Genomic DNA, 72,089 nt, shown 5'->3' on the forward strand with positions numbered 1-72,089 from the left:
TGCAATCACAATTAACACCCCTGGACATTTGTCCTGTTGGGTCATAAATATTTGCATGTCCGTTGATGCATCTGCCCTGTTCATACATCCAAACCTAATGGCCTGTTGCCATCAGTCAACCCTGCATGTTGTTGGACTGTGTATTGCAGTTCAAATTATGCATGTGTTATGCTCGCTGTTCAATGGTGTGAATATCTGGGTGTTTGGTTAATGGGAATACTAATGCATGCTGTTACAACTAATTGTGAATGGTATTATATGTTACTAACCCAAACTGTCATGACATAATGCAAAACATAGGACGACAAGGAAGGCAGGTTCCAGTGGACCCACCTCTCCCACCTCAGCTGGCGAGTGCACCTGGCACTAGTGCCCAGTCTGGACTCTCCTCCAGTGGCCCTGTGCCACCTGTGGGTGGAAGCGCTGCAGGGGATGGGGCTCGACCCCCCTCTGCAAGTGTGGCCATTGGAGAACCACCACTCACCCTCCGTAGCGTCTGGACTGTGGTGCGTAGGGAGATCCAGGACTCTGTTCTTGGGCCCCTACGCCAGCTTGAGGCACATGTGGCACAACTTACAGGCATGCCTGTTGCCCGGCCTGCACAGCCCCCAGCACAGCCCCATCCTGGTCAGTGAAGGAACAGTGGCAACTGCCCATGGGTGGGGATATCAGTTCCACTGTTGCCATCTGTGGGCTCATGGGCTCTGGATATCCAAACATCCGTCCCCGTCAATTGTGTAACCCCCCCACATGTGTCATACACCGCCCCTGTATGCGTCTTGTTTGTCTTGTCTGTTGACCTACCCAACCTACCTCCCCAGCTATACCGACTTCCTTCACCTGACATACCACTCTCACTTGAAAAAAAAAGGGCACTCTGTACCCACAAAAAAATTATGCCCCATACATAGCTGCCCATTCTGCACACATGTCTGCTGGACATGGAAACTATCAATTACAATTGGCTGTACAACAAGTATTATTGTTGTCCTTACACCTCTCTCAGGGGTGGAAGGTTTCAAATGTCACACCAAATTACATACATATTCACAGCTGTTGCTGATGAAGAAATGGGCAGCTATGGGCCTTACCTACATCCCTCCTGCAAATCCCAAGCTTGTTTTCCTACTGTCTTACCCTCTTTGTGACCCCTTTTTCACCACTTTCCTGTCTCCGCATTTTCATTTCTTTCAAAGAAAATAGCGCGGGTGTGCGCCAGAGTAAGCACTGTTAAGCGGTTGGAAGCGGGTGTGCGCGTGTGTGTGCGGAGCTAAACGCCAGTGCACATGCCTGAGCTCCGCGCAAACCAGCGCTAACCCGGTTACAACTGCTTAAAAGTGCCTTAGTCACTCTGATTGACAGGTCCTGTAGTCAGTTCAAAAGCAAAATAAAATCCCACTGTCAGTCCCGAACCCAGGACCTTGGAAACAGTAGTCTGCATGACCTACCACTAAGTCATGACTCTTACACAAGAACATTGTGCTAAAATAAATATATCATGTAATAGTAGGAATGAATGTAAAGGGAATATAGGATGTGTAGTACACAAAGCATGTCATTTAGAAATACTGTCAAATGTAGTGGATTTCCATAATAGTAGTGTGTGAACAGAAACAGCCATGCTAGTTGGTAGCTAGTAGGTGATAATGTCAGTTAATGTACATATATAAATGTATGTATATTTACATATAGATATATATTTATATATATATATATATATATATATATATATATATATATATATATATATATATAGTTGTAGGTGTCATTGTGCATACACACTTACTACAGGGAACAGGAGAGAGGAATGGAGAAATATGAATCTACAGCACAGCCTGAATCATGAGAGAGATACTAACCTTTACACTCACAGAACAGTGTCCACAGCATACCACCATGGTCCCCGCCCTTACAATCTGAAAGGGCAACACCTATCTCACATACCCTTTTATAGCACTGTCCTGAAATCACAGTGAGAACTGCAATCAGTACACAACTGGTTGCATGCAATTAGCAAATGCTGGCTTACAATTGGTGCAGAGGCCATCACATGGACTTATGCAGATACCTACAAAAGCATCCTGTACTAACACTCCACACATGCAATACATTCATTGCACTGTCTGGAGGCAGACAGAAAGAGAGAGACAGAGACAGAGAGTGAGAGAAAAAAAAAATATACACGGTACACACACTGAGTGTAAGCTGTCAGCAGTGACAGTAGCAAGCCGTGCCAGCAGCAGCAGGAAGCAGAAGTAGTGGTAACGCAACCAGCTGTGACAAACACAGGTAATGTAAAGTAGCAGGTTAATAATCTGCATACTGTGAACCCTCCAAATGTGTCATAGGTCTGTATCTATACAGTATGTCCATGTGATATGTTGTGTGCACATAGTTCCACCAAAAGGGGATGACTATACATTACATGTCAGTCAGTGTTAGGCCATGATCCTGGCAGCATTTTTCTGTTGCAGTGAGGCCCATCTGTAGGATGTGTGTGTCAGCTGGTGTAACGACTATGGCGCTTAGTTAGCAGTCATCTGGGAACTTTGTCACCCACAACCCGCACATGTTTGCTTCTACATCTGAGAAATAAATGCCAAACAAGAGGGGTCCTAGGACAGAGGCCTGTGGGATACCACATGTGACTGGCATTGAGTCTGACATGGCTCCTACAATATCGATATTATGGATCCTGTATGTCAACCAGTGTGCAACCCATCATGTGACATATGTAGTAACATGTAAGCTCATGAGCTTGTCTATGATGCCTGAGTGGAGTACTGTGTTGAAGGTCTTAGGCAAGTCCAGGTAGGCTGTAGGGATTGCGTTGCCCTCATCAATGGCTGTAGTGACTGTTTTGAAAGGTCAACCAGGTTCAAAAGGCAGGATCAGCCCATCACAAAGGCAAACTGGCCGGGAACAAGTGTCTGCAGGTACCCAATATCGCTGTATATGCGTCCCATACTGAATAATTCCATAGCTTAGCAGACCAGGCCGGTTATGCTTATGGTGCGGTAGTTCCCAGGGTCAGTAGAGGTGCCTCCTTAGTGGTGTGGGACCACTGTTGCTGTATGCCAGTGTTCAGGTACATATCCTGTAGTACGGCCAAGGTTAAATATCAGTCTTATATGCGGTTGTATGTCCTCTTGGAGTGCACGTAGCACACATCCAGGGATACCATCAGGTCACAGTGATGCTGTGTGTTCTGCTTTGCTGAGGGCGGCCCTCACCTGGACACGTGAGATGATAGGGAGTTTAAATTCAGCTGTGATAAGTATTTCTACTTGTGGGGGAGAAGGAGGGGGGATACGTGCACTGAACCTGTCTGCAAGAATGTTGCCAATATCTGTGTGTTCGGTGAATGTTAAGTAGGTGTGTATTAACTCAGAGCATATCTGAGGCGTTTGGTCCATATGTGTAACATAACTGAAGAAGGCTTTGTGGTTATCTATAGTGTTTGTAGCCATTTCCCTCCCAGAGTAGGCCGTGGCTGTTGTTATGAGAGACCGTAGCGTATTACCAGTGCTGACCACAGATGCCTTCCCTTAATGTGAATCTGCTCTGTCCTGCAGTAGCCTCCTGCTATTGTTATACAATCTGCCTCTGGCTGGGGTCCACCGGACTGGATTCCTAACCTTTGTGCATAGGGTCTGGGTTAGAAATGTGTGTGCAAGTTCCATGCAATCTGTGGGATGTCTGTGGTAAGCATTCGCAAAGGGGTCAGCAGTGTGGGTTGTGGCTTCCTCTGGCCCAGTGGGCTGCATGGATACCATCTCAGTCCTAACAAGTGAATAACTGTCTAATCACATACATATCAAAATAGTCTACTGTGCTGGTGGTGGTGGTGGGATATGTATATCCAGGCCGAGTAACTTGTGTCCAGATCACACTAGTGGATGGCATTCCACATACAGTACCTTGGTATGAACCCCCAGAGTGAGGTTGTGCATTGGACCTGTCGCAGTGTGCTGACCGATGGGGCATGCTACTATGTTGTATGGAATGTGGCAGGTATTGTTGCACAGGTGTTGGCTGAGCACTGATATCTGGCCATGTACTTGTGTATCCACCATGAGACACACACATGCTACATATGGGAGTAGTAATATATCACTACAGTTGAGTATCATGTATAGTATGTGTGCCATATATTGCTGACATAGTCTGCTGATATCCTGTTTGTGTTCTCTTCCAGGGAGATGGCGCGTCAGTGTAATCCCGCCTACTCTGCAGCGGAAGATGAGGAGATACACCAGATCCTGGTGCGGGATTATGACATACTGTTTTCCCGCACCAGCCAGAATCAGCAGGAGAGGGCTGCACTGTGGCAAGACCTTGTCCGTAGGGTAAATGACATTTGCACGCATAATAGGACATATGAGCAGGTACAACATCACTGCAGTGATTTAATCAGAAATGTCCATCAGCGTGCGTCGGATATCCACAGGCAACAGGTTGCCACAGGAGGTGGGGTGGCCACACATCCCCCCCCTCACCAGACTGGAGGGGCTACTCCTAAGTGTTGTGGCTCCAGCCCCGGAACAGCAACAGCAATACACCTGCATCATGATGGAGGCTGGATCCACACAGCAGCACGACATGGAGCATGCAGGTAATATGCCATATGTACACTTGACTGTTCTGTACACTGTTAGTTTAGGCATGTGTAAGGTGTGTCCGTGGTATGTAGCTGTCAACATAGTATGTAATTGTGCAGGTGTGATATTGGCAATATCAGCAGCTGACGTGTGAAAGGCAACTGGTGTACTACTGCACTGTATCATATGCAGTATCAATGGCACAGTTGTGCCCACTGACATTAATCTCCTCATTTCTGCAGGTCCCTTCGGTGTTACAGCAAGGCAGGCCATCCATGCTGGTGAGTGTATTTAACAATACCTATAATAGTCCTGATAGTGCTAGTAATACTAGTGTAACTCAGTAGTGCTCTGTGTGTATACTGCGGGGTGTGCATGTGTGCATGTGTGCAGGTGTGCCTGTGTCCACGTGTGCATGTGTGCCTGTGTCCACGTGTGCATGTATGCATGTGTGCCTGTGTCCACGTGTGCATGCGTGCATGTGTGCATGTGTGCATGTGTACACGTGCCCACGTGTGCATGTGTGCATGTGTGCATGTGTGCTTGTGTGCATGTCTGCATGTGTGCATGTGTGCATGTGTGCCTGTGCCCATGTGTGCATATGTCCACTTGTGCATGTGTTCATGTGTGCATAAGTGCATCACTAGTAACATTGTGTGGGCACTGTAAACTGTGTTTCCTGTCTTCCTCCCACAGGTTCTGGTGCTGCTCTGATGTCCTGCAGCAGGGAACCTGAATCTGGTGCCACAGGTACTGGTAATGATGATATCTGTGTATTGGCACAGGAAGGTGTGTCAGGGTCCGCCATTGGTCAGCCAATTGACAGTACACAGCTGTCAACCCCATCATTGCGCACAGTCATCCTGCCAGTACATCCTTTGTCACCATTGTCCCTAGGTGATGGACAGGATACAGTGGGCATTGACCAGGGTAATGTGGTATCTGTGGCACATGCTTCCCCACACAGCAGCCATGGGCAGGGTCCTGCGATGGTACCATACAGACAGTTGCCCATGGGTTCTCGTGGGAGCATCCGTGGGCGTACTGCCTCTGGCAGATGTGCCCAAAGAGGTCTGTCAACCTCAGCTATGTTTCGGGCTGTCATGCAGGCACAGTCGCGTATGGAATGGTACACCAGACAGGGTCTGAGGGAGCTGAGAGCATGTCGTACAGCCATTACTGACAGTATGCGTGACATTGCGGATGCTATCCGTAATTTCACCGATGTCATAGACAGACGTTGTGGGGACATATTACAGCAGTTCCACAACCACATGTCCATGAGCCAGGGCAATGGTGGGCGGTTGCGGCGTCGACGTGGCCGTATGCCAGCAACAGCAGCAGCTGGCAGTCGGCGCGGATGACAACAGGCCTGCGCACACCCCCCATAGTGCCAGCAGCAGCCCCAGCAATGCTGGGTCTATGCTGTCATCGGAACGCCCCAGGAGACCACGTGCACGTAGCTCTGGACAGTCCCAACAGGAACCTGTGTTCACTCAACACACTCCCGCTTCTGATGACAGTACCCAGTCTGGCTTAGTACCGGATACGGTCCGTAGCACCCCTGCCAGGCACAGGTACTGTGTCCATGCCCACAGACACTGATCTGGATGACCTGCCAGGTGCAGTCTGTGGCTGTCCACAAGCCCCTGTATATGGCAGCCATGAGGTGGAACTGTGTGCGTGCATACACACATGCGAAATGTTAACACCTAGGGCTACCACATACACGCACACACTGCACCAACAGTGCCCCACCCTGTACTGCTGTCCCTCACCAACACACATACACACACATGTCAATTGGTGGTATCAGTGGCAAACTCAGGCATACCTAATTCACACCCTGTGCATATGATGAAACTGTGCCACCCCCTGCAATCTCCAACATCAGTGCAGGTACAGGTAAACACATTGCTGATGCACAGGGTGACTACATAGAAGTGTATTAGTAGTATCATGTTAGTAACAGTACAGTGTGCTGATATGACTGTGCATATATCCCAGCATGCCTGATGCAGTAACCGTATGACTGTCCTGAATTGTTATCTGCACCCATAGTACGTACCAAAGTGTAACAGCTGCACATTATTGCATACCGGTGGTAAGGATGTCAACAGATAGCCACATACATGGGTAGCACAGAGGGGAAGCTAATGCAAGTAGTGATATGCAATGATGGACATGTAGAGTAATGGTGGCAAGTTGCCCACAACGACTATGCAATGTGGATGTTTGCGCATGTTGATATGTGTGCAGTACCAATGTAATCCAAATCACAATTAACTATGACATAATATCAGTTCTACCATGGGCATCTGTGCTGTGCATTCCTGAGTACATGTTGATAGTGCCCACATATTTGCACTGTAACCTACTGTTAGTGTTACCCCTTCTTTGTTATACAATGGACTACTTCCAGCCCTGCTTACTGTAGCTTTATTTGCATGCATGTTCGCTTGGGGTTCCCTGCAACACTGCTTCCACCTGCAATGCAGAGTTACAGTGCTTCTGTGGACTCCTAGTGACATCTGCATAGCGTATGATACGTATGTCAAGTTTACACATGACAGAACATCACTGTCTGTCCTGTTCGCATGTACGTTGCCTGTGACACATTGCACATGTCTTACCTGGCATTTACCCATGTGTGCAGTCATATATGCCAGTGCTATGAAACAGTAGCAGTACACCCACACATACACACCTTCAGTATGTTGTTCCCCATTGGCCCTATGTGTTGGTAATCACCATGGCAATCACACTACTAGGGTAGCATGTGCAAAGGTAACCTGTGAATCACCTCTCTGGTCCAGTTGTGGTTTATATGACTCATGCGGCAATGTCACAGCTGCCACATGTATGCAGTCAACCATCACCCTTGGCCAGGAACGTACAACACCTGTGTGGGATGCCACCACATAGCCAATCTGGGGACTGAGCACTATGAACCCAGTAATGCCATACCCTGTCAGGTGGCATGTCATACTACAGTGACTACAATACCAGTCAGACATAGACATGCACTGACAGCAATCTGAACACACTGGGGCATACTTGGAGACTCAGAATAGCATCCTGCCTGAGCATCACACACCTCCGCAGCTGGCACACAGGCATACGTTACGTCGGAACAGAGCACATGCCACACATGGCACACACATCCCGTGTGCCACACACTCACAGCCTGTAGGGCTACACAACACACCTGCTACAGATGTGTCAGGTACCTCTCTTGGCCGCTGCAGTGGGGTCCCGCTCAACAGACTGTACATGGTGAAGGTCACAGTGATATGCCTCTGGGGCACTATGGTCCACCACAAAACACATGCATACAGGTCAGTCAGAGGCATGGACACATATGACTCAGTCATTGACCGTGCCACTATGGATGACCTGAGACATACCTCCCTGGACTACATGATAGGGAACATAGAAGGGATCTCTCAGCATGTGGCACGGGCCAGTATGAGCCTGATCTTGGTTGCCATCATACCCTCACCAGGTATGCTACCACTATATGTAGGAAGGGTGTTCTTTGTCTACATTCTGCTCAGTCTCCAATGTCATTCATAGGGTATCCACTGGCTGTCAACGTGTGCTTACATGCTAGGGAAGCCACAATGATGTGCGAGGGGCAGCTTGCATGTGACACCCATGGCCCAACGTATATTGGCGAAGCCCCTTGATACACACATACTGCCTTATGCTGCAGGACACGGATTACATAGCCACCTCCATGGGTATCACACAGGATAGGACACTAACAGTGATGCTACACAACACCAGCAATGTACACCGCAAGATGCATGCACTGGACACTGTCCTCAGCACAGTGAACTGCAATGTCTGTGCAGTACCAGAGTCCTGATTCATGGCTCACAGGTGCAACCCATCACTGCCGGGTTATACCTCATACCATGCCTGTCGTCCCCTACACATGTAACACACATGGACAGGGGGGTGGTATCCCAAGGCACCACAGATACACACACCTCCAGGTTGTTGGCACAGCACAAAGCATCAGGGCCTATTCATGTGACTGCCGTCTGGTTCATAGCCTGGCACACACAACCCTCATGTGACTGCCGTCTGGTTCATAGCCTGGCACACACAACCCTCCCATACACAGGAAACCCACCTATCCTCCATAACAACACTGGCAATATGACAGTCTCAAGAACTGTCTTTATATGGCTGGACTGCATCCAGCCAAACATTGTGCGTGAGCATTACAGTAGCTACAACACACTAGTTGAAGGGTTCCCAGCATGTGGTCACTGAATTGCAGTGGAATGACATGTTACCACTCCCACAACAGGTGGGAACATGCAGCACCTGTACATCGACTACATGTAGACTATATGGCCCAGACCAGATGTGTATCCCCTGCTGTAGGTATTTTACCATATACACCCTCACTGTATAGACACATACCGCGTGCGGCCCCTGCACAGTAAGACACAGTCATATTGTTATGCATTGCAAATACCATTTATCCACTCGAGGCACATGTCACACATGGTAACTACTGCAGGTCACAGGTATTTATGTGTATGTGTCACACACATACATTATGTGTGCATTGCCATTGCTGATTTAGGAAATGGCATGCATTGTTATGCACAAAGACCCACACAAGGTCATAATGCGTGACACAACCACACGTGGCAGTTGTGGGTTACCAAAACATACCTATCTGTACTCTGACAATGGTAATAGACCCAGTAGCAGAGCGCACTATTGGCATTACCGGCCAACTAGCCCTGTTTGGCTGTGCTGATAGTGTGGCGACATCCCCTGTGTTTACTGGGGGAATATGCAGCATCTGGTGTATTGTAATATTTGCCAAAAGGATCTGTTTTCTCACATTTGCATTTACACCCACACACACTTGCAGGATTCATACCCCTACCTAACTATGTCACGACACGTGAGAGAAACGCATTAGCAAAGCGCACTCTTTGGATTATTAGGAGGTTTCTTTTCTCTGGCTGTACTTAGAGGGTGCTGACATCATCAGTGTTTGGAAAGGGTAATGTGCATTAGGTAGTGTGATCTCCTGATTGCCAGAACTAACATGCTTTTTATACAGAATTGCACACACACAAATTCCCCACATCCATACACATACACACACTTGCCATTTGCAGGTTTCAAACCCCTACCTAACTATGTTATGACACTTGAGAGTGACTCTGCAGTAGACTGCGCTATTCGGATTACTGGGAAGTGTCTCTTCTCCAGCTGTATGTATAGGGTGCTGACATCATCACTGATTGGAAAGGGTAATGTGCATCATGTAGTGTGATCTCCTGATTGCAAAAAAACACATGTTTTTCATACAGAATTGCACACACACAAACTCCCTACATCCAAACACACACACTTGCTATTTGCAGGTTTCAAACTCCTACCTAACTATATTATAACACTTGAAAGAGACGCATTAGCAGAGTGCGTTATTCGAATTACTGGGAGGTTTCCCTTCTCCTGCTGTACTTATAGGGTGCTGACATCATCCGTGCTTAGATAGGGGAATGTGCATCCTGTAGAGTGATTTCACAGTTGCCAAAAGGGACATCTCCCTCACACACACACTAACCCCCCTCTACACACACTGGGCAGTTGCAGGATTCAAACCCCTACCTAATTATGTTATGACACTCGTAACAGATGCATTAGCGTAACACACTATTCGAATTACTAGGAAGTTTCCTAGTAATTCTACTGCTATACTTATAGGGTGCTGACATCATCCGTGCTTAGATAGGGGAATGTGCATCCTGTAGTGTGCTTTCACAGTTGCCAAAAGGGACATCTTCTTCACACAGACTTGCACACACACTAATCCCCCCACACACACACTGGGCAGTTGCAGGATTCAAACCCCTATCTAACTATGCTATGACACTCATGACAGATTCATTAGCAAAGTGCGCTATTCGAATTATTGGGAGGTTTCCCTTCTCCTGCTATACTTATAGGGTGCTGACATCATCCATGCTTAGATAGGGGAATGTGCATCCTGTAGAGTGCTTTCACAGTTGCCAAAAGGGACATCTCTCTCACACAGACTGGGCAGTTGCAAGATTCAAACCCCTACTTAGTTATGTTATGACACTCGTGACAGATGCATTAGCAGAGCGCACTATTCAAATTACTTGGAGATTTCCCTTCTCCTGCTATACTTATAGGGTGCTGACATCATCCATGCTTAGATAGGGGAATGTGCATCCTGTAGAGTGCTTTCAAAGTTGCCAAAAGGGACATCTCCCTCACACAGACTTGCACACAGACTAACCCCCCTCCACACACACTGGGCAGTTGCAGGATTCAAACCCCTACCTAACTATGTTATGACACTCGTGACAGATGCATTAGCAGAGTGCGCTATTCAAATTATTGGGAAGCTTCCCTTCTCCTGCTTTACTTATAGGGTGCTGACATCATCCGTGCTTAGACAGAGGAATGTGCATCCTGTAGGGTGCTTTCACAGTTGCCAAAAGGGACATCTCCCTCGCACAGACTTGCACACACATCAACCCCGCTCACCCACACACACACACACACACACACACACACACACACACACACACACACACACACACACACACACACACACACACTGAGCAATTGCATGGTTTGAACTCCTACCTACCTATATTATGACACTTGAGGGAGACGCATTAGCAGAGCGTGCTAACCGAATTACTGGGCATCTGGTCTGCACCTGCAGTATTTATAGGGTGCTGACATCTTTATTTCTACAGAGGTATGTACATCTAGTACTACCTGTCAGGTGGGAATTAGCATATATATGCATTTGCAGCCACCTACGCCATGGTCCGATATGCACATCGCACTGGCAGGTTATGTTCTATACCATGCTTCGTGACCACAGGACCTGTAACACACAACACAACCAGTCCAGAACACCACACCCACATCCAGGACACACACTTAGCTTCCCTGGGAAGAGTGCCGGGATATGCAGGTGTTCACATACACCATTCCAGTTGTTACCATCAGGTACAGGCATATTGTGTGTGAGAACTACTCAGGCCTCTACCACTTTACCCTACAGCCACTACAATTTGTGGGTCCATGTGCTATGGCAGAACCACACACCACAGCCACATGGGGGAATACATATTGCACCTGTCCATCTGCAACATGGGTACTCACTGTTCCACACCAGAGGTAGACCACCATTGTTGATATCTGACCATACCCACCTTTCCCAGGACATCCACATCCCATCCCCACCCCCAGGCAAGGTTGTCACTGCACACAAACTGTATTTAGCACAAGCAGACTCTACACTTGTGAAGACTGGGGTGAACGACTTCAAAGGACCCATGCTGGGGGACTATACTGGCCACTCAGCATAATCCTTGACAATTGCATTCTATGAGCATGTGTATGGTTTGCATTGATCATGCTATCCCACATATACCCATGACTGCTCCACAACTTTTACCAGAAAGGCTCATCCAGACTCTGCTACACTTTGCTGTGAAGGAAAGGTTAGTTTGCTGTTATTTTTTGTATTTCTGTATTGCCTTTCTATATTTTGAATACTGTAGTTTGTTTTCTTTACCTTGTGTTTTGCTTGCATTCTGTTTAACAGCATATTAAAACTTCAAAAGAGACCACAGCTCTCTCTGTTCTGAGTCAGGCAGAATTTTTCCTGCCCTCCCACCCATTTAAGTTGTCTTGTTAAATACCACTGTCTTTCTAGTTGCCCGCCTCTTATGTTAATCTGACCATATATCTCATTTCTCTCTACTTTCACTGGCTTATGTGAGTAATCACAAAACCATCACTTTTGAAATCCCACCCCTTCAATTATTTAAATTTATTGGCCATCCTACAGTATTTCATAGTACCAAAATACAAAAGTAACCACCCCTTTCAGTCCATCTTGCTGTTTTAAAAATAGTAACTCTCCACTAAACCTTAACTTTTTAAACAGGTAAAACTCAAGTTACCTACTTTCATATCTAACTTCTCTAGTGCACACTGCAGAGTGCATTCTTTTCAATCTTACCTTTAAGCATCCCTGTTACTAGCACTTTCTCTAATACCTAAAAGATCATCTCTACTTGACTCCAAGTAGACTTTTCTCTATCTGTTAAACCTAGCACTTGCTCCTACAGTACTTATTACCTTGATACGGCACTCTTATAGATAGCACCCCAAAAGGCAAACCCCCATTTCTCGGTCACCACGTCCCCGGAATCTCTTTTAAAGTTTTTGTCTAGTCCTTCTAGCATGTCGAGGATCGGTTGCTAGTGTCCTCTCCTGCTCAGCTGGTGAACCTGGGAATATTGAGGCAATGTTACAATTGCCTCATGTACACAGAACAACCCTCTCCTCCTCCCACAAAACACAAATACATGCGAGACATGCAACTATACGGCCAAACTGGAGGCTGAGCTCTCTCAACATAGGACTGGCAAGACCAGTCAGGAGGAGAAGGTTACCACACACACTATAGACCCAGTCTCACATAGTACCATCACAACCTCAAATCATACACATAAACACACAAAGACATACTCGGCTCTGATCAAAAACTACCAAAACAGCAGAGGCCACCAAAGCAGACACCCAAACAACCACCACCTCAGAACACAACACCTGCAACACATAGACCTCACAGTCAGAGTGTCAAACAGTCACAGCCCTTAAGGCCAAACACAATGCCAGACACACTAGTCATTGGTGACTCCATAGTCAGACACACTGACGTCCCGCTCACCAGACTGAGTAAGGAGAAGGTCACAGTAAGCTGCCTGTCGGGCGCTAGAATCCGCCACATAACGCAAGCACTCAGGTCTCTCAACAGCAGGTACAAATATGACTCAGTCATTGTCCACGCTGGTGTAAACGACCTGAGACGGCCTCCTTGGACTACATGAAAAGAGACATTGAGGAGCTCTCTGATTATGTAGCCCAGGCAGGTATGACCCTGACCTTGAGCAGTATCCTACCTTCACCAAGAATGATGCCACAATACAGAGATAAGATGATCAGCTTTAACAATTGGCTTAAACTCTGGTGTCATTCAAAGGGGATCCAATGTCTGTCTGCCTGGGATGACATGCTGGACAAGCCACGCTGTCTCAAGGGACGGCTTGCACCTGTCACCCTGGGATTCGGATATTGGCAAAGGCTCTTGCCACCCCATAGTGCCTTTTTAGGCAAGGCTCAAATTCTAAACCTACCACCCTAGAACACAAAAAGGAAAAAACTAAGGGTAATGCTGCTCAATGCCAGAAGTCTAAATCTCAAAATGCACGCACTCGAGGCCCTTCTCAGTATGGAGAACATCGATGTCTGTGCAGTGACAGAAACCTGGTTCAAGGCTCCTGAGAGCACCCCAGCACTATCAGGTTTTACCTCTTATCATGCTCGCCCCAAAATCCGGACAATACCAAGAAAGGAGGGGGTATCCATATTCATCAAAGACACCCACACCTCAAGACTGGTGGCAACGCACGATGCATCGGAGACCATCCAGGTGCAATTAACCATAGGCAAGACTGCTCTGCAAATTGTAGCATGTTACAGGCCACCCTCACAAACTCAGGAACCTCACATGGCCTTCCTGAAAACACTAGAGGGATAAATGTATCACCAAACACCATCATACTAGGTGACTTCAATTACCCTAATATAGACTGGGAACACTACTCAAGCCCAAACACCCTAGCCCAAAAGTTCCTGGAATTCATAAACTCAAATGCCATGGAACAACTAGTCACCATCCCACAAGAGGAGAAAACATACTTGATCTCATCATCACGAACATGGGAGCACAATGTTCAACACCGAAGTATACCCCTCACTGGTGAGATCAGATCACAACTAATCTCGCTGGAGGTCCTCATCCCACCCCACCTGAAATAAAAAGACCACAGTAAAGAACTTCTAAAGCCGACTTCACACTTCTAAAGACTAGTGTGGTCTCCTTTAAGGCCCCGAGCCGACGGAAAACAGTACTCAAGCCGCTGAATCACTTACAAATGCCTTCTACCAGCACCTGCAGGACTGCATGGATAAGGCAATCCCAAGCAAAACAAAGACTCTTTGTACCAAAGGCAAGCGTCCCTGGTGGACCCCAGCCATAAACAAACTCTACAACAAAAGGAGGAAGCTACTACAAGATAGAGCAAAATCCTTAAAAGGTAAGACACCCTTGATCACTATAAGTAAAAAACTAAGAGCTCTCATAAAATCATCCAAAGCAAATTTTGAGAGAAAAATAGCTAAAGACTCAAAAGACAATCATAAGGCCTTATTTAGCTATGTTAGAAACCTGGGAGGAAACTCCCAGATATGCTCAGAACTAGTTCAAAATGATGTGAAGATTACTGATCCTACAGACATTGCCAACATACTGGCTGACAGGTTCAGTGCAAACTCCCCCCCCCCAAAAGGAGAGATATCTATACCAAGCGATTGCAGCCCCCCAAACATCTCCAACGCCCAAGTGAGAACTGCTCTCTCCAAAGCAAAAAACACAGCATCCATGGGACCTGATGGTGTCCCCGGCTGTGTGCTCCACGAACTCAACGAGGAATTAAACCCACAGCTAGGACAGCTGTTTAATCATAGTCTTACCTCTGGATACGCACTCAGGAGTGGCGCACTGCAACTGTGGTCCCACTTCACAAAGGCGGTGCCTCCACCGACCCTGGAAATTACCGCCCATTAGCTTGACAAGCCTTATCTGCAAAGCCATGGAGAGGATCATAATGGACCTCATAAATAAAGACATAGGGAATTTGCAGACTTTGGATCCATCCCAGTTTGGCTTTGTCAAAGGCAGATCATGCCTTCTAAACTTGGTTGACTTTTTGAAACAGTCACCAAAGCCATTGATGAGGGAAAGGCAGTCCATACAGCCTACCTCGATCTGGCGAAGGCCTTTGATACAATACCCCACTCGGGTATCATTGAAAAACTCATCAGCTTAAATGTTAACCCATACATCACAAGATGGGTTGCAAACTGGCTGAGTGACAGAACCCACAGGGTCAGAGTTGCTGGCGCCATGTCAGACTCAAAGCCTGTCACAAGTGGTGTACCACAGGGCTCAGTCCTGGGCCCACTCTTGTTTGGCATCTACTTTTCCAAGTACAAGCAAACACAGGAGGGTTATGGCTGACAAAGTTTGCAGATGACTGCAAACTGGGCGCCATAGTAGAAAACACATCTGACACAGACATCCTTCAGAAGGGTCTCACAGAAATGGATAACTGGTGCCAGAGCCATGGCCTAAAGTTAAATGCCAAAAAATGCATAGTCATACCCTTGGGAAAAACAAGGTTACCCCTAGCTACCAAATAGGTGGCAATCCACTGAGTACAGAAGAAGTTATCAGGGACCTGGGGACCCAGGTTGATAGTAGTCTGTCATTCGACACCCATGTAGCTAAAGTATTTAGGAAGACCTTCTACATTGCCCACCTTATCATGAAGGGATTCTCATCTAGATCAAGGGAGGTCATAGTCTCCTATACTCATCACTCATCAGACCAATGATTGAGTACAATGCCCCATTCGAATGTATCTGACCCGACACTTGCAGCAGCTGGAGAGGCCACAAAAGTTCCTCACCAAAAGGATAAAGGGTCTCAAACATCTGTCCTATGCTGCCCGACTGAAAGAACTCCAGCTCTATTCAGTCGCACCGCTTGCTCAGAGGTGACCTTTGCCTAACATACAAGGCCATGTCAAACCCAGATTTGATGAATATGCTTCACCTCAAAAATCTAGATCCGTCAGAGCCACAAGGGCGGGAGACTTAAACCTCGACACGGCTATTAATAGGACGTGCTGGAGGGATAGATTCATCACCCAAAAACTCCCTATGCTGTGGAATAAAATCCCGGTATATGTGAGGCAGAGCACCTCGCTGGCCTTGTTCAAGAGAAATCTTGACCAATGGATGGGAGATCGCAGATATACCCCAGGGATTACCTCAGTGTCACTGCTCGACAGAGGCACAGCAAAATAATGGGTATAGTTCCCCATACTAAAGGGGTGGCGTAAGCCACAAAACTATGGGCTAGGCTTGTAAATGCCCTCGGGCAGATAGCCTAGTATGAACCTATGAACCTATGAACAAGACACCTGTCAGGTGTACACCAGCCATATATGAGCCGTCCAACAGACAGAGTGAGCTAATACATTGCAGAGCTGTAGCCCACAGAGGGAGGACATCTGTGAACAGTTCCGGCACGACACTTCATTCCCACATAATCATCACAACACAGTGTTGACAGTGGAATTGTCCAGACAATGCAGATAGGGCTCCCCTCAGTCTGTTATTGACGGCCACTTACTGTTAGAGATCCTCAGCAGCCCTCTTCCAGCACACACCAACAACATGGCTGGGGCTTAGCACATTCAAACCCTGGGATCTCCACTGTGCCCCTGCTTGACAGAGGCACAGCTCACTAGCCTCACACGTTGCCTTATGTGACCTACTTTACAGTGGCACAGTAGCCTACTGTACTGGGGATGCAGATGCCAAGCACACTCTGGCTAAGCTGTCATTCCCTAGGGCAACAAGCCTAGTATTGACCTCTACACCCATATGTTCAATTGTCAGGTGCACAATATTTGTTGTGCTGTTCTACTGTTTGCAGGTCTTTATTGCCATAGCATTCCCTGTTCCTATGACCAACTTGTGTATCTGTGGAAGATGTTTGCATATGACAGCGATCCACTATATCACTTATGTCTCTGTAGTCATTTACTGTGTGCACTGGGCAGATTGCTGTGTTGTGGTTGGTTCCTGGAATGATACATACAAATACCAGATATGTGTGGCCAACTGCTAAACGGAGATATGGCCTAAGTGTGTGAGCATGCCCAGTTCAGCCTTTCCATGGCATGTTGTCTGACATATGCCTCATTTATCAAAGTGTGCGAGCATGCCCAGTGTGAGCTTTCCATATGTTGCACTCTGAAGTCCACCACATATTTGGGTGTGTGTGAACTTCAACAATATCTCACGTTTATGGTTGTGTGTTGGGTGTCATGTTGTGTACTAACTGGCCAACTGCTTTGTGTCTGCCACAACAGGGATTATACTGTGCCTGCAGGGATTGCATGGGATACTTTGCAGACAGTTGTCAACATACTTTCATAATGACCTAACACTGTAGTACCGTATAGTGTACTGGTTCAGTACTTTCACTGTGGTGGACAGTATCCTGGGCTTTAGTCCTATCACTGCTTGACATCTTCATAGTGAGCACAACAGACTGTGTAGGGGCCAGTTGTGCACATATGACCATGTTGCATTATGTTCAGATATGGACTACCTACACCAGGCTCGTCCAACATTGGTAGTGTATTCCACAACATAGGTGGACATTGGCAAACACTAGCAATGTTCCATAGGCCATTTCTGATGCTAGTCACTGGGTGTGTTTGTCCTTTGACACACATTGTAACTGGAGTTTGCCATGACATATGTCATGGTTAGTATACTGTGCCTCCGTCTACCTCTGACATAACAGTGATACCCAGGGTTAACCTACCATCTCCCATCCACTCATCGGGATTCCTCTTGAGGGGGTGTCAATAGGTGACTCTCTGGCTAACCTGTACCGGGAGTTTACTCAAGAGTGGGGGTGCCTTCTGTGTTATGGATCATTCTGTACAGCTTGTCCTATGTATGTCAGTGCTGGGGTTCAGGTCTCTCATGTGCATAGCTCACTGCCATTCAGATTGTACAAGGTGCAGCATGTTCATTGATTCCAGCTTGGACATGGCTTCATACATCAGGCACAGCTTGCCTGTAGCTGGGCAGTATGGCAGTGTGTGGAGCTGCAGTTTGTTTACTCAGGCAACACATGGCATCTGTTCATGCTCTTTGCTACTCCTGGTGGGGTACTGTTGTGGGCTTTACAGTTGATGGAGGTGTCTGCTGAGATATATCCCACAGGGACTATTGTAGTCAATTGTGATGCTAATGAAGGATGACTGCAGAGCCACAGTGACCTCCCCTTATCTACATCTGACAACCTTCATGATTGGGTGGGTATATGGTATGTTTCTGTGAACACTACAACCACATGTTTGTCCAGTGCAGGATATCTATCACCTTGTGTCCCCAGGTCTCTCATTACATGTTAGGTACGTAATGGGTTAACACCTGTGTGGTAATTTGTGGGCACTTACTGTATATCCACGGTGGTTGTCTATACACAGTTCTGCAATTAGCTTGCTGACATGGCTATGGCTCCAGTTGTCTGTTTGTAGGTGGCCCTTTTGTGGGTTGCTTGTGTCAGCTGGGGGTCAGATATGGTGGGCTGTTTGTACTCCTCTGCATACATGTTCAGTCACAGTCCTTCCATGTTGGCCTGTACCTATGGGACATATATACAGAGTGGGGGGGGGGGGTCCCAGGACCAAGCCTTGTGGGATGCCACTCATATCTGCTTTGTAGTCTGACATGGATGCAGCATGTCTGACCATGTCAGTTCTGTCCTTGATCTGGTTTGCAACCCCTCTACTGACATAGGGGTATATATTTAAGCTGGTGAATATATCCATACTGAACTCGTAGGGTATTGTTGAGAAGCATATGCATGGTCCAGCTACGCTGTGTGGACCACATTGCCCTCATCAATGACTTTAATGACTGTTTCAAATGGGTCAAACATGTTTAGGGGCAGGATCTGCAGTTACAACAGCCACACTGTGTAGGGTCTGGTATCAGTAGGTCCACGATAGCTTTATGTCTGCGGTACATACTGATCCTTTCCATAGCTGTGCAGACCAAGCTTGTCAGGATCCTGGGGTGGTAGTTTGCAGTATCCATTCAGGCAACACCTTTGTTGTGAAGGACCACTGTTGTTGTACACTGCTCTTTGGGTACATATCCTGTGGTAAGGCTGACATTGGGCAGTAGTGTGATTTGGCATTCCATTATTCTTGGAGTCCATGTTGGCCTCAGCCCAGGACACCATCACATACCTTTGCTGCTGTGTGTTTTGCTTTGCAGATGATGGCTGTTACCTCAGCATCTGCAATGTCAGGGGACCAGCAGTCTGCTGGGACAGATATTTTGCATTCTGGGGGGGGGGAGTTTGCACTGCACCTGTCAGGTTGTATGTTAGCAATATGTGTGTGTGTTTGGTATGTTGTTTGTAATATCTGTGTGATTTGGAGCATATCTGTGGATTCCCAACATGGTTCCTACCATCAGTTAAGTAAGCCTTGTGATTATCCTTAGTGTCCTGTACAATTTGTATCTTCATAGGTTCATGGGTTCATACTAGGCTATCCACCCTAGGGCATTAGTAAGCCAAGCCAGAGTGTGTGTGTCTTTCGCCGCCCCTTGCTATTTGACTATTATGGCCATTTATGATTTTCTTTACTGTGCCTCTGTCTGGTCGTGACACAGTGAAGACCCCCAGTATACATGTACGATCATCCATCCACTTGGCAATATTCCTGTTGAGGGGTGTCAGTGAGGGGCTCTGCCTAACATGGATTGGGATCCTGTTTCTGGGTGTAGGGAGCCTCTGGGTTATGTATCTGTCCCTCCAGCACATCCTATTTCATTATGTGTTGAGGCTGACATCTGTCACTCTCACAGCTCCAATGGCTTTGATTTCCTGTGGTGGAGCATGTCCATTACTCCTGTGTTGGACATGGCCTTGTACAACAGACATACAATGCCTCTGTGTAGGCAGTCTGTGACTGCATTCAGCTGGGGTGTTTACAGCCAGGCAGCATATGACATATATTTGACAGCCTTTATCCTCTTGGTGGGGTACCTTTGAGGTCTTCCGAACCACTGCAGGTGTCACGTACGGTACATCACATATGAGTCATTGTACTAGATTATGGGTCTGATAAGGGAACAGTACAGGGGCACAGTGACCTCTTTTGATGTAGATGTGAATCCTTTCATGATACGGTGTCCAATATCGACAATCTTCCTAGCCACATTGGCATTGTGAGTGTCACATGACAGATTACTGTCAACTTGTGTCCCTAGGTCCCTGATTACTCCTTGCATACATAATGGTTTACCACCTATGTGGTAATTTGTGAGTACCTTGTCTGGTATTTGGTGGGACATTCATACTGTCCAGTGTCTTCAGGATGTCTGGGTGGAGTTCTTGTGTGTGAGAGTGTGGTCTGTCGCATGCTACAGACTGTACAGCAGTTTTGACTACACTTAGGTGCACATGGATGGTCTCCTCTGCTTTTTGCATTGTCAGTTACCTGGCCATATGGGTGTCTGTGCTGCATATGGATACTCCCCCTCCTTTGATGTTTTGGTCCAGGTGTTGGGGCCATAACGCATGATATGTGGTATAACCTGGTAGTGCTGGTGTGCTATCAGTAGGCTTGCAGCAGGCTTCTGTCACTGCACAGACATTGATGTTTTCCATACTGGGAAGTGCCTCAGGGGCATGCATATTGCAGTTTACACATCTGGCATTGGTCAGCATTACCCTTATGTTTCTTACCACTTATGTTTTCTAGGGTGGTGGGTAGTCTTTTTGGCCTTGCCTACATACGGCTCTATGGAGGTGGCAAAGGCCTTATCCAGTATCCAGATGCCCAGGGGTAACAGGTGCAAGCCATCCCTGGAACAGCAGCATGGCTTGTCATGCATGACATCTCAAGCAGACAGACATTAGACCATCCTGGACTGACAGCTGTAACTGTGCCACCTGTTAAAGATGATCATTCTGTGTTTGTACTGCGGCATCATTCTTGGTGAAGGTTGGATGCTGCAAATGGCCAGTGTCATACCGGCCTGGGGTACATACTCAGAGAGCTCATCCATGTCTCTTTTCATGTAGTCCAGGGAGGTACATCTCAGGTCATTCACACCAGCATGGACATTGAGTGCATCATATTTCTGCTTGCTTTGGGGTGACCTGCATACTTGTGTTATGTGGCATATTGTGACAGCCTACAGGCAGCTTACTGTACCCTTTCCCTTGTTCAGTCTGGTGAGTGGGACAGCAGTGTGTCTGCCTATACAGACACCTATTACAACTATATCAGGCATGTTGTTTCTCCTTCTGGCCTGTGACTGTTTGGCACACCAGCTTTGTGTACTATGTGCTGCATGTGCTATGTTTGGAGGATGTGGTTGCTTGGGATCTGCTTTGGAGGCTTCTGTTGGTGTGGTGTGTTTGTAATTAGGGCCTCTGGGAATGTTTTTCTGTGTTTATGTGTTTGGTTTACAGTTGTGATAGGTCTATGTGGGACTGGGTTTGTGGTGTATGTGGTTACCTTCTCCTCCTGACTAGTTTTGACAGTACTGAGTTGGGGGAGCTCTGCCTCCGGTTTGGATACATGGTTGCATCTCTCACATATATTTGTATTTATTGGGGGAGTTGTGGGTTGTCTGTGTACTTGGGCCAGGTGTCACATTGCCTCTGGATTCACAGATTCTACTTGTTGTGGCTGGCCTTAGTGGATTGTATGTGTGGACATATTTTATTGCCATACTACTGATCAGTGATTACTTCCCTTTTCAAATGTCTGGTACAGCTGCGTCAAATGCCAGATATGGGAATCATGGTAGCTCCCAGGGCAGCCAGCACACACATTCATTATTATGCCCTGGGCATCACACATGACCTGGCAGTTGATGGAGGGGAAGCCCTTGCGGTTAATGTAGGCCCTACCCTGCTCACCGGCTGGTGCTTTGATGCGTATGTGCGTGCAGTCTATTGCACCCACTACCTCAGGGTATTCCGCTATTTGATGGAAGAGATGCATATTGCTGGCCAATACCTCACGGGCATTGGGGAAATATACATGATCACCGACATGTGCTAACATGGCATCCAGGAACTGGTGCAGTACCCTGGAGGCTGATGCCTGTGATATCCTCATCATATCACCAGTTGGTCTTTGGAAGATACCTGTTGCTAGTATTCTTAGGCCAACACATACCTTGGTTTCCACTGGGATGGGTTCCCCTCTGTTGGTTCTGTGTGTGAGGCGTGGCCTGCACAGCTCAACTATTTGCTGCAGGAGCTCTCTGTCCACTCTATAGCACTCTACTATCTCCAGCTCATGTAACCCATGGTAGGTGTCCCTGGGCCTGTACACTCTTCTCCGTCTCCTCACTGTGGGTTGTCTGGCACCATCTGCATTGAAACCACCCTCAGCAAGTTGCCTATGTCTCATTATGACAGCTATGGCAGCCCCTAACATTTCTGCTCTGAGTTAAGCTTTTTCAGTTTTCACTTCTAATAGCTTACTCCTGTCTTGCAGTGTCTCTTGAGAGAAACATCCTGCACTGCTGTTTGCAGAGTTTTAAGTGCTGAGCTGGGCTACTATTCTGCCTGTGTAATTGCCTGCTTCTAATTGTTTTCACCTGATAGCTCCAGCAGTATTCCCTGACAGCTTCCTACTAATTCTGTTGCTTCCTTTTTCCTTTCTGTTTCCTCAGGGGGGAGCAGCATGCATACCAGCAGAAACACGCTCACAGTGGCTTACACGCGCGCAAACATGCTTACACGGTTTACAATCATCTTATTCGGGTTAAAACGCGCGCACACCAGCGCAAACAGTGTTAAACATCTACCAACACGTTCCCACATGCTCAGTCTGCCTTACATGCGCGCACACTGCCCTACTCACGCTTCATGGCGCGCACACTTGCGCATGCACGACCAGCAAGAAACTTTAGTGTAAGTAACAGTGTACACCTTCCATTTCTTGACTTTCCTATGCTTATCTTGGGGCACTCCTCTTTCCCTGATCTGTGTCTGTCATCTGTCATGTTACACTGACCTCCAATGAACTGCATTTCTTTCTACCATTCTCCCCTGTGATGTCACCTATCTCCTACTCTATTCCTCCCCCTTATGTATCTCTTACACTACTCAGACTGTGCTCATTTGCTATGTGACTGTGGGATTCAGTATCCTAACCCTCATTTACATGAGATTGCCTACTAATGCTTAATTATATGTCTTAGACTCAGCTTCCCCCCTTAGCAACCACTACACGGTGGCCATGTTGTTTTTGGTCTGCTGGTCCCTGCATTGTCATTCCATGTATTGCATAAAACCCACATTTGTGGGTTTATAACCTTCATTTTTATGTTTTATACAGCGCAGCCCATTTGCGCGGGGCTGCGCTCCGTTTAAACATCGGCGATCGCCAAAAAACAAATTATATTTTTATTATTTTTGCATCGGGTTACCTTGCCAATGGCCACATATTTGGCCATTGGCATGCTGCCTGACACATATGCACCCTTTATTTGGAGCTGACATGGCTCCATTGTGATTTTTGCAGAAACGTACTCAGTTGTCAACTGAGTACATTTCTGCAGCTAAAATGTCTCTTACACAGGCTGGTTTCTGCTTCGTGGATTGCTAATATACCTCATTTGCATACCTTTCGGCTGCAAGTGAGGTATTTAGCATGTCCACGCCCAGTCCGTGTAAGAGACGTTTTAGCTGGTCTCTTACACGGAGTTTAGGGCTGTTCCTGGATCGCGAGGCTTGCATGGAGTGTTACACGTCTCTTACACTCCGTGCAAAGCCTTCGTGAATCCTGCCCACTATTTTAAAACACACCTTTTAAAACTTTATTCCATTAAGCATTTTCGGCTAGAAAATACCAGCCTTCTTCAGACATTCAAAAATCATGTGACAAACTCTTTTATAGCCCAACACAACCACTTGAGTCTTAAAGACATAGCATTATAAAACAGCAACATATTAAAATGAAATACAATACATACAACAATACAGTTTTAAAAAATATATATATAAATATTTATATATATAACTATCTATCAAAGGTTTTTAATTTTAACTCACAAGAAATAGACACTACATCATTTAACCCTGGATAAACAGATGCATTAAAGTGTAAAATCCACCACAACTCTCTATGTTCTAAACAAATACCCCATGCCCCCCCTGGGGGGGTTTTTGCAACTGTTCCAGTATGACAAATTTAAAACTATGGCTAGGGAATTCCTTTGAGTGTTTAACTAAAGCACTGGTCTCTTTATGTGTATGCATATCATAAATGTGTTCATACACCCGTTGTTTAAATTTTCGCTCAGTCTTTCCCACATAATATGTAGGACAGGAGCTGCATTTTACAGCATAAACCACTCCTGTTGTTTGGCAAGTGCACCTGGTTACAGTCCAAAATAAAGTTGCATTTTGAACACATTCCACACTTAGTCATTTTCTGCACAGGTTGGATATGTAAAAGGGATAAACTGTCACACCAGTCTTTAAGGTTGCTACCCCGCCTAAATAAAAAAATCAGGAAAATTACCAATTTTTTCCATTAGCTGTTTATCTGTTGTAATAAATGCCCAGTTTTTATTAATAATATCCATTATATTTTTACTATGGGCATTGAATGTAGAAATTAATGCATTTTTTGTATTTTTTGCTTGTCGCACTCCACTTTCTAGTTGTGGAAAAGGTGTCAACCTTTTGCCTGATGCCATTATTCCTATAGTTTCATTTTGGATACCATTTGTAGAAGGAGGAACTTCTCCACAAGCTTGACCAACTGACCTGGCATGATGGTTTTGTAATAAGGGAATGTGCTGGCCTGATAGTCTCTTCTTAATTATGTCAAATTTTATATTGTTAACCATCTGCACCAGGTAACCCCTGTTCACAAACATGTTGCCTATAAAATGTACTTCATTTAAGAAGTCAAGCATATCAGTTACCATTCTGGTGGCCCATGCCATCTGTCCCTTTATAACAGCTTTTTTACATGGTATGGACGGTCACTTGTATTTATTTGAATATGGGTTTTTTTCCTAAAAACACAGGCTTTTAAAGAAGTTTCCATTCTAGTTAATTCTACATCCAAGTAAGATATAGAGTTCATATCTAACTGGTATGTAAACTTCAAAAACTCAGTTTTAGTATTTAAAGATTGTACAAAGTCTGGTATTAAATCAACAGGACCATCCCAAGCAATAAACAAATTATCTAAAAAAACAGACATACATACTAACATACTTGAAAAAGTCACTGTTAAATAAATAATGTAATTCCCATACTAACATAACCACATTTGCATATAATGGCCCGTGAGGTGAGCCCATGGCTACACCTGTTACTTGTTTAAAGTACTGACCATCATAATACAAAAAGTTGTTATATAAAACCATTTCAAGTAAATTGCATTTATCGTATCCTGTTCAACATGTACATAGTCAGTGAAATATTCAGTAAACTATTCTATCCCAATAATATGGATGCAGGTAAATAAGTCTTTCACATCAGTTGTCAGAAAAAGTCCCTCTCTGAATTGTTGTAGGTCATTACATTTCACTAAAAAATTCCAAGACTCCCGAGAAAGATGTTTAACAGGAACCAAGTAATGTTTTAGTTGTTTATCAATACATTTTGCTATATAATACATCTTTGAGGAAGTACCATCAACAATGGGTCGGGGGGGGGGGTTATATAAGTCTTTATGTAATTGTGGCACACCAGAAATTGTGGCCAACTTAGGAGGTGCATTACAAACATAATTGTATTGCTCCACAGTCAGCTGACCCTGGGTTAACATATCATATAAAAAACAATCTACACTATTATATGAAATATTGATTTTGTTCAGGGATGCCTCAACATAAGAGTCCTCATATAACAGTTGGAGCATACGTTGGTTATAGTCCACCTGGTCCATAATGATGATACCCCCTCCTTTATCAGGCTGCATAAATTGAAGAGAGCCTGATTTTAAATGCCATCCATTAGATTACATTGCACAGATGTTAAGTTAAAGGAAATAGGTAGGGGGTTGTTTTCAAGCAAATGTCTAAAATCCATTTCACATGCATCCACAAAGGTTTGTAACATAGGATGCAAGTCAGGGTTGAAGGTACTGGGGGTGTGTAAATTTGTTGGTACAGAATAACTGTTGTTAAAATAAACAGACAAGTTCAGCTTTCTCACATATAATTTCAAGTCTATTAAAGATTTAGGCACATCAGTTTTTCCTCATAGGTATAAATATCAGGCCTTTACTGAACAAATCTGCATGAGCCTGAGTTATATTGTAACTGCTAAAATTATATATACTGAAATCCCCAGTTATATATGCTGAAATCCCTCAGTACAGTTTTTTATAATAGACAAAGAATTAAATGCACATAATTCACCTACCAGTTCCTCTGTTGTTGGTTCAATGGATAATTCCCAGGCCTCACCATCTTCTTCTGGATTTTTTCTGACCGTCGCACCCCAGGCTGGTCCAAAGGGGCCTGCTGATTAGTGAAAACCTGGCCATTTTCATCTCCACAGTCGGTATTCTGATTGTTGGAGAAAGAAACAGTCCATTGTTGCCCTTTGGGTGGACTGAGGGGTATGCTTTATCATTTAAATAATCAAGTCTGTCCCTTTTCAATTTGTGTTTTTTCCATTGGTTTATGACTTTGCTCATATTACCTGTTTCGGAAAAAAAGTATGTGAGATGTGATATCATGTAGCCTTGTCAGCAAAGTACTTTCTCAGAGATTAATTTCCATATTACTGATGTTGAACATTTCTCTTATTTGGAAGGTGGCATACACGATGTCCCCCAAAGGTAGTGATGGTGATGGCCCAGAAAAAGTGAGCAAGTACAAGCATGTGAGCTTGATGCTGAGTTACTCCAATTGTGCAGGGGAACCTCTTGATATTGATCTAATGCTGCTGCAGGACCTAGTCCTTGACTGGGGGGGGGGGATACTCTTCCATGATGTGGAAGTCTGACAAGGCTTAACTGTCTTTATTTATTTTATTTTATTTTATTTTACATTTGTTGACCGGGCTAGTCTAACTGGATACATGTCCATTTTCAGTAGAGGCCCAGGGGGGTAAGCTCCAAGATTAAGCTAATATATAACAGGACTACAAATGAAAATAAATCAAAACAGTAAAATTATTACATAAAATATAATGCATGTTAAAAGAAAATGCAGTTACAGCAAAAGGTATAATCTAATTTAGTTATAAGATAGGTTCAAATGGCAATGATTCAAAATGGTAAGTAATAATTAAATTCAAAGTAGGTTTAGTTTAACATAGAAGGAGCAAATACCAAAAGAGAAGGCTAAATGAGGGTGTTGGTTAAGTGGTAGTATGAGTAGTATATACAAGAGGTATAAAGTTAGCCAATAGTTAGACAAAAATAGTGAAGAAGGGGTGAAGGTTTCTATCTAGTTATTATGCTTGCAAGGCTTTGCGTAAAATAACATAGGTGTCATAAGTACTAACACTGACACAGAAAATAACAGGAGGAGGAGAGGGGTTATAGAAAAGTGAAGAGTAAGTTTCATAAAGTAAGAAAGAAATAAGAAAAATTACAATATTGGCTAGGAAGAGGGTATAGTTGCACCCTAGTGTGAAATAGAGGGGGGGGAGTATGCTAGATGGTTGGTGTTAATCTGGGTTGGTACATGGGCATAACCAATGTACTTTAAGATGTAGTTTTAGTTGGTGTTTGAAAAGTGATAAGGATGAAAGTAATTGTAAGTTGCAGGGGAGTTTGTTCCTACTCTTACCCATGGAATTAGAAAAGAGGGAGTCCTCGGCTTTATTAAGGGATTTCTGGGTAGTTGAGGTAGAGGTGAAGTTTGCATGATTATGTGTAGTAGGTAGCCTGATAGGTGATGTTTGTTTTAGAGGATGGAGAGATGCAGTGATGTGTGAGTTTTCATACCATGTAAGTATGAGTGGCATGAGTAGTATGTGTATTTCAGTAAGAGAGAGGAGTAAGTTTTTAAGTTTAAGTTTAGGTTAATATGATGTAAGTAGTAATAGGATAGTAAAGGAAGGCAGGAAGGATAGAGATAGTACAGTAGTGGAAGTAGTGAGAAGGGGAATGTGAGTAGGGCTGTGTCTGTAACTAGTGTGTAGGGAAAGGTAAAGAGCAATTTGGATAATTAGGGGAAGGGGAGTGTACTGTGAGGTATAAATCTAGGACCACTGGGGGGGTGGGTTGGAATTGGGGGTAGGGTAGGGGAGCTGAGTGAGCCCGCAGGGTGAACGGAGCGGGTTAGAAAACAAGTGGCTAAGGACTAGCAGAAAACCTCTCTGTGTGCAGCTGAATTCTGTGGAACAGTTCAGTAGGTACTGGTAAGTTTGGAGGGTGGAGACTGGGGAAGTGAAAGGTAAGGGAAAGTAGAGAGATGGATATCAGGTATTGGGAGGGAGTCTCAGAAAGAGTGGTAATAGCAGGACAGGAAATAGCTTCTAGGACTGTGCAGAAGAAAAGTTCCTTAGGCTATCCTAATTAGTGAAGGGTCTGAGCCTTACAACAGTTAATGTGAGGGCAAACAGTGCTAGGAATCAGCCTATGTTATGGTACCATCTAGTGGGTGAATAATGAATTGCAGCCAAAGCTGGTGAGCAGAGATGGTTGGTAAAAGGTTTGCGAGGCTCAAGAAACAGTTGCAGGAGACAGTACAATGACAGAAATAAATGGATGGTATAAGGGGTAGAGGAATAGGATAGGTATAAGTGAATACCTTTAGGGGTAGAGGGAGGGTATGGCTGCTAGGTATCCTGGCTAGGTAGCGTGCTAGAAATCATATACAGATTGTTGGGCAAGTGTTCAGTTTTACCACTAGGGATAGACAGCACGTACTTTCTTGCCTCTTTAGGTGACAGGGATCTTTTACAGGACGGCAAGAGACTTTCTATTAGGAACCTGCTATTAGGATAGTTTGAGTGGGTCCATTCACCAGCTAGGTAAGTCCCACTGTATTATTACAAGGCAGTAGACAAGTAAACCTGAGAATGGTGGGTAAAAAAAGAAACAGTGATGGGATAAGTGAATAGCCGTATACTCCGAAATAAGGTAGAAAACTCAGTAATTACTCAGAAATAAGGTAGAAAACACAGTAATTAAGTTTAAGGAACATAAATCAAATCAACAGTACTAGTTGTGATGCATTCAAACATTCCTAGCATTGTATTCAGATTAACGGTTAGACCATAGTGCAGTAACAGAGTAAAAACGCATCGGTATACATTATTCAAACTGAAACATGACACACAGATCAAGTAGCTTAAATAACCTGGTTGTGAGTGCCCTTTACAAGTGCAGCTATGTGCTAGTAATAATACATATATGTACCATCATCCTACGAACACAGGGGAACATACTAATAAAGCGTCTAAAAGGAAACCCTCCTTACAGCTAATGCATTTAAAGTAAATCTGTGCTAGTGGTATCAGTAAAAACAGGAATATATAGAGCAGTTACAGGTCAAATGCAGTATTCCAACATTTTAAACAAGGATTATCAGCTTATAATACCATATGGAGTCTAAGGCACATACAAAGTAGCTAGCGATAGCATCCTTTATCTCTGACCCACGCAAGATTGTGTAACCGCAAGCATTTCACCACTTATTAAAGATACAGATAAACACAGTGTCTAAGGTTAATTCTACCTCGTAGTTAAAACTAATGCCTAAATAAATAAATAAAATGTCTTCTTATTGGGAATCCACATGAATGCCTATAGCACTTTCTTGTGATATATGTGATGCCTGGCCTACTTGTCCATCATGCATGCGGGCATACCCTTGACCATAACTACCTGTATCTCCAGTGTGTACCTGTTACCTCCTTACTGCAAGCAGCAGAGCAAAGCCAGCACCCATTTTGTGTCTTTAGGAACTATCCCCTGTGTACATGCCTATAACTTTATCAAGGTTAGAGCATGTGTCACTTGGTCCTGCAGGTAATGCTGATGGAGACTGGCAAAGATGCCATGTGTGCTGCCATACCAGTCCCATGTATTAATGAATTTCCACAGGTACACCTTGTAACACTCTAACCATCTCTACTTGTCTCTAAATGGCAGTAGCCTGGGCTTGAACTGTGTCACTTACAGCACATTTGCTGCTTGAAAACAAGGATTTGTGTGTCTCTGGAGTTAGCTGTAAGAAATGTCTTCACCTACCTTTCCCGTATAGAGGCAAAACAGTGGGTACTGCTACCTAAGACAAGGCTCTTCATCAGGTGGTTCAGACTTTGCACATAAATCAGTTGTTGAGCTACACTGCCCCCCCCCCCCACTGCAATGTCATTTCCTCATTATGATGAACGTGTGACCCTGTCTCATTTCCTATGGAGTTATACAGATTCAGGACAGTAGTATACAGTCACAAAGTGTACTGAAGGGGTCTGCTGCTAGCCTAGAGGGACTAACCCAGTCAATAAAGGATAAGTCAAGGGATCGATTCACACTGCGGGAATAGTAGCTCCAACTGTGTGAACATCCTGGGCTGTGGCAGCCAGAAGAAACAACATCCTTAACTTCAGGGTCTGTTGTAGACTACGGTAAAGAGGGTGGTAAAGAGGCAGTGGGGCCTGTATCTAAGTTCAGTGGGAGCAAGAGTCCATTGACCACCAAGCCATCTAAGGACTTGACCCCCCCCTCAACATTGGTGGCACTCTGCCCAGGACCATCATGGCAGAGGAATATTTGAGGCTATATAGACAAGGATGAAGTTGTGTACAAGGGTCTCATCACATCTTCTTTGTGTTTGCCTGACACTTGTATGTTTGTCTCCTGCTCCAGTTGTCAGCCCAACACACTGTTCCTCTCTGTCTGTCTTTTATGTTTATGTCTTCAAAATTCCTTAACTCTTTCCTAACCTTCTCTTCCATACACTCTGCCATACTTCCTTCCCTAACTTCCTTTAAAAGATATTTTTGGATAAATGGAGGTTTATCCCCACCAAAAAAATATTACCTCTTCTCTCTCACCTCCTCCAGCACAACCTTCTTAATGTGTTTATTTCTTGATTCTCTTGTCTTCCCTCTGTCCCTTTTCCAGCTCTTCTATCTTCACTCATTCCAAACTTCTAAAAGCCAGCAAAGGGTGCCCTCATTAGGGCACCTTCATAGCGTATCCAAGTCTTTCAAAAGTTGTTTTATACCAGTAGGCTAGCCATTAGTGCTGAGTCATAACCAGTACTAATTTTGATGGAAAATGCTGAAGAGATATACACAGCATACTGCGAGACAGGAGGAGAAATGAGGACATCAAAGCAGAGGACCAAGTAGCTCTAATTGCAGAAAAGGTTAAAGATAACAGACTACAGTGGTTTGGGGACATGTGCAGAAAAGCAGAAGGCAATCTGGTGCAGAAGATTTGGTATAAACAGAAAGAAAGCAAGAGAAAACAAGAGACTCCAGCAAAGAAATGGATGGATTGCACGAGAAAAGACCTGTGACAATCAGACATGACTGCTAAAGAAGGTAAGATAGTTGAATTGAGAGAGAGATGGCAATAGTTGATGCAACACCCTAAACTTATGTAGAATATGGGAAAAAGGGGACTGCCCAGCAATGAGATTAGATAACAGCATTCATGAATCTGAGTACATGCAATGCATGTTCACAAGAGTTGGGACGTTTACTTACATAACTAAAACTCCTTTCATATTTGTTTATGCAGATTCAGATGTGCAAGACCACACTGGGCATTCCCTAAGAAGGGTGAGAACTCATAAATCAGTGCTGTTTGAGCACACTTGCTTATTTAAATACAGGTGCATGGCACCATTTTCAAATTCCTTTAAAATCTTTGTGAAATGTGGGACTATGAATATCACAGTATGATTTAAGGTAAGCCTTTCCTGCTGAAACCTTTTCTGCTGAGTTGCTTGAATAGTAAATCAAGTATGATTCTATTAGTTCAGTGTAGCCTCTTCAAAAACCACATGGTCCAAAGAGGGTACAATAACTTTGAGATATTGGGTAAATTATCTGCAAAGTGTTTCAATCCTTACTTATATGTATAACCAGATGAATAGAGGGTAAATCTCAATTAAAAGGTCAGATCAATCAAAGGAAAAATAGAAAACTGGTATATCAATTTCAGCATAATATGGCTATTTGTAAACAGTTAGATTGTGAATCTGCATTGAGTAAATTTAATATTAAGATATGTAATTCCTTAAGCTTCTATTCTGTCTTTCTATCTCTTTCTATATAAATTATATATATAACTGGTAGTCCAGTATTTCTATTCATTCATGACTTAAGAATGATAATACATACTGAAATGGATTCCAAAAGAAAGCTGTGGACAGTGCAGCACACTGAAGAAAGACATCAGCTCATCAGTGGCAGATGCGATTTCATAAAGCATACTAAAATAAGACTAAGTAATTCTATATTCAGGTAAATAATTACCTGACAGATTCCAAAATACACCGTGTGCATCCAACGCAACTTAAATATGATGCAGTGCTTCGTTAGTAACTTTATGAAAGTATGTGGCTGAGGCTGTATTTATATGCCATGCTGTTATCGGGAAACAAACAATCGAAACAAGCAAATTACTCAAGTAAATCTTATTGAAAAGAACTGCTAATGACAACAGCTGTACTCATGATATAAAACCAGAGAACAAATCCATTCCACATTGAAGAATGGTTTATTAAATCTGTTGTTTGGTGCTTTAGTCCATCAGAACAAACAGAATGAAACATTGTTCTGGTTTCTATAATATTCACAATCAAATCAAATTGCATCACTTCCTGTTGAATTCATCATATTACATCACTTACTTTTAAAAATAAACTCATTTTAAAATGCACTTGCAAGCACACTACCAAGCAATAATGTTACAAAATGTCTACAAATCTTAAATAAAAGCTCCATATGTTAATCACAAGCATGTATTAGCTATTTATACTGTTTTTAAATGCACTACATTAAACGGAACAGTTAGTAATCCTTTGTCACAATCTAGCACTTCTCATTTTCAGTACTGCCCCTACAGATACATTGTCATTTAAACATGGAGAATTGGGAAAGTCCAAGCTTATTTGCCAATAAAGTTAACAATATTCTACTTTAGTTTCCTGCTGACCCCCTTTTGGGTCAAAAGGAACATCCTCAATTAAAAAGAGTAGAAACATGTTGTTTTCACATGCAATTAGACAAAGGCATTAGTCTATACCTCTGTTTTCATATCATATAAAAGCTCATGCACTCACTTTTTTTACAGTTTTCCCAACATAAAATGATAGTCATAGTTTACAACAAGCAATGTAAATAACTCCTCTATTCATATAATTGTAGAATTTTTTACTGCCCAATATATTGCCATTTGGGCCAACTTTTATTTGTTCTGCATTAGCAATATAAGGGTATTGCTAACATGTCCTGCATTTGTATGTCCTAAATGGTGATTTTCCAGAAATATGTCAAAAACAAATACTGGAGGCTCTGAAAAAAACTTTTAACATAATAGTAATTTTGAAAATATGCTCCAGTTTTTTAACACAATTTCCCTGACTATCTTAGAATCTTGTATTTATTTCAATATAAAGGATTTACTAAAACTGTCAACAGCACCTACTATGGAACATACATCCCCCTGCACTTTACTTTTACCCGTACCCAATAAAGGGTAAATTTAGTACCCCAAACTCACCTTACGTTATCCATACACTGCTGGATAAGATCTTCAGTCTAAGCTGTGTGCACCAAAAATGCTCTAATGTTGTTAATTTCTTCTAAAAAAATCATCATAGTCTGATGTCCAACAAAATGCCCTTTCACAATATTCCTTTTTTGGTGCTTGGGATGATCGCTAGTATAATGTAGGTACAAGTTAGAAAAATTGTCTTTCCTATATAAATTTGATTTGATGGCCCTTTTATATTTGTTCTTCTGTATAACTATATCTAAATCATGCATCCCTGTTTTAGCTATATTATAGGTAAAAAAAAACTATATTATAGATAAAAAAATAGGTACATTTGCCATTCATTGGGTTGGCTTATCTATGTAAACCCAGTCTTTCATAATAACCATTGGATAATTACCTCCATACTGTATATTATATTCTTAATATAGATAGTACTGTATCAAACCTCATGTTTCTCCAATGTTGAATAAAGTGACTCCTGCAAATTTGTTACTTGAAATGTGCTTTTTCTCTTTCATCTTGTGAAGACTTTTGTAAATCTTTTAAATTGTATCTAGACATCTCTAAATCCTGTAAACAGTATTTTAGATATATAGTTCTTTTCTCTGAATTACTGACTTTTTTAATATGTAATACTTTTAAAGCCTATGTCAAACTTGTTATTTCTGTAATGTATTGTGGTGCTTTTCATCCCGGGCCTCTGCTGAAAATGGGTTTCTGATCCAGTGGACTTTCCCAGTCAACAAATGTTAATAAATAAATAATAAATAAAGCTAAGGAAGGTAATAGCCTATTTGAAGTAATCAATATAATTTAACAAACTGTCTCTAGTATCCACCCATAATACAAAGATATCATCCAAAAATCAGGTGTAAAGACTTGAATGTTTAAAAAATAGTGAGTTTAATACAAATTTTTGTTCCTATATCCACAATACAACATTAGCATATATGGGAGTGCATGCTGACCCCATAGCATCTCCCCTTGTTTGCTGGTGAAAAGAAACTCACCTTCAATATAAATTATTAAAATGAACTGCCATTCACTCATGACTGCATATCAACACAATAAACAGTGAACAGCCAAAGCCATTCTTATGTTGTTTATCTCAGGCTGAATGTATTAACAGCTATTGCTATATTACTAAGCAATAGAGATTGTTCACAAATTAGACAGTGAACATACAACTTAAGGAAATTCTCGTAAGTTGTCAGTGACCTTAGGCATACCACAGACATTACAAGTTAATCAGAAATTACCACAGATGTATTTTTATTCCTTCCTTATCTATTGTTCACCAAGACTGTTACCTTTTTATTCATACAATGTATATGAGGAAAATGTCCTTGTCACTGATGCTCATTTACCCATCTGTATGCATATTGTTCAACTTCACAACCCACCTTGATGTCACAGACAGAGTGTAATGCAGGCAATTTATTTAAAAAAGGACTGACGTGTATAAGCTGATATATACAGATTAATGATAACAAAGGTGTGTGATAGTAGCAATTTATTCCACCACAGCAGTGCCAGCAGGTGATAGCTTCCCTTTGAAGTTAGCTGTACTTCAGCTGTACCTTAAAGTAAGTTTGTCTGTGTAAGCATCCTTTTAGGTACTCATTACTCCATACATAATTAATGAGGTTCATTAACATTCTGTACTTTGGAAATCACATTTGTGCAATTCCGCATAAGTTCTTGAAATATGGCACATTAACCTATAGCTTGCCATAACTGAAAGGTATACAAAGCAACCCAATAGGTATCAGTAAATGGGAACATCTGTAGCATGTGTGTCTGAAACTCTCCAATTGTCTGATACCATCCTATAAGTGCCAATTTTAAAATGCAATATTGATACATTTACTGGGCATACCATTGCTACCTGTAAACTGAATGGGAACTCAGTTAACAAGTTTCTGAAGGCATTTTTTTTTGTACCCGTTTCAACTGCAGTAGGGAAGATGTTGATCAAGAGGAGGCTTTGACATGTGTGGGTGCCAAACTGGACCAAGGAAGAGGCCAGTCACATGTTCACTGTCTATGCTAGACATGAGAAGAATATGAGAGCATGCCCCAGGAACTTTGCGATGATTGACATCTGGAACTGGATTTGGAAAGAGTATTGCAGATGGACTGCTATCTACCGGACTTGGGTGCAATTACACCATTGTTATGGTGACCTTCGTTGGAGGGATGCAAAGGATCTTCGACAGAGGGTCACAGATGTCCAATGCCAGCCAGCAGATGCCTACAGTTAATCACATAATCCACACCTTAACACCTATAGTATAATAAATATATTTGTTATACAAATCTGTTTGTGAGACTGTTTCAATTGGATTTTATGGGTGACTGAAATGATAATAATAATGCAAATGCAGCTAACAAGACTGTTTCAATGCCTTCTGAACTTATCTGCAACTACATTGGGCCAGTGTGGAAATTATGAATAAACTTTCATTATGACAGTATAGTCTTGTGCAAATCACACATATAGTAGCTGCAGTGACTCAAAGTGATTGCTGATCTCCTATGTGTGGGTTCAAATCCCATTGTAGATTATTTTCTAAATAGTGATGCAGTTAATATTAAACATAAGAAATGGAAGACCTATGTTTGTTTGGCAACATGTACAGTACAGCCTTTTACACATCTAGCATGATTGTTGTTCACTAATGCCTATATAAGTGCTTAGGCAGCAGATGACTAAGCATTACACCGTTATCTGTAATGGTTTTGAACCATCACGCAGTATACTTCTGTATGTGTAAATATGGAGTAATACATACATTATTAAGCTGTATCATTAAAGATAGTACATTATCATAATATCCATGTTGTAATCACTTTCATGAATTTATGATCACTGCAGGTCATGGCTGAAATATGTTGGGAGTTTATAAAAAATAATCAAACTATAAAACAGTTAAATCTTGATACATACTACTGTTTTGAGGTGAATTCCATTGTTATTTCATACAACTTTACAACACTAAAGGAAGTGTTCTGTCTATTAGCTCATAAAATAAAGCAATATGTCCATGTGAATGTTTCACACATATGTTTGGGTTAGAATCTCAGTGTAAACTAATTATGATGTAATTTTGTCAGATCCGTATTTCTCACTTTATAGCAGATTTGTGACATATACTTCTTTGGTAAGTTATGCAATACAGATTTTTGCACATCTAGTATGTGCATTAATGCCTCTAGTGCTTAGATCTTGGATGATTATGCATATCTCCATTATCCATTATGATCTAGAAACATCCCACAGTACTTCTGTGTAATGTGAATAAAATGCAGTTACAAGATGTGTGGATCTGTAAACCTTATTCTGTCTCATTGCTGTAGGTTTACCACTGTATGTGTAGATGTGTGATATTCAGTCACATGATTGTTCACTTATGCCATTACTGGCTTGCCCATTTCAAAAAGCCAATCTGATGTTTGAACAGTATGACAGTTTAACTCAGTATGTTGAACATATATTAATGTTATAAGGTGGATATATCCTTTTTCCATCATTATTCGATACTGTTTTACAACACTGAAGGAATTGTGTTCTGCGTTAGCTCAAACCATTAAGCAATAGGCCAGTGTGAACATTTCATGGATATATGCAGGTTCAAATTTCTGTATAAGGTATTTTAATGATATTTTGGTACTTACATAATTCCTATTTAAAACAAATGTGGGAGTTACTTGTTTGGTAAGTTATACAGTACAGCTTTTCACACATCTAGTTATTTACGTGGTGCATTAACAGAGCACTTAAATCTGGGATGAATGTGAATATTTCCTTTGTCTGCAGTGTTTCTGGAATCATCCTACCTATGTCAATACAGCTGTATTTGTAAATGCTGAATAATACATACTTAGGTTACCTGTACATTTTGAAGGTCACAATATTACTTTTTAATGCATTCTTGTTTAACATTGACTGCCTTCCTCACTAACTTACATGCTGATGTATGAAATACCAGTAATGAACAGTAATTCCTAGAATATGTAGCTATGTTTGTCAAGTGCAAATACATGTTTTATTTCAAAGTATGACATACTGAATCTGATGTTTTATAACTGTCCATTATTGCTGTGAGAAATATGCTGACATGCATTCAAGATTGTTTACTTTTGTGGTTCAAATGCACAGCATGTGGCAGATGTTGCACTTTTCTTTCACTCATTAAAAGCAAAAAATTCATGTGCTTAATTCTCATAATCATACCATTGAAATGTTTTACTTCCATCAATCCATCCATCAATCCATGCAGTCACAGCCAAGGTGGATTAGCATAGTAGGTCAGTGTTGGGATTGTAGCACAAACATAGATGAGAATTGTAGGTTTTCATCTTGGTTCCTCCAGTTTGTATATATTACTTCTCTTGGGTATGCACTATTGAAGTGACACAGCCATAACTGAATATGCAAAATGTAAAATTGGCTTTCATGTCAAAGCTATCTGACATATGATGTTGACTATTTTTCACTGTTTTGTTGCACATATGATGATTTCTTCCTGACAGAGCCCTTCCATAGTAGTAATACATCCCTTTTCCCCTTTGTAGGTGATGAGGACTGTCCCCGTTACTGAGATATGCATTGGACATATGCACAGTCTGGAGGAGCAGTGTAGAGGGAGACAGTTATGTGTTATAACTGTCAACATTTATTTACCAAGACAGTCTCGTAACATAGTTAAACAAACAGGTTTGGTTTCAGCTTCACTCATGCTAATGTTAATGCTATACTACCCATAATGTATCTCAAAGTAAGTGCAATAGTCATTAATTTAGTGTGAATAACAGAATATATTTATTTTCAAAATTGTTCTTTGAGTTATAAGCATGGTGTGTTTGATAACTTAAATTTATGTCTTTTCTGTTGTCACAACCTAAATGACAGACATCTGTTTGTAACTGGCATCATGCTTTTACCTTGAATGTTTCATATATATGTTGCTTATGTTGTTGTTTGAGCATCAGTTTGTGTTCACTGACTGTTATGTTGTACATAGCTTGCATATTTTTATATTGAATGGGTGTCTGCTGCCTCAGCATTCTGAATGCTGTTGGCAGGCAATTTCTGGTATGTGCTTGAGGTCCACATGTCTTGCACTTCTGTATAATTGCCCAAAAAGCCACTCTTGTGTGTTATGTCTGACTTGTTACATATTACATTTGTGATCATTGTGACAGTGTTTGAATTGTGCAGGTAGATAGGTAAGAATACTACACATGCAGGTAGTGAAAGTAATTCATTAGTTGATCAACAGTAATGTGTGTGACGTACTCTATATTTGTAGATGTTACATGCTGTTTCTGTGCTTATGATTGTCCAGCTGATCTAAGGTGTTGTATTGCATTCCAGCTCTATGATTTCCTGTCAGCCATTAACCATATTACATTGCTCATCTCACTTGCATATATCTTTTAAGTTTACCACTGTTCGTTCTTACATTTAGAATAAACATATGTTATTCAGGAATGTCGACACAGCACATTAAGCATAATTTATAGTGGAAAATTATTGGCATATTGACACTTCAATATAAATGTGTGAGGCACACATACAAATAGTGGCCCACGGAATTAAGGATTTTTTGTCAGACCTTTTGCTTAATATTGTTATAAGGCCTATATGTCAACTAAGTCACACTAGACACCTTATTCCAAATGATATGCTGTCAGTGTCACTGTAAGTTTACACTGTACCAAGTCTTTTGAAATGATGAAACATGTCTGTATTGCATGCTAGGGTGTCATGGCATCCTTGTCTTATTATGTCATGATATGTATGTCTTCTGGTTGTGGACATGTGTGTTTTGAATACATACTGATGGCTGATATGTTCATAACTAAACAAGTAATAACAGCATCTTCTCTGACAAACTATGAACTGCATGCCATGTAATGACAATGTATGATGAAGAGAGTGGCCCACACATGGTCTTGTATTAAAATCATCTGTTAATATGGATAATATGACATTGGGAATCATGCATTATCATGTCTGTACACCTGCTACCCTCACAATTTTGTTGCTATACAAATTCTAAATGCAGTTTATGGGGCATACTGTCTGCCAATTACATTTTAATGGCAACTGTACTGTATTGTAATATACCTCAAGTAAACATTTCACATGTCCTGTATGTTTTGATTATGTTATTGGTATGCCATATACTGCCTTCAACATTATTTAGATGCACATCCAATTGTGTTTTATGACAGACCAGTCATGCACATGAATGTGATGTATATTACATAGCATTCTGTACATTGTTGTAGATTGAATTTGTGCCTTTCATTATATACGGTGTTACAGTTGCATAAGGTCATACAGTATTGTAATATTCCATACAGAAAGGTTACCATATGTAGATTGTGTCAGTTTGTATATGACATGTTATGTATTTATTTAATTTATTTAATTTAACATGTGTTAACCGGGAAAGTCTGACTTGGAACAAAGCCAATTTTCAACGGAGGCCCGGGGAGAAAGGCTTCGGATGCATGTCTTTGTAATCTTTGTAATGTACTCATAGCTTTTTGAGAAATAACTATCATGCGTGTGCCATATGTGTGTACATTTATTTTTTTTTCTGTGTTTAACCTTCACTGAGCATGGGACCCATGGTGGCTTTCATATTGGATGCAGAAGATGACGTGCTAGCCACTGCCAGGCAACCTGGACTCCGAGGACAAGGATAATGACCATGACAGGGTCGATGATGATGACAAATGCAAGATAGGGACCTGCACATGCCATTGTTACTGCCGCTCTTTATAGAACACGTCCAGCACCATGACAGAGAGACAATTTTTAGGTTCATAGATTCATACTAGGCTATCTGCCCAAGGGCATTTATAAGCCTAGCCTAGAGGTTTGTGGCTTTCGCCACCCCTTTGTTTTGAAGAAAACTATGCCCATTATTTTGCTGTGCCTCTGTCAAGCAGTGACACTGAGGTAATCCCTGGGGTATATCTGCAATCTCCCATCCATTGGTCAAGATTTCTCTTGAACAAGGCCAGTGAGGTGCACTGCCTCACATGTACCGGGATTTTGTTCCACAGCATAGGGAGTCTCTGGGTGATGAATCTGTCCCTCCAGCACGTCCTATTAATAACCGTGTCAAGGTTTAAGTCTCCCGCCCTTGTAGTTCTGAGGGATCTAGATTTTTTGAGGTGAAGCATGTTCATCAATTCTGGGTTTGACATGGCCTTGTATGTCAGGCACAGGTCACCTCTGAGCAATCCGTGGCGACTGAATAGAGCTGCAGTTCTTTCAGTCGGGCAGCATAAGACATATTTTTGAGACCCTTTATCCTTTTGATGAGGAACTTTTGGGGCCTTTCCAGCTGCTGCAGGTGTCAGGTCAGATACATTCCGAATGGGGCATTGTACTCAATCATTGGTCTGATGAGTGATGAGTACAGGGGGACGATGACCTCCCTTGATCTAGATGTGAATCCCTTCATGATCAGGTGGGCAATGTAGAAGGTCTTCCTAACTACTTTAGCAGCGTGAGTGTCAAACGATAGGTTACTGTCAACCTGGGTCCCCAGATCCCTGATCACTTCTTCTGTGCTCAGTGGATTGCCACCTATATAGTAGCTAGGGGTAACCTTGTTTTTCCCGAAGGGTATGACTATGCATTTCTTGGCGTTTAACTTTAGGCCATGGCTCTGGCACCAGTTATCCATTTCTGTGAGACCCTTCTAAAGGATATCTGTGTCAAATGTGTTTTCGACTATGGCGCCCAGTTTGCAGTCATCTGCAAACTTTGTCAGCCATAACCCTCCTGTATTTGCTTGTACTTCAGAAAAGTAGATGCCGAACAAGAGTGGGCCCAGGACTGAGCCCTGTGGGACACCACTTGTGACAGGCTTTGAGTCTGACATGGCGCCAGCAACTCTGACCCTGTGGGTTCTGTCACTTAGCCAGTTTGCAACCCATCTTGTGATGTATGGGTTTATATTTAAGCTGATGAGTTTTTCAATGATACCTGAGTGGGGTATTGTGTTGAAAGCCTTTGCCAGGTCGAGGTAGGCTGTATGGACTGCCTTTCCCTCATCAATGGCCTTGGTGACTGTTTCAAAAAAGTCAACCAAGTTTAAAAGGCATGATCTGCCTTTGACAAAGCCAAACTGGGTTGGATCTAAAGTCTGCAAGTTCCCTATGTCTTTATTTATGAGTTCCATTATGATCCTCTCCATGGCCTTGCAGATCAGGCTTGTCAAGCTGATGGGACGGTAATTTCCAGGGTTGGTGGAGGCACCGCCTTTGTGGAGTGGGACCACAGTTGCCGTGCACCACTCCTTGGGTACGTATCCTGAGGTGAGGCTAAGATTAAACAGCTGTCCTAACTGCGGGTTTAATTCTTCGTTGAGTTCATGGAGCACACAGTCGGGGACACCATCCAGTCCCATGGATGCTGTGTTTTTCGCCTTGGAGAGAGCAGTTCTCACCTGGGCGTTTGAGATGTTTGGGGGGGCTACAATCCTCTGGTATAGATATCTCTCCTTTTGGGGGGGGGGGAGTTTACACTGCACCTGTCAGCCAGTATGTTGGCAATGTCTGTAGGTTCAGTAATTTTCACATCATTTTGAACTAATTCTGAGCATATCTGGGAGTTTCCTCCCAGGTTTCTAACATAGCTATAGAATGCCTTATGATTGTCTTTTGAGTCCTTAGCGATTTTTCTCTCAAAATTTGCCTTGGATGATTTTATGAGAGCTCTTAGTTTTTTACTTATAATGATCAGAGGTGTCTTACCTTTTAAGGATTTTGCTCTATCTTGTAGTAGCTTCCTCCTTTTGTTGTAGAGCTTGTTTATGGCTGGGGTCCACCAGGCTGGACGCTTGCCTTTGGTACAAAGAGTTTTTGTTTTGTTTGGGATTGCCTGATCCATGCAGTCCTGTAGGTGCTGGTAGAAGGCATTTGTAAGTGATTCAGCAGCTTGAGTAATGTTTGCCGCCAGTTCGGTGGCCTTAAAGGTGACCACACTAGTCTTTAGAAGTGTGAAGTCGGCTTTTGAGAAGTTTTTCACTGTGGTCTTTTTTATCTCAGGTGGGGGCGAGATGAGGACCTCCAGTGAGATTAGTTTATGATCTGATCTCACCAGCGAGGGGTATACTTCCGGTGTTGAACATTGTGATCCCATGTTCGTGATGATGAGATCAAGTATGTTTTCACCTCTTGTGGGGATGGTGACTAGTTGTTCCATGGCATTTGAGTTTATGAACTCCAGGAACCTTTGGGCTAGAGTGTTTGGGCTTGAGTAGTGATCCCAGTCTATATTAGGGTAGTTGAAGTCACCTAGTATGATGGTGTTTGGAGATACATTTATCCCCTCCTGTGTTTTCAGGAAAGCTATGTGAGGTTCCTGAGTTTGAGAGGGTGGCCTCTATGGTTTGAGACCATATCTGTGAGGTGATGATAGACATCTTTCAGATGCAGATAAGGGACCTACTAGAGAACTTCATCCAGGACATGTAGCAGACCATGCACAACCTGCATGACCATTCCTTGATCAGTCTGACATATGGACAGTGCTATTTATAACATAAAGGGTCTTTGTTGCATCTCTTGCTTTATGTTTGTATAACTGTATATATGTGTATGTGATAATGAAAATTATTTTGTGTAGCTATGCATCTTGCTTTTTAACACTTGCACATTACTGTGTTCTTCTCATTTGTACACAGACATCTTTATAGCACTCAGCAATGCAGTTTGTCATTTGCTTCAATGTAGCATTAGTGGACTTCCATACCACCTTCCCTGGTGAAAACATTCATATGTCTCCTTCTGTCCTACTTTACTTTCGGTTGCTGGATTTTCCTCACTGATTGGGCCTGAGTTGTCCATCTCCTTCCGCGTTTTTAGCTTTGGCCTATATGTTGCATATATATATATATATATATATATATATATATATATATATATATATATATATATATATATGGTATGCATTTACCATGTACATCATATTGATCACTGCTGCAATAGTCTTAGTTATATGGGTTATATCCTGCTAAGGATATTTCACAGCTGGCCAGCTTCCATACCTTCATGGTATCTATCATTCATGCACCCAAACTGTCAGACAACTCCAGTTGAGCTGACTAAAAGACAAGTTTGGGTGTGAAACACTTCAGAGTTTTATTGTTGCTGAAGAGTATGCCCCCCTGACGTTTTTGATGTCTTCATTATCGTTGTTGCCATGTAGTTACACTGTTACAATAGACACTTGTGCCAGCATGTTATGCATCATACACTTGCAAGGCATATGCACTCAATGTACTGGCAAATGCTTGAATTCCATCATTGCCCCTGTTATACTTCTGTGTTGAACATTACCCAGGAACTGGATTTCTTCCTTCTGATACACAAGCTGACATTCATTATCTAGCATTACTTATACATGTCTTATCATTTACATAGCATTCCATGTCATTAATGTGTATGTGTGTTGACATTTCTTTCTGATAGGATCATGCTGATCCATTGCATGTCACACATATATGTTGTATACCTGGCAACCCTTCTGTGCTGCATCTGAAATTCATATGTCTTTGAGATAATTATTTCATTTTGCCTATGTTTGGGTTGTGTATGCTTATTTGTCTTATGCTACCACATTCTTGCTTTGATGCAGTACTATTGTTTGGCACTGTACTTAGTTGCTTGCCTTTCACATGCAAGGTGGGGGTTCTGGTCTGTCTTCTGTTGTCTTCCACATTTTCTTGGCTATATTTGCTCATTTGAGCTGTTGCTTGACTTACACTTGCACTGATGCAACTCTACTTGATGATCGGATTCAATATCCATGTTGTACTGCAATCTCCATTTATTTTTCTACAACACACTCCTTCCATCAGTCATGTACATTCAGGTATGACTCTTACACAGTTTCAACATCTCAGCACTGAGTTGTGCATAAGAACATGTGTAGTTCTGCATTGCATCATGGCTGGTATTCCTCTCTACCCTGTTTGTCCATTTTCATTCATCCATGTATAGTCTGAATGTGTACTTTTTGCATTCCTTACCTCTCTTTTATGTTTATTTCAAGTCTTTGTCTGTCATGTATTTATGTTTACACCTGATATTTTGCCCTACTCCTCCTCTTTCCCTGCCTTTTTTACTCCTTCTGTTCTCAAATAAATAAAATAAATAAATAAAAAAATACAAAATAAAATAACCATGCCCCATTGACTCTCCCTCAGGCCTTCCTATTTTGTCTTACATCTTGTAGGTCCCTCTCCTTCATCCTCACCCCATATCTGCTTTTCTATCACCTGATTTCCTTGGGTGTCTGAATTACTTGTGTTCCCCACAAGTGTCCTGCACCCATTGTTAGCTACTGTTACCTGCGGTGAAGTGGCCATGATTGCCCTTCACCTTAAATCTTTTTTTATATTAGAACTTTTGTGAATTCCATTGGATTCCGCAAATTCTGATGACTGTATTTATATATATATATCCATGTACGAATTATGATGATATCAGGAATTGTTTGGGAATATTTGTCATTTTCTAGACAGATTACTGCATTTCTCTGTTCCTTTAGTAGTTTTCATTAAGTTGCATTGAGCTTGTATAATTTCTGTAGACATACATTAGTAATGCAAATCTCAGTATATGAAAAAAAATTCTTGACATACAGATTTGACGTGACTGCTTGAGAGTGCACAGATGTTGCTAGATAAATCTGCTTTGAACTGAGTTATCCAACATACACTGAGGTATATTTGCATATTAAGTGGTTATCTGCAACTTCTGCAGAGGACTCGGTGAACTGCTTCGGATTCGGATAAACACAGAAAGTGTGATAAGAGACTTAGGGACACAGGTGGACTGTGGTCTCACCTTCAATAACCACATTGCCACATCAGTCAGTAAATCCTTCTATGTGGCACACCTCATCACGAAGGGCTTTTCATCCAGAAAAAAGGAGGTCTTTGTCCCACTGTATTCATCCCTCATTAGACCCATTATAGAATACAATGCCCCATTTGGTATGTACCTCTCAAGACATCTGCAACAACTGGAAAGGCCTCAGAAATACTTCACTAAAAGAATCACAGGCCTAAAGCAGATGCCCTACACTGACCGCCTTAAAAAACTCCAGCTATATTCTGTTGCATATCGTCTACTCAGAGGCGATCTCTGCTTAACATACAAGGCCATGTCAAACCCAGAGCTGTTGGACATGCTACACTTAAAGAAATCCCAATCCCTCAGAGCTACACGCTCCAGGGATCTAAACCTTGCCATCACAATAAACAAAACATGCTGGAGGGATAGGTTCCTGACCCAGAGGCTCCCCAGACTCTGGAATAGATTGCCCATACATGTCAAGCAGAGTGCCTCTTTGGACCTCTTCAAGAGGAACCTTGACGATTGGATGGGAGAAAGGAAATTCACCCCAGGGATCACATCAGTCGCCCTGCTAGACAGGGGTCCAGGAAAGTAAATAATGTGGGAAGAAATAGCCAGGGAATTGTTATGGCTAGGCTTGTATAGGCCCTAGGGCTGATAGCCTAGTACCAACCTATGAATTTCACAAACTTTATACAATCCAACCAACTGTAAACACTTATATGTTAAACATCACATACAGCTACACAGTTGTAGGATAAGTTTAATGACAAATACCACAACAAAGAAGCAGAAGAGATGCTAGTTATCTATATTACTGCTCTTAGAATGTGAGTATACCTATATGAGCAGAAAAAGTAATAGTTCATTATGATAACATGTCTCTTAACAGTAACTGTACTCTATCCACTATAAACAAAACGTTGCATTTCCTTTCTGACTGCATTATTTTAACATACTGAAAAGACTGCACAGCAATATATTCCTGTCCCAATGTAGGCAGCTCTTATGCTATTTCTTCAGAAGGCAGAAGATTTACTATTTAATGTTATTGGAAATGTCAGAGCATGGTTGTGCTGGATGAATTAATTACATGACTAGGCAATGACAGATCTTATTTTTTTGATCAGTAATGCATTCAAGTTGTACAACATGATCTTAGACAACCGTGTTTTTTTATAACATTTCCAGCTATGCAGCATAAATTATATATATTTCTAGTATGACAGGCAGTTTCAATGTTAAAATATAACGTTTATTGCATACAAGACTGCAAGCTAGTAATGAAATGTCAGCAATCTGTAACTGTGTTAACAAAGAGATACTTTCTTGGAGATGACACAAAGCTGCGAGTTTGTATTTAAATATTTTTTTTCACTTCTGAGTTAAGTGATTTATGTGAAATGTCTGACCAATCGAAACACAATTGACACAGACGCATTCTGGCCATGATCCTTTGCATGAAAAAACATATTTGACTTTCAAAGAAAATGCATCTTATACTTCTACATCTTATAAAAAGGAGGTGATTAATTTTGTTTTTAATGTAGTTGCTAGAGAAGAAGAGTAGAACTGGGGCTATAGAGACTTCCATGTTTCACAATGGTGACTAGCATAAACATAAATTTATCTAGTGCATATCTCACTTTCAATGCCATGTACTTATATTGAATTAAATATAATTTCTTTTTTCTCCAAAATGTTTTTACCTTTACCTCTATGTTAAATAGAAGGTGCTACAGTGTTTGTAAAACAGTTTGCTATGATATAATACTTGTTTATATGTTATATTTTTATATAGTTTAAAGACGTTCTTTTTGACATTGTATAACTACCTATCTACTGTAATCTGACATTATTTTACTCATTGTGGAGCTTTCCCCCTGGGCCTCCACTGAAAATTAATTTCTGACCCAGTGGACTTTCCTGGTCAACAAATGTCAATAAACAAATAAATCAATCTATCAATCAGTCTTCATTAATCATGCTCTGCTTGATGAGTTCTACTCTGGTCAGTCTTCTCCATTATTATCTTGTGAATTACTGTCTAAGGAGAAATGTTTATCTTTGTGCCTCTTTATAATAAAACAATATACTTTTTTTGCCCAGCGTTGAGGTGCTAGTGCTGTTTCCTCGAAGGTGATAATTATGACCAGAATGAGACAGTAAAATCAGGAAAATACAACTCAGAAGGTAAAATTCAAACATTTTCAGTATTGGTCTTCCATGACATGGACACTTGTTTTAAGTTATGACCTCATCATTTCATGGTCTAGCAGTTTCCACTGTTTTATTTCTACTGTTACAATATTTCTTAACAGGACAAAAGATTCCTGGCTTAAAATGGGGTCCGAAGAAGAAAATATCAATGAAGGGTGAAAACAATTTTTTATCTTTCCCTTAAAAAAAGAAAGCACAACTTCCTATAACCATTGGGCATATTTATCTTTAGCTCTGTTTTTATTAAAAAAATAATAAATGAAGATCAAGGATTTAAAATGCATTTTGAAATACATGAATTGTGGGGTTCCATTCATTTTGTAAACCAAACCCCATCAAATTAAAGTTTGCAGCAGTATACTGAAGCATGTTTCTTTGATTGTTGCTTTTTATCAATGAGGTGCATGTCTTTGGAGTTCAGCAGTGTTAAGTGAATGGGTATGTTTGTTTCCTTCATTTACACTGCTGACTTGCAGTGGTGTGTTTTATGTTTTCAAAGTTGGCATACAGAGAGGGTAAGGAATTAGACCTATTTTCCCACTGTTATGTGATCTCACACTATATATATATATATATATATATATATATATATATATATATATATATATATATATAGATAGATAGATATCGGATCATGTGGCCCAGGCAGGTATGACCCTAGCCCTGAGTAGCATCCTGCCTTCGCCCAGAATGATACCACAATATAAGGATAAAATGATTGACTTCAACAATTGGCTAAGCTTATGGTGTCATTCAAAGGGGATCCAGTATCTGTCTGCCTGGGATGACATGATTGACAGACCACGATGCTTTGCCAGAGATGGTCTGCACCTGTCGCCCTGGGATTCAGGTTACTGGCTAAGGCTCTTGCCACCCCTATAGTGCCTTTTTTAGGCAAACTTCAAAGGACAAAACCACCACCATAACAGGTACAAGCATGCAAAATCTGAAGGTAATGCTACTCAATGCTAGAAGTCTCAACCTCAAAATGCACTCTCTCGAGGCACTCCTAAAAATGGAGAACATCGATATCTGTGCAGTAACTGAGACCTGGTTCAAGGCTCCAGAGAGCACCCCTGCAATACCAGGCTACAACTCTTACCACACTTTTCGGCCACCAAACCAGGACCGAAACACTAAAGGTGGAGGAGTGTCAATATTCACCAAGGATATTCACACCACCAGGCTAGTTGGCCAACACAATGTGTCTGAAATTCTCCAAGTGCAACTAACACTAGGTAAGACTGCAATCCAAATTGTAGCTTGCTACAGATCCCCCACCATACCCCAAGATTCTCACTACACCTTTTTAAACGTACTGGAAAATATTAAGATAGAACCAAACACCCTAATACTGGGTGATTTTAACTACCCTGCCATTAACTGGGAAAACTACTCATGTCCCAACACCTTTAAGAACGGTTCTTGGAATTCATAAATTCCAACGCCCTGGATCAACTAATCCATAGTCCCACCAGGGGCTCCAATATCCTAGACCTGGTCATTACCAACATGGCAAATCAATGCTCCATACCTATGGTCACCCCCTCGTTAGTCAGGTCTGACCATAAGCTAATCACCCTTAACATCCACATCCCACCCCCACCCCCCAGTAAAGAAACCACCATAAAAAACTTCTCCAAAGCCATCTTCATGCTACTCAAGTCAGAAGTGACAAACTTTATGACACCCATGCAGACGGGAACTGAAAGTTCAACTGCTGAATCCTACACTAAGGCACTGTACGAGCACATCCACTCATGCATGAATCGTGCCATCCCAAATAGAACCAAAATGCTCTCATCCAAAAAAGGAAGCCAATCTGGTGGTCCCCTGCCATAAACAAACTTTACAACAAAAGGAAGAAACTTTTGCAGAAAAGAGGAAAATCCCAGGATGCAAAAAACTCCCTTACTAGCCTCAGTAAGAAACTGAGATGCCTCATAAAATCCTCCAAAGCTAGTTATGAAAATAAAATTGCCAAAGATTCCAAAGACAACCACAAAACATTCTATAACTATGTCAAGAATCTAAATGGCAATGCTCAGATCTGCTCTGAGCTAAAACAGAATGGCAATAAATATACTGATCCAAAGGATATTGCCAATATCCTGGCAGATCGATTCAGTGCCAACTTCACCCCCCCCCTCTCATCCCCTAAATGGCCCATCTCAATACCGGAAGATTGCCAAATTCCAGTAATAACGGCCACACAGGTACAAAACGCACTCTCTAAAGCCAAGAATACAGCATCCATGGGACCAGATGACATCCCGGGCTGTGTACTACATGAACTACAATATGAACTGGCACCTCACCTAATTGTCATGTTTAATCATAGCCTCACCTCAGGTTTTGTGCCCACTGAGTGGCACAGAGCTACAGTTATCCCAATCCACAAGGGGGGATCCACCTTGGATCCCAGAAACTACCGTCCCATCAGTCTGATAAGCCTTATCTGCAAGGCCATGGAGCGTATTATCATGGAACTTATAAACAAAGACATTGGCAACCTTCAAACACTGGACCCCACCCAGTTTGGGTTTGTGAAGGGCCGATCTTGTCTCCTGAACCTGATTGACTTCTTTGAATCAGTCTCCAGAGCCATGGACAAGAGTAAGGTGGTCCACACAGCCTATCTAGACCTTGCCAAGGCCTTTGACACCATCCCCCACTCTGGAATCATAGATAAACTTACTAAGTTGGGTATTAATCCCTATGTCACCCAATGGGTTGCTAAATGGCTTGCTGATAGAACCCACACTGTAAAAGTAGCCGACTCCAAATCCAGCTCCAGACAAGTGACAAGTGGAGTACCTCAGGGTTCAGTCCTGGGGCTCCCTTGTTTGGCATCTACTTCTCTGAAGTACAGGTCAACACTAAGGGACTCTGGCTAACAAAGTTTGCAGATGACTGCAAACTGGGAGCCATTATTGAATCCCCAAATGATGTGGATACTCTACAAAAGGGCCTTACAGAAACAGATGCTTGGTGCCAGAGCCATGGGCTCAAGCTCAATGCCAAGAAATGTATTGTTATCCCCTTTGAGAAAAAACATGTATCCATGAATTACCATATAGGTGGCAGTACACTAAACACAGAAAGTGTGATAAGAGACTTAGGGACACAGGTGGACAGTGGTCTCACCTTCGATAACCACATCACCACAACAGTCAGGAAATCCTTCTATGTGGCACACCTCATCACGAAGGGCTTTTCATCCAGAAAAAGGAGGTCATTGTCCCACTGTACTCATCCCTCATTAGACCCATTATAGAATACAACGCCCCATTTGGTATGCACCTCTCAAGACATCTGCAACAACTGGAAAGGCCTCAGAAATACCTCACTAAAAGAATCACAGGCCTAAAGCAGATGCCCTACGCTGACCGCCTTAAAAACTCCAGCTATACTCTGTCGCATATCGTCTACTCAGAGGCGATCTCTGCTTAACATACAAGGCCATGTCAAACCCAGAGCTGTTGGACATGCTACACTTAAAGAAATCTCAATCCCTCAGAGCTACACGCTCCAGGGATCTAAACCTTGTCATCACAATAAACAAAACATGCTGGAGAGATAGGTTCCTGACCCAGAGACTCCCCAGACTCTGGAATAGATTGCCCATACATGTCAAGCAGAGTGACTCTTTGGACCTCTTCAAGAGGAACCTTGACGTTTGGATGGGAGAAAGGAAATTCACCCCAGGGATCACGTTAGTCGTCCTGCTAGACAGGGGTCCAGGAAAGTAAATAATGTGGGAAGAAATAGCCAGGGAATTGTTATGGCTAGGCTTGTATAGGCCCTAGGGCTGATAGCCTAGTACCAACCTATGAACCTATGAACCTATGATATATAGATATAAATAAATATATATATATATATATATATATAGATATATATATATATATATATATATATATATATATTATATATATATATATATATATATATATATATATATATATATATATATATATATGAGTATATGTGAGTAACAAGGCATGTGGAGGACAGACCCCACCCCCAATCTGGGTTGTGGGGAGTACACCCTATAAAACAATGATTTTATTGTAATTTAAAAGTACTCTCTGTGCTTAGTAGAGCCTGTTAAATTCAATGATTTGGGTCTCAATTACCTTTTCTATCAATGTGTTAGGATTTGATGTATTGAAATGGATCCTTTGACTTATGATGATATTTTTTTTTTATTTTCGGAATGTAAGCGGTCCTACTAGTAAAGAAGGAAAGAAGACTCTGTGATAGTGCAAATAAAGAGCAATGTTTGTTTATACAGAACATCAGAAGTCAGGAAGATGAAGTTCTAATGCATTTTATTCTATATTTCATGCTAAATAACTATATCGTAGTAAGCTTTTATTGAATTATGGAGCCAACTGACAATTGACATAATGTGCCATATAGACGTTTGGCCTTTCAGCCTTGTGTAAATACTTTAATACCTTTTTAATGACCTGACTTTAAAAAGTTTATTTAAGGCAAACTCAGTTCATAACTAGATCTAACCATCATGTTTGTCAAACATTATTGTGTACAGAGATATCATATCGCTCAATCAACCTTAATGAAGTACTAGTTTCTTTCACTGTAGTACCCACCCATCTATCTGATCAGTAACTTTTTTTTTGTCCAATGTGGGCCATTACACACTGGTAGATTACTAACGGAAATGTTCTAGCAAGGACAGGAAGAACAGTTTACTAAAATACATAATGTTATTTAGTTGAGATTGTCAGTTAATTGCATACGTGATCAATTTCACAGAATTAAGTTTACATCATAGACAATGCAGTGGTGATTTTATCTTCACTGCAGGATACTAGACATGCCAAGAAAGATATGTAACTCACTTTTAATTTCCCTCTAGCAGGACTAATGGAAAGCCCACTGCCTGAACGCAAGAAAAGTGGTCTTTTCTGTTTTGCCAAAGGTCTGTTCATGTCTCGTTCAAGCGCTTCTGCTTTGTACAAGTAAAACAATTCTTTAACTAAGCTCTAATTTATTTTAGGACAGGACATGTAATCCATTTTAGGCTCACTCCAACATGAGTATTGGAAAGACCACTGCCTGGATGCAAAACAAAAAATCCTTTTAGTTTTTTCAAAGCTTTACTCGTGTATTTTCAAACACTTATGGTTTGCTTGCGAAGATTAATTCATATCTACATTCAGTTTTTAATTGTTTCAAGCCGTGTGCAGAGTTATGCTATGATACTTGTTTTTTTTACATTTTTAGATGAAGAAGAACTTAAATTTTGCCAGGATATTAAAATATTTTCCTCTATTTGTTAAAGTTTATGCATTCCATTAACAGGAAAAGCTTCTTTGTAAGAGTTTTTCTTGGAGTACAATTTTAACATATGCAATCTCAGTTTTCTGAAAAAGAAGATTAAGAAAATGCCTTAAAACTGAAACATTCATCTGTGAAATATTTACAAAGGCTGGTACTCATAGTGAGTAGCACAAATGCGTTAGGGAATTTGGGGAAGAACACAAACTGGTTTGGCTAAGCTGCGATTCATAGAGACTGACTGTGCCAATTTGTGGTGTCCCCAAATGTAGGTATGAAGATGAGCAGGTAGTGAGAAGTGACATTAATGTTCTTATACTTATTAAGACTGGTTTATGCCAATTGCAATTCATAGTCAGTTTTGCCAGTTCCTCATGGCTGTCACAGATATGGTAAGAAAAGGGAAGACGTGCCAAAAGTATCACATTTGCAATTGATGAACATGCGAGCCCTTGCAATAAGCTTTGCTATTTTTTGGTCAGGGTTTCTTGTCTTGGCCAGGCCAAAACTGCTTCCAACACGTGGTGCTTGCCCAACAAGAAGGCTGAAATACAGCCAAAAGATTATTCATTATAACTTTGATAATCAGGAAATCCTTGATAGGTTTAGCATGGACAGGGACATTATTAGTGTCTTAATGGGCATGTTTGACCCCCATAGGGACAGTGGAGGAATGGCATGGACTTCCTGTTCCTGTGGACACTAAAGTATATATAGCTCTCACTATACTTGCTTCCAGGACCGTGCAGAGGCAGTCTGGGGACCCCTTGGGGATCTCATAGGTTTCTGCTACAAGGACAGTGAGGGAGTTCTGGAATGTAGTCTTGGCACATGTGGATCAGTACATTTATTTTCTGGTGTCACCTCAGGACCAGACTCAGACTATGTGTGCCTTTTATCAGATGGCATATTTCTCTGAGGTACTTGGTGCAATAGATTGCACCATGTCACAATTAGAGCCTCTCCTGATCCACAGGGTGAGTGGCACCTCAATAGGAAGGGCTTCCATTCCATCAGTTGCCAGGTAATGTGTGATCCACTGGGGTACATCACTAATGTTTCTGCCCAGCTTCCTGACTGTGCACATGATTCCCATATATGGCACATTAGCTCACTACACCACTTCTTCCTGCATCATAGGATGCTCAATGGTCATCTTGTTGGTAATGGAAATTTCCTTTTCCTTCTTTTTTGTAAGAATGTAGTTATTAATATTAAAGGTAACTGCTAATTTATTCATCTGTATTGTCCTGTTTCCATTCCCACCCCTTTCTCTCTCCCTCTTTTTTTTTTTTTTTTTTTATGGGGCTGCCAGATATCCACTGGAGCCATGGGTCATGATTCTGGTGAGAAATCCATCTGTAACTGTGGTGGAGAAATATAACACATCCATGTTCCAAACCTGTATTGTAATTGAGAGGGTGTTTGACCTCCTGAAGAGCCATTTCAGGTGCCTGGACGAGTCTTTGGGTACCCTTCAGTATGACCAGCTACTGCATGTGGGAAGTTCACCGCCTGCTGCATTCTGCATAGTATGATTATGCACCAGTCTGGTGGTGAAGTGTCCCATGCTGTCACTGCAATTACCAGTTCTAGTTCCACTGTGAGTAATGGTGACCAGTTGGTATCAGTAGAAAGGGACCCCATGAAGCAGAATTGTGCATGGCATGTGGCTACACAAGTTAAGAGCATTTAGTCCAGAACTATGGACCTGGGCAATCATGTTAATGTTTCCTTTAAAAATAAAACACATACAGCATAACTGATGCATGCATTTTTACCTGTGGGCTATGTTGTGTGGTACGTGGTCTACTGTCACTGTTCATCTGACATTCTCTCTCATCTTAAAATATTTTTATTACTAGCTGTTTGCTTGATTGCTCACTGATTCCTGTGCAGTGATGCCAGAAAGGCAGCTAGTTAATAAAAGGGTCAAGAGTTGCACATGCTGTATTTAATAACTGTCTTTTTATTATTAATAATTATTTATTTATTATGCAAAATAAACAGGTACTGCCAGCAGTGAGAAAACTAGCTTTCATTTTCAAATTATATGTAAAGAATTATGTTACACTGTACATCACATGTCTTTCTTACTGTCACGTAAAATATTGATACGGTCAGAATATCTCTTCATTTGGGCAGTAATGAGTTATGTATGTATTTAACATGTGTACATAGACTTTCATCCTCCCCACAACACAATTACATTTAATCACAAATGCACAAGACTGAAACTCCTGAATATGGAGAAAATAATAGCAGGAAAGGGAATAACTTGGGATATGTGTCCACCCCAAGTATCAACTAAGCCTTCAGTTTCATTACACAAGCATACTTATAAAGAAATGTCAAATCACAACACTGATAGGTCAAAAGAGTCCTGCACATCTCCTATTGATAGGCCTGGTGATGGTGAAACAGATGTGGAGGATGGGCTCCCATGAGAACTGCTAGGTGATGGTGTGATCTAGCGGCAGAAGGTGATCCTCCTGTCACTGACATGACAGTACTATGTGAGTATGACCTTGTCCTGGAGTGTGAGATTCTCATAAATGTAGCTGACCATTGACATGGTCTGTGAGAAATGTGTTATGATTATTCACTGTGAGTGCTGACATTACTGCCTTGTTTGCCAGTAGTACTATCATGTGATCTTCCCCCATGTGTCTGAACTGTACCCCATCCTCTTCCCCTGGTATACTGAGTCTGGCTTGACTCTGGTATGTCCAAACTAGTGTACAAATGGAGGCTGCAACTGATACCTGGTGTGCCAGCATGCTATGCATCAATGAACCCATGGCATTATCCCTTCTCTTTCTGCCAGTTCAAAGTACTGTTTGAAATATTCACACATACTTGTAGGAGTTTAGCCATTTCTAGCTGACTTCGTTTTGCACTGATTTGAGCCCTAAATACGTCATGGCACATTTCTTGTTGTCTAGCCAATGCTTTGTATATTTCCTAAGGTAGTTCAAACTAATTCGTGTACCTATCATCTCTTTTATTGTTGTCACTGTATGCAAAATGGCCTCAGACTGCCTGATTTTATCCTGACAGCGTTCTTCTGCCTGTGGAGACACTGATGTAGAAATACATGTTTGCTCCTGGTGTGCACGTGTGAGTGGAATGTCAGCCTGTGTTTGACTTTTTGAGGCAGTATCACTTTCTGTAGAGTTACTAATGTATTCTGAAGTGAGAGAGCCTGTCATTCATTACACAGGGAGAATGCCTGCCACTTCTCCCATGATGCCTCATAAATAGAATTGCATTACCATCATTATCTTTGTCATTATGATCAGCAACAGCCATTCTTCTGCTGACTTCGTCCATATTTATTAGTATTGTTGAACTGTTTGTTTCTGATAATGACTAAGTAAAATAAATCATTACAATGCATTGATAATACTGTAACAGCATACGGTATAGCATGCATACAGGGGGTGGGTGGTGAGACACTTATCACAAAGTCTGCCTTCATTTTCATTAGCTGCTGATGTGCAAGCCTCACCTAATAATAATGGATTCTGATATGTTGAATGACAGCACTGTTTGTCAACATTCAGTATTAAACATTTAAAAGGTGTACACGTTAAATCAAGCTTCAAGAGTGGATGAATGCAGATGCTGCTGCAGACTTTGGTTTAAAGGAATAGTGTTCTCTTCACCTCTAATTATTCCCATTGCACCATCTCCTGTACCACAGTCTTCCCCAATGATGGACAGAAGGAATTCAACATCTGGTGTTAACTTAATAAGATTTAGAGGGCCTCCCTGTCATGGTCCTAGAAACTGCATTCTGCCTGGCCTTGCTTCTAGCACATCTTACCATATCATTTGCACTTTTCTTGCACTGTGCCAGAGATCTATTTCTCCCTCCAAATGCATTGATTTCAACAACTACATGGCTTCATGATTTGCTCCTCTCAGTTTGCCTGGGCCCCCCTTTACCAAAAAGCAGTTTGCCATATGTCTTAAATGCTGTCATGAGTACTCAGTTTTCCTCGTTGCTGAAGTTAGCCAAAGACCAGATTCTCCTGCTTGCATTGTTTCATGACATGCTGCAACATCACAGTCCATGGGTCTTGGGGAGGGTCAAAGATGGATAAGAAAGAAAACTCCTATGATTACCTGTTTAAGCCATGCATGCTAGCCACATCCTTGATGCCTAGTGTGGTTGAGGTCAGTGATTTTCCTTGGAGTCTTTTGGAAAATAGTGCTCTTAGTTGCTTCTGGTCCTTCTTTAGTGTTCAGTTAGTTGATCCATATATTGAAGCTCTTGGGGAGTAGATAGTTTAGTGCTCAGTTAGTTTTTCTATATGGTGAAGCTCTTGGGGTCCAGATAGTCTGACCTAAATGCGAGAGTACTACCACCAAGGAACTCCCCAGTTAGCAAACACTAACAAGAAAACAACAGGCCGTAGACACTTCCAAAATTTAAAGTTCTTTATTGTGCAAATAAGTAATAGCTCAAAGCTAAACTTACAGTGTATATGTCTGGATCCCCTACTCTCCATATGTACTAGCAATGTCATTTGGCTTCTCCCAGTTAGGGCTCACCACAGCGGATCGCCAGATTGGCAGTGGAGTTTTTACAGTGTTAAGTTGCTAGCCCAAGCTTCACAGAAGCTACACACACACACACACACACACACACACACACACACACACACACACACACACACACACACACACACCAACCTGGAGATGCAGGCTATCCATCTGCACTATACAGGAAAAAATGCTTCTGTAAGATACTTGCCACAGTACCATCTGCATGACATCAGCAATTAAAGTGTAATAGACTGGCCAGGTATTCCTGCCACCAGAAAAACTGCACAAAAAGAATGCAACACAACTGTGATTTTAAAAATCACAACTTCAAATGTTTCAGTATAAAAATGCACTAGTGTCTGCCACTGATAGATACTCTTCCCTCACTGACATTTTTAAATCAATAGGTTCACTACACATCTGTATTTCTGTCTTATGTACAGTAAGCATTGACGGGTTCAGTAACAAGGTAGAAATTACATGAAGAATAACAAATGATGTCTTGTTCAGTTATTACATTTTCAATCTACAGAAGGGCATGTCAAGCACAATGCAACCAGTTCCCAATACTTAAAAAGTCACTGAATTTAAAAACACAATATAGTTTAGAATGCATTGCAATTGACCCTTATAACACTATGACAGGAATGTTTAATTGCCCTGTTACTATGACTATTACTTATTATATATATATATATATATATATATATATATATATATATATATATATTTTTTTTTTTTTTTTTTTTTAAACTTTTGGATGCCTGAGGTATTCTAAGTAATTTGCCATGTATCTCGACTATTCGTGAATCAGTATGAAACAACTTAGCCTTGTAGCATAAATTCAGGCCCATTTCTACTTTAGTTTGCAAAGCAGGCTAATTTATATACATGTCTATGACTCGTAGTATAGCACAAATGTGTTAAAAAGTACATCAGCATATTCTAGATTTTCACCAATTGTGAACGAGTGTAACACCCTACATGAATAAATCTGAGAAGGTGTGGACACACTGTGGACAGCTGAAAACTCTGTGGCATTCCTCCAAGCTGTTTGCAGACATGTGCTAGTTGGCCAGAACTAGCTAATGTACAGACATACTGGTGAAATTCAAAATAGAGTCATCTGAATATCAGGTTGCAATGAATGTGAATATTAATCACTGGCCATCCAGTGTGTATGTCACACCCTAACAAGTAATATATATACAAAAGTCCTAGAAACACTTCCTTGCTTTAGTTTTGACATTTATTTCTTCACTATAACAAAAAGAAAGATGGTTTAATGATGATCAGTATTGTACATTAGGCAAAGGTCTGCAGAAAAGGAAATTCACACTTTCTTGAATTTTTACATTTCAACCTTTACATTTCACGTTTTCCAGAGTGATAAATGCATTTTTTAAGTCAAAAAACAGATCTGCACTCATAATTCTTAACTACCCTACACAATGCAGGAGACTATTTCACTACTGAATTGTAATAATATATACGTGTGCAGCATTCATAATTCTTAACTACCCTACACAATGCAGGAGACTATTTCACTACTGAATTGTGATAATATACACGTGTGCATTCAACAGCTATAATGTAACAGAAGAAGATATAAGTGAAAATGAATTCAGGGAATGTAAGACGTGTTTTTGTGGAATACAGTCAAATATAGGTAAATAAAATTATCCTTCTCTCTTTTATTTGTAGCTGAGGAAGAAAACTAATATATTTCTCAACAACAAAAGAGAAGAGTCATAAAGCTGATGGAATCTTCTGGGAATTGTAACAGGGGTGTCCATAAGATATTTATTAATTAAGTAACCTTAGCAGAAATTATTACACATAATTCAGGTAGCATAAATAGTAGTGCAGAATGGTGTGAAAACTGATTTCAGTGGTAATCCTGCAAACAACTGTTGTTATACCTTTGTAGCTGAAAGGAATTCAAATGAAGACAGGAAAACATGAAGGAAAATGTGCTATCCTGTCATTTTTAAGTATTACTAACTGCAGTTGTTAGTGTTTTCTTTCATGTTTGATAACTTTATACTGTAAATTGTGTTTGAAAAGTATGGAATTGAAACACAAAACCATTTCAATTCATCACAAGTATGCATAAGTACTGTTATACGTTTGCCCAAGTTACATAAGCGCTTCCCAATCACTGTTCCCAAGTGCATACATAAGCACCTTCCATACACAACTGAACTTCAATAAAGACATTTCTGTGAATGGTTTATTGACTTGATACCATGCATTAAGTATTGGGTGGATTTATTGTGCTTTTTTTCTCTGTTTTGTCTCTTCACAGCCCCTTTTTTATATTATTTATTATCTTACTTATGCAAATTATAAAAACAAACTATAGCACCATTTGGTAGATAAGTACCAAATTATACTTCAACAATTGCATAAAAAAACCTGTTTAATACCATTTCATAGATTCTTGTCTTCTTTGGTTCTCTCTCTCTTCCTTGGTGGTTGTCCCACCCACTGCTTCTTTAGTGTGAACATTCCAATGAAAGTAACTAAGGGACTACTTATACTCTTCTCAGTAGGAACACACACACCTGTAAATTGTAAGTTACTGTTTTCTTACTGCAAGCACCCAAGATGCATGTGCCCGTAGCATGGGGAAAACCCAGAAAACAATTTAATAAAAGTCATTGCTGACCTTAACTCCAAGTTCCAGTTCCCTTGCAGAAAGAATTCAAAAATCATGTGTACCTAACATGGGGAAATAGTAAAAAACAATGTAAAATAAGACACTAATAACCTCAGAGAAACTGGCCTGTTAACTACAAGTTGCAAGCACCCAAGAACCAAATTCCGTAGTGGGGGGAAAGCTACAACCCAAAGTAGTAAAAGTCATTGCAGACCTCAAAGTAGTAAAAGTCATTGCAGACCTCAAAGAAACAAATCTGCTAACTATGTGATGCTGTTGTTTTACTGCAAACACCCAAGATGCATGTATCTTTAGCACAGGGAAAAGTCAGAAAACAAAGTAATAAAAGTCCCTGTTTACTTCAAGGAAACAAATCTAAGTCCAAGTCATTGTTCCTTTACTGCAAAATAAGAAGTTATGCACTCTCCATGACGTTCCATCTGAGTAGGTATCTTCATTTGTCTGCAACCTTTGGGATACGGATCCGATCTCGGATCCGAGCCGGCAACTTCTACCACATCATAGATCCGAGCTCCTAGCTCCTCCTTTTACCCATAATCCCCTGCCAACCCTGACTGACCTCAGATCAAGTTTGCCCGATATAACCATTGTTACTGTGCCCCGGAAGGGGCTTATCTAAGACAGAACCTAAACAGAATCCTATAGGTCAGGGGGAAGGAGGGGGGGGGGGTGGTTGCAGACAAATGAAGATACCTACTCAGATGGAACATTATGGTGAGTACATAACTTCTTAATCTGAAGTAGGAACTTCATTTGTCAGCAACCTTTGGGACAGAGTCCCCAGCTACCTGAATCCTGGGTGGCCTTTATGGAAGAATATTCCGGAGCACTGCAGAGCCAAAGGACGCCCTACCTCTGGAGACAACATCCAGTTTGTAATGGCTGATAAAGGTATGAGATGACGCCCAAGTGGCTGCGGAACAAATATCATCCAAGGGGACCCTAGATTTAAAAGCCGCCGAAGTAGCGACGGCCCTAGTAGAATGAGCTCGGACTCCCTGAGGTGCAGGCCTTCCTGAACTCTGATATGCCAAGAGGATACAACTAGCTATCCACCGTGACAGGGTAACTTTAGAAATTGACTTGCCTAAATTTGTTTTGGCAAAGGTGACAAACAACTGATCAGATTGCCTATGACCAGCAGTTCGATGAATATAAAAGCGTAATTGTCTGTGCACATCCAAGGAATGCAGTTTGTACTCTCCTTTGTTCTGGTAGTTGGGAAAGAACACGGGAAGATTAATAGATTGATTAATATTAGCTTCCGAAGATACCTTAGGTAGAAAGGACGGATTGATCCTGAGGTAAACTCTATCCTGATGGAAGGCTAAATACGGTGGTTTAACACAGAGAGCCTGAAGCTCAGAGACCCTTTTAGCTGAAGTAATGGCCACCAGGAAGGCCATCTTCCAAGAGAGGTATTTAAGATCAACCATAGCCGCCGGCTCGAAATGGGGGCTTGTCAAGGCCTGTAGAACCAAAGATAAATCCCATGGGAGTATTACCTCCCTGACCGGAGGTCTGAGAAGGAAGGTACCCTTGAGGAAAGCTTTACAAAGCTTGGAAGTAATTAGAGGGCCCGATTCATGCCCTACATGATAATGCGAAATTGCTGCTAGTTGTACCTTGACTGTAGAGCAGCTAGCCCCTTGATGAAAAAGGGTAGTTAGAAAATCCAAAACCGACGTAAGAGGCGCCATGAAAGGATCTAAGTGATGGTGCTCTGCCCAAATGGAGAAACGTTTCCACTTACTCCGATAGACCCTTCTGGTGGAAGGTTTATGTGCTGCTACTAGGATGGCTATGACTGGTGAGGAGATTCCTGGAGTCCTTATCAGGAGTGGAACTGGAGCAACCAAGCCGTTAGTTTGAGGTTGACCAGGTTGGGGGTCGGAAGACCCAGAGGGTGAGTAATGAGATCCGGGAGGGGATCCAGAATCCAGGGTGGATGAATCAAATGAGACCACAGGTACGGGAACCACGTTTGACGAGGCCAGAATGGGGCAATGAGGATAATTTTGCTCCCCAGCAAACTGGCTTTCTGTAAGAGTTTTTGCATCATGGGCAATGGAGGGTAAGCGTAAAGGAGACCAGGAGGCCAAGCATGTACTAGAGAGTCTCTCGGGGACTCCCCCTGAGGGGGGATTAGAGCGAAGTAACTATTGCATTTGGTATTTGAAGGAGAGGCAAAAAGATCACAACAGGGTTGCCCCCACTGGGCAAATATTTGCTTCGCTACTAGAGGATTGAGAGACCATTCGTATGGGGTCAGAATCGAACAACTGAGCCTGTCTGCTAGGATGTTGAACCATTCCAGAATGTGCATTGCAATGAGAAAGTGGTTGGTGGATATCTCCCATTCCCACACTCTCATGGCCTCACGACAAAGAGGATAAGACCTGGTTCCCCCCTGTTTGTTGATGTACCAGACAACTGACATGTTGTCCGTTTGTACCACAATCGTCCCAATCGGAAGAAGGCTGTGAAGTGCCTGCAACGTCAAAAGCACCGCCCTCATCTCTAGGACATTGATATGCAAGGAGGTCTCTGTGTCGTTCCACATGCCTTGGACTGTTCTGCTTGAATAGTGCCCCCCCCCCACCCCAGGCGAGAGGCATCTGTGGTCACTGTGGTGATGGGGGAAGGCATTGAGAATGGTCGTCCCGTGTGAAGGCTCGGGGACTGGAGCCACCACACGAGCGACCCTCTGCAAGCCCTGCTTAGGGGAATAGGATGGGACAGGGGGTTGCGAGTCAGGGACCATTGCACCTGGAGGGTCCACTGCAGGACCCTCATATTTAGATGGGCTAGGGGCAGCAGAGGAATTGCTTCCACCATGGACCCTAGAGCCCTCAGGATCAATTCTGCTGGTGGAGCAGGAAGTTGGAGAATGGCCTGAACATGCAACCTCAGGTTCTGAAGCCGATCAGGAGCCAGGAAGGCAAGCATTAGTCTGGAATCCAATCTAGCCCCTATGAAATCTATTACCTGTGTAGGAGCCAGAGAGGATTTGGTCATGTTGACAGTCAACCCTAGGCATGGAGCAAGATTCAGGAAATAATCCCTGCCTGAACAGAGCAGATGCCTTGTTGGGCTGATGAGGAGCCAGTCGTCCAGGTACGGAAAGACCTGAATTCCCTGAAGCCTCAGGTGGGCCGCTATAACCGCCAAGACTTTGGTGAACACCCTGGGGGCTGAGGTGAGACCGAAGGGGAGGGCCCTGAACTGAAAGTGACTGGCTCCCAGCCAGAAGCGGAGGAACCTCCTGGAACGTCTGTCCACAAGAATGTGGTAGTACGCATCCTTGTGGTCTATCAAGCACATCCAGTCGTTCTCCCTTAACAGGGGGAGAATAGATTGTAGCATGACCATCCGGAACTTTTCTTTGGGTACTGCCAGGTTCAAGAGAGAGAGGTCGAGGATGGACCTCAAGTCCCCCATCTTTTTTGGCACCAGAAAGAACCTGGAGTAAAACCCTGATCTGAACTGATCTGGGGGGACGGGTTGGATGGCTCTTTTTTGTAAAAGCTATTGAATTTCTGTAGCAGCCGCCTCCCTCTGATTGGGTGGTATGTCAGGGAGGCTTCTGGTTTTGGGGGTTACAATAAAGGGAATTTGGTAGCCTCTGGATATGATGCGAAGCACCCAGCGATCTGTTGTTATGGACTCCCACATTGCTAGGTGCCTCGAAAGGTGCCCCCCGACTGCCTCTAGAGTGGAGCAGCCGGGCAACCCCTCAGGGTTTCTGCGTGGGCCTCTCAGAGAAGGGTTCTCTGGACCCAAAATTTCTGGGACCCCCTCTGCCTCTAGGGCGGCGTCCTCCCTGTCCTCCTCTGCCACGAGAGGACTGGTTGTCTGGAGCAGACTGGGACTGATGTGATTTCTGGAACCACATCTTCTTCTGACCCTTTTGGTTCTTAGAAAAGGACCTCTGGGGAGCAGAGAAGTGGACTCCGATGGCAGACAATGTCTTCCCATCTTTCTCGCTCTGGACTAAAGTGTTGCGAATGGTTTTGCCAAACAATGCAAAACCATCAAAGGGGGCATTCGTGAATGACGCCTTAAAGGGTTCCGAGAAGTCACAATGTCGGAGCCAGGCTTGGCGCCTCATTACCAGGCCGGCTCCGCCAGCTCTAGCGGCTCCTTCCGTGGCGTGAGACAAGAGCCACATAGAGGTGTTGGAAACTGAATGTAGAGTGGACATTCGGGAGGAGTGCAGCTGCTTGTCCCCTTCTGACATGGACTCTGGGGGGAGGCAGCGTATTCTTTTATTAGATCTCGCTGCATCCAGATGACATGTGCCATATAGTTCAGCGGCCTCATGGAGAAGGTTGCTGAACTGAAGATCCACTTCCCAAGGTGGTCCATCGCCCGAGACTCCTTGCTCGGTGGGTGGACCGCGGAGCTCTCTTGAGCCAACTTCCTCTTGGTGGCCGCCGCCACCAACATGGCATCCACGGGAGGACCTCTGCTCCAGTGGGTTCTTTCTGCAGGGGGACTCAGGATCCTATCTGGGCACTTGGGGACTGGCTCTACAGTGTCCGGCTCCTTCCAAGCCCTGGTGGAAATAAGGTCCACCAGGTGGTCGGGGGGAGGGGACACCCAAGCGGTAGATGGCCCTGCTTCGAACGCCTCTAGGAATACGGACTCATCGGAGGAAGCCTCCCCTAATCCTTAGCATTTCCATGATGTCTCCAAAGGGGTGACCTGGGGAGCCTTCCCCTTCATCTAAGTCCATATCTTCCGTAAGGGACTTGGGGGAGTCCACGTGTCTCCTCTTACACTTAGCTTTGTGAGGAACCTCCTTGGGGGGGCTGTCCGAGGAAGTCTCACCAGCAATGTCACGTTCCAAAGGAACACCCAGAGGCGCTGAAGCAGGCTGCCCCGAAGGCCGGGTGATGGGAGCCTGAACCAGCTGAGAGGGAGTGCAGGGGGGAGGCCCGGATGCACTCAACAGTGCCCTCTCCACAACAGCGAAAGCCGAGGGGGAGCCACTCTCAATAGGATCCCAGAGTCGACTCCCACTCGGATCCGAAGCGGGGACCGGATCCGGGGCCGAAACCCTCGGATCCGAAGGACCCGTGTGCTCCGACCGGGATGGAGCCGAAGTCACACCAAATCCCACAGATCCAAAGCTCAGTCCACTGCACTGAGAGTTCGGATCCGACAAGCTCGAGGGACCAGTCAGAGCCGAAGTAACCAGTACTATTGGCTCTGACCCACCCCTGGATCCAACGCGGCTCGGCTCCGAATGCTCCGAACCCGGAAAGCGGGTCGGAGAAGGAGCGATTGGAGCAAAAAATGGGGTCGAGCTCCCCCCCGGAGGGGGGGAGGCAAGAGCACTCCCATCTGCAGCTGGGCCTGGATGAACCTCCTCATCATCCGGTCCATGTCTGCATCTGACATGCTAAAGGTGGACCTCGAAGAGGTCACGGAGGCAGACCTAGAGTGCCATCTCAATGACCTCGATGGGGACTGGGTCCCCTCCTCCCCGGGTCCCGGTGAGAAACAAGGAGACCAGAGCCGAGGAGGAGGCGATCCAGAAGCTCTGGATGGAGAAGCCAGTTTGGCGGGAGGGGCCGAGAAGGAGTCCTTGGCCCGCCGCTTATGGTGCTTCTCTTTCCGTTTGGCTTTCCCGGCCTCCCTCTCCTCTGGAGCTGAAGCAGGAGGTTGAGTCCCGACCGGAGGGAGGGAGACAGGGGTGGCTACCACCGAGGGCTGGGTAGCGGCCACAGAAGCACCAGAGGCCGGAGCCGAATCCGGGGGCAAAAGGCCTGCCAGAATCAGCTTCGACCTCCGGTCCTTAAGTGCCCTGGGGTTGAATGCTAGACAAATCGCGCATCCCGAGGAGAGGTGTTCAACCCCAAGGCACCTAACGCACCAGGTGTGGCCATCCGCCGGTGAAAGCTTATGGCCACACTTGGTGCACTTTGAAAAGATGGCTTTAGGGGCCTCTGACATAGTAGTACAGAAACACACTCACTAGGCCCCTACACACACCACAAACACACACTACGACCAGTGAGGGCAGGGAGGAAAAATAAACACAAATTAAGTTAAATAAAGTAGATATGTACTAATTGCACATAACCAAGTAAAGTCTGAAATCACAAACATCTAGCTCCTATACTGTGGAAGATACCTTACTTTGAGGTCAGCAATGACCTTTATTACTTTGGTTTGTGGCATTTCTCCGTGGGAAAGATATGGTTCTTTTATAGGTTCATAGGTTCATAGGTTCATACTAGGCTATCTGCCCTAGGGCATTTATAAGCCTAGCCAGAGTGTGTTTGGCTTTCGCCACCCATTTTAAATTAATTTTTCTATGCCCTTTTTCAAGGTTAGTATACTGTGCCTCTGTCTAACAGTGACACAGAAGTGATACCCGGGGTAAACCTACGATCTCCCATCCACTCATCAAGATTCCTCTTGAAGAGAGTCAATGAGGGACTCTGCCTAACCTGGACTGGAATTTATTCCAGAGTGAAGGGAGCCTCTGGGTTATGAATCTGTCCCTCCAGCATGTCCTATTTATTTCAGTGCTGAGGTTCAAGTCTCCCGGCCAGAGCTCGATGGGATTTGGATTTTCTGAGGTGCAGCATGTCCATTAATTCCGGGTTGGACATGGCTTTATACGTCAGGCACAGATCGCCTCTAAGTTAAATAGAGAGATATATAGGGCTAAGGATACCTAAACACTCGCTATCACTCACACAAAGAAAAAGGAAGTAAAAATAGAAAGTTTTTCTCACAAAACTTAGCTAAATAGCAGGAGCTCGAAAATCCAGCTTGTAGCTTGAAGCACGGCAAACTATATCTGAGGTCAGTCAGGGTTGGCAGGGGATTATGGGTAAAGGGAGGCGCTAGGAGCTCGGATCTATGCTGTGGTAGAAGTTGCCGGCTCGGATCCGAGATCGGATCCATATCCCAAAGGTTGCTGATGAAGTTCCTACTTCAGATCATAAAGTTCCTTTACTGCAAAAAAAAAAAAAAAAAAAAATGTATCTGCTTTTACTGTATCTGTGTTTCTTCCTACTTTATTTTGCTTTTGCGTCATCTTAAAAGTACTCAATTGTATTTATTACTGCTTGGTGTAACTCATTCTAAGCCTTTTAGTTTAAGCACTTGGGCTTCAGACCAGTTGTTTTACATTAGGAAGGTTTGTGGTCTGTACTGTAGTGGCAGAACAGGTAGCTTACATCCTTCTAAGTTGGGAACTGCTGATTGAGGGCTCAGTGTCTGTTATTCTAAAAGTGTATTAATTCTGGTTTAAGCACTTGGGCTTCAGGCCAGTTATTTTACATTAAGAGGGTTCATGGTCTACACTCTTGTGAGAGCTGGACTCTGCCCTTCTGAGCTGGGAATTTCTGGTTAAAGGCTTATAGTGCCTGCATATTTGAACTGCTTCTTACTGAAATTGGTATACCTTGTTTGCTGTAACATAGATTAGATCCAGGCCTGCTGAATCTAGCTTTGTTTGTATGCTTGTTGTTTGTTTGCTTGTTATTTCCCTGAAATGCTAATTCCACCTAAAACGCAGCTTTTCAGCGCTTCTGTGGATCCCTAGTGATATCTGCATTGCTTACTGTACTTATTTCCTTGTTTCACTTGAAAGAAAGTTACTGTTTGTCATTTTTGCATTTAAGTTACCTGTAACACATTGCATTTAAGTTACCTGGCACTTGCTCACTAAGTCAGCACTAAAAAATTAAAAGCACTACACCTTCACAAACTCCCCTTGCGTACCTTGTTCCCCATTGGCCCTTTTTTTCAATTATAAAGGAATTCCCAATACTATTCTAGCATGTCCAAAGGTCAGTTGTCAATCTACTCTCCGGTCCAGCTGGTGAATCTGGGAATCTTGAGCAATGTTACAACTGCCTCATGTACACAGACAACCCTCTCCTCCTCCCAACAAATTCTAACACATGTGAGAGATGCAACCATATAGCCAAACTGGAGGCTAAGCTCTCTCAACTCAGTACTGGCGTAACCAGTCAGGAGGAGAAGGAAACCACACTCACTACAATTCCAGTCTCACATAGACCTACCATGACAGCAAACCAAACACATAAACACACAAAAACATACTCGGAGGCTCTAAATAAAAATCTGCCTAAGCAGCAGAGACCTCCAAAGCAGACAGCAAAGCAACCGCTACCCCAAAACAAAACACATGCAACACATAGCTCACAAAGCCAGTGTGCCGAACAGTCACAGCCCTTAAGGCTAAACAACACACCTGATACACTTGTAATAGGTGCCTCTATCGTCAGGCACACTGACGTCCCGCTCACCAGGCTGAACAAGGAGAAGGTCACGGTGAGCTGCCTGTCGGGTGCTAGGATCCGCCACATAACACATGCACTCGGGTCACTACAAGGCAAGTACAAATATGACTCAGTCATTGTCCATGCTGGTGTGAATGACCTGAGACGTACCTCCCTGGACTACATGAAAAGAGACATAGAGGAGCTCTCTGAGCATGTAGCCCAGGCCAGTATGATCCTGACCTTGAGTAGCATCTTACCCTCACCAAGAATGATGCCACAATATGAAGACAAGATGATCAATTTCAACAATTGGCTTAAGTATTGGTGCCATTCAAAGGGGATCCAATGCCTGTCAGCCTGGGATGACATGCTCGACAAGCCATGATGCTTTGCTAGGGACGGCTTGCACCTGTCACCCCTGGGCTTTCAGATATTGGCAAAGGCTCTTGCTACCCCCATAGTGCCTTTTTTAGGCAAGGCTCAAAAGACAAACCCACCTCCATAGGTATCACAAGGGATAAGAAACTAAGAGTAATGCTACTCAACGCCAGAAGTCTAAACCTCAAGATGCACTTTTCGAAACTCTCCTTAGCATGTAGAACATCGATATCTGTGCAGTAACAGAAACCTGGTTCAAGGCTCCCGAGAGCACCCCAGCACTTCCAGGTTATATCTCAAAACATGCTTTTCGCCCCCAAAACTTGGACCAAACCACAAAAGTAGGGGGAGTATCAATATTCGTCAAAGATACCCACACCTCCAGGTTGGTGGCACAGCATGAAGCATCAGAGACTATCCATGTGCAACTAACAGTGGGTAAAACTGCCTTCCAGTTTATAGCCTGCTACAGACCACCCTCCCAAACCCAGGAACCCCACTCGGCCTTCCTGAGAACACTGGAAAATATGAAGGTCTCTCCAAACACCATTATATTGGGTGACTTCAACTACCCAAACATAGACTGGGGCATTACTCTAGCTCCAACACCCTAGCCCAAAGGATCCTAGAATTTATAACCTCAAATGCTATGGAGCAACTTGTTACCACTCCCACAAGAGGGGAAAACATACTGGACCTGATCATCACCAACATGGGGACTCTATGCTCCAGACCAGAAGTGTATCCCTCACTGGTAAGATCAGACCATAAACTAATCTCACTGGATATTCACATCCCGACCCCACCCCCTGCCTAGAAAACCACAGTAAAAAACTTCTCTAAAGCAAATTTCACACTCCTCAAAACCGAGGTGGAATCCTTCAAAGCCCCCAGGCCTGTGGAAAATACGGCCCAGACCTGCAGAATCCTTTATAAATGCATTCTATGAACACCTTCAGGAATGCATGGATCATGCAATCTCAAATGAAACCAAGACCCAATCCTCCAAAGGCAGACGTCCTGTCTGGTGGACCCCAGCCATAAACTATGCAATAGAAGGAGGAAGCTAATACATGATAGAGCAAAATCCCAAAAAGGGAAGGCATCTCTGATCAGTATTAGCAAAAAATTACGGGCACTCATAAAATTGTCTAAGGCCAGCTTCAAGAGAAAAATTGCACAGGACACTAAGGATAATCACAAGGCTTTCTTTAGTTATGTTAGGAACCTGGGTGGGAATTCCCAGATATGCTCAGAATTAGTCCAAAATGACAGAAAATACACCAAACCCACAGACATTGCCAACATCCTAGCTGACAGGTTCAGCGCAAACTCCCCCCCCCCCACCAAAAGGGTGAATATCTATCCCAGCAGAGTGCTGACCCCCTGACATCTCAGATGCTCAGGTAAGAGCCGCACTCTCCAAAGCAAAAACACAGCATCAATGGGACCAGAATGTGTCCCGGGCTGTGTCCTACATGAACTCCAAGAAGAGCTAAACCAAAACATAAAACTACTGTTCAATCTCAGCCTTACGACAGGATATGTACCCAAAGAGTGGTGTACAGCAACAGTGGTCCCTCTCCACAAAGGTGGTGCCTCAACGGATCCTGGAAACTATCTGACTAGCTTGGTCTGCAAAGCTACGGAAAGGATCATCATGGACCTCATAAATAGAGATATTGGGGACCTACAGACACTGGATCCTACCCAGTTCGGCTTTGTTAAGGGCAGATCCTGCCTCTTAAACCTGGTCGATTTCTTTGAAACAGTCACTAAGGCCATTGACGAGGGGAAGGTGGTCCACACAGCCTACCTGGATCTCGCAAAAGCCTTCAATACAATACCTCACTCGGGCATTATAGATAAGCTCACCAGCTTAAATATAAACCCCTATGTCACTAGATGGGTTGCAAACTGGCTCAAGGACAGAACCCACATGGTTAGAATTGCTGGAGCCATGTCAGACTCCAAACCAGTTACAAGTGGCGTCCCACAAGGCTCAGTCCTGGGACCTCTCTTGTTCGGTATATATTTCTCGGAGGTGCAGGCAAACACGTTAGGACTGTGGCTGACCAACTTCACAGATGACTGCAAACTGGGCATCATAATCAACTCTCCAGCCGACACAAGCATCCTCCAAAAGGGCCTCATAGAAACAGACAACTGGTGCCAGAGCCATGGCCTCAAGCTAAATGCCAAGAAGTGTATAGTCATCCCCTTTGGCAAAAACAAAGTGCCCACAAATTACCACATAGGTGGTAATCCATTAAGTACAGAAGAAGTAATTAGGGACCTGGGGACCCAAGTTGATAGCAATCTCTCATTTGACAACCACATGGCCAAAGTGGTTAGAAAAACATTTTATATAGCCCTGAAGGGATTCACATCTAGATCAGGGGAGGTCATCGTGCCTCTTTACCCATCCCTCATCAGGCCCATAATTGAGTACAATGCCCCTTTTGGGATGTACCTTACCAGACACCTGCAGCAACTGGAAAGACCCCAAAAGTACCTCACCAAGAGGATCAAAGGGCTCAAACAGATGCCATATGCTGCCCGGTTAAAGAAACTCCAGCTCTACCCAGTGGCATACCGCCTGCTCAGAGGCGATCTGTGCCTGACGTATAAAGCCATGTCCAACCCGGAATTAATGGACATGCTGCACCTCAGAAAATCCAAATCCCATCGAGCCACGCGCCGGGAGACTTGA

Source organism: Protopterus annectens, chromosome 2.part1 (genome assembly GCF_019279795.1).
Source record: "Protopterus annectens isolate FY-2018-M chromosome 2.part1, PAN1.0, whole genome shotgun sequence".
NCBI classification, from domain to species: domain Eukaryota; kingdom Metazoa; phylum Chordata; order Ceratodontiformes; family Protopteridae; genus Protopterus; species Protopterus annectens.